This window comes from Molothrus aeneus, chromosome 3, assembly GCF_037042795.1.
Source record: "Molothrus aeneus isolate 106 chromosome 3, BPBGC_Maene_1.0, whole genome shotgun sequence".
Classification (NCBI taxonomy): Eukaryota; Metazoa; Chordata; class Aves; order Passeriformes; family Icteridae; genus Molothrus; species Molothrus aeneus.
Window position 1 is genome coordinate 108243136 of NC_089648.1, and position 66648 is coordinate 108309783.

The window sequence follows — 66648 nt, forward strand, 5'->3', positions numbered from 1 at the left end:
ACAGCTTTCCTACTGCAGTTCTGCTGGAGACAGATCACTCCTCGCTTGACACATGGAGTTGTACGAAGGCTCATTACAGAAAATGTTTTATGCTGTCGATCTTCCAAAGCGTCGTCGCTGCCAGCAGGGCACTGGCTTCAAAATGGGTGGATTGTGCTTCCAAAAGCTAATTAAAATCATTAGTGGCTCCCTCAGATCAGTTGCCAGAAGCTATCCTTCATGACAGCAACCTCACATTCCCCTTGTCTGCTTGGGTACATTTAAGAGTTATTCTGAAGTTTATTATCTACCTTTTTAAAAATAATTCATGGTTATTTTATGGTGAGGGGAGACATCTTAAAATGATTATGTATACCCAGATAAGCAATAAAAATCACAGAGGTCAAGAAAGAGAGGGCCTGTTTTGAATGTTACAAGTGTTCTGTATCTGCTGCTGGGTTCAAGGCCAGAACCTTTGCCAAATCCCCTGAAGTCAGATATTTTTCCACGCTCTGCCTGTTACAAATGGAAGCTACAAAGCCGCTCAATGGGAAGGGGATGGAAAGATGAAAGGGGAATTCTCAACCAGAAAATAGTCACGAGACAGTATCACCATTTAGGATTTCTTTTTCTTTCCCCTGAATGTCTATTTCCCTCACCCTCCACCATTCCCAGGTTTGTATCCTTTGGAAATTGATAGAAACAGGAGTTTCATGCAAGCAGGTCTGTAACATGGATAGAAACTTTGACCAGGATTTATACTGCTTACCTGCATACCAAAGAGCAGAGCTGCATTAAGTGCCTGGACTGAGAAGGGTGGTTCAGTTCACTGAATACAGGCTGTGACCCTCAATAAATCAAAGTAATACTGCTCTCCTCTGAACACTTTCTTGTCCTGTCTGTTTCAAGTATATTTTATTTTCCTTCCCCCGTTGGTACAGTGGATTCTCCAGGTGCTGACACAAGGCATTTCAAGATTTGTAAGCCATGTTACACCTGCAAAGTGCCTGGTGACAGCTGTGAGTGGTGCATTTGTTCCAGCTCTGCTCAGAGCTGCTGGCTACAGCCATTTGTATGGAATACCTTTGAGCTGTAGTTATGTAGATTTAGACATTAGGAAGAAATTCTTTACTGTGAGGTTGGCAAGGCCCTGGCACAGGTTGTCCAAAGAAGCTGTAGCTGCACCTGGATCCCTGGAACTGTCCAAGACCAGGTTGGATGAGGCTTTAAGTAACCTGATCTAGTGAAAGGTGTTCCTGCCCAGGGCAGGGGATTGGAAATGGGCGATCTTTAAAGTCCCTTCCAACCCAAATCATTCTATGATTTTGGCTGGGAAATTGGGTGTCTAAAACAAAGGATTTGATGCTACTGGGAGCAGTTCTTTGTGTGGCGGATTGCTTTCATGGACATGGAAACTCATGCTGGAAACATGGTTTTAATAATTAAATTCATTTGGATATTTTATGTAGAGTGTCACTTTAGCTTTGTAATAATAAATTCCAGTTCTTCTTCTGTTTGCAGCAATTTAACTCTTACTGGAAGAATCATTTCTGTTCTACTTCTGCTTCCCACTCACTGATTAGCTCTAGTGCCAGAGATTTATCCCCCTACATAGTTTTTAAAAAGCACAGGATCACCAGTAAGATGGGGCTGCCCATTGCATCTCTGCTCAGGGCTGCCAGTGATTCCAGCACAGTTAAGAGCAGCTCTGAGTGGTTTTGTCCAAAAAAAGAAGATGGAAAGAATGTTTTTTGTGCTTGCCTCCTACGGTGAGCATCTTCCATGGTGATGAAAGCTCCTGGTCCACTTCCTGCCTTTCCCACCTGGAATGGCTACGTAACAAGAATAATATTCCCTGGCTTTAGCTGTGTTGCTGCTCAGGAAGGATTTGCTAAAATTCACTGAAATAGCCATTGAAACCCAAATATGAGCAGAAGTTTCTGCAAGTCTGATTTTTGCCATGCAGAGAGGCTGTACCTGTGGCAGCTGAGGCACCCTGCCCAGTGACAGCCACCTTTGCAGCCACCCTGCAGGGAAGCAGCAATCCAGCCACATTCATCAGTTCATAGTGAATGACCACAGTTGCTCTGTGCATCCCTCACCTAATGACAGGCTGCCTTCAAAAGTTTTACAGCTTTTTTTGCCTTTATTTTCCTTTTTTTTTTTTTGGTAGTAGGAAGCATCCTTCCAGTGAAAATAAGACCATTTGATGTTACAATAAACCATTCTGCTGGCTCAAATCAAAGATGAGGCACCGAGGTGTTGTAAAAATCTTTGAGTCAACGAAAGACAGCTGGTTGAATCATTTCCCAGATTTTCATATGACTCATAAATTTGTTACATAGTGAGGAAATTCCGTGAAAGCTTCTTGGCAGGCACCACCAGTCTGACCAGTAGCTAAGAAACACATAACCTTCCAGTTATAGGGAGGGAGCAGTGTATGGAGGAAACAAAGAACACTCTGCCTTCAGGTTTGAGCCTGGGGTCACTTGGAAATGCATTTCTGCCACCAAAGCCACAATCCTTCTGCACAAGGGAACAGGACATTGAAGTGACAGCTCTGGGTTGTTATGACAATGTCCAGAAGAGTCTTGTCTCTTCCTCTCTCTCATTCCACCCCACTGCACTCGAGCACAGACACACACATGTCCAGACTCCACAGTGGTGACTTGGTGGTGCAGATACCTGAATCAGCCAAATACATAAAATTATACCTTATCCATGTTAACCAAGAGGCATAAACTCATAAATGTTTTGGGTTGGAAGGGACTCGAAATATCAACTCATTCCAATCCTCTTCCATGGGTAGAGACCCCTTCCAATATCCCAGGTTGCTCCAAGCCCCATCCAACCCAGTCTTGAACATTTCCAGGGATGTGGAAGCCACAGCTTCTCTGAGCAACCTGTGCCAGGGCCCCACCATCCTCTGAGGGCTAGTGAAACACTGGAGTAAGACAGGTAGCCCAAATCCTGTCTTATTTAGGCATCTAACTAATGACAAAATTTGAGATGCTTCTGCTACCATGATCCACATTTATTTGGGTAATAAATGGGGAGCACCTTAGAGAGCCTCTAAAGGGAAAATCCTGGCTACTGTGAGCAGGTAGGCTGGGTACTTGTGTTCCCTAAAAAATCTTCAAAGCTTTGTTTGGCTTTTTCACTCTCACCAGTTATTGTGTGTGGACAGAAAGGTCTTGCTTCAAGGGAACCAATTAATTAGACACCTATAACCTTGGCACAGATTGGGCCACAGTGATGTGGACCCCAAATTAAGCTGTATGAACAAATACCAGTGACCATCTTGTGCTTGTGTTGACACAAGCATTGGGCCAAGGACACAACTGGTGCCTTAGAGATCATTTGAGCCTTTAGTTGTCTCCATTACCCCAGCAAAATGGAATTTATTCACAAAACTCCTCCAACTTCGGAGGTTGCTGGTGCAGACAACTGCACCGGAATTTCTCAGTGATCCCTTCTCTGTGTCCAGAGGACAGGAAGAACAGGTTTCTCTCATCCCAAGCTATTGAAGCTCCATGTGACCTCAGGCATCATGCAGATAATCTCACAATAATTTTCATTCATGTCCCTGTGATATATAGACAAACCCAGGACACACTCTTGAAAGTTGGGGTGTAGAATCATTGGCAGCTCTACAGTAAAACTCAACAATGCAGCATTTGGTTGTTCTGTTGGGTCTCTAAGTTCTTCACCTTGTTATCTTTTGAGGAACCCCCAAGGCATCTGCAGGGGCTCTGCACGTCTCAGGTTGTAGCACAGAATCTGAGGTGCTCTGGGGTGTTGGCAGACAGGTCAGCTCAGGGTTTTTCCCAGTCACTGGGACCAAAGCCACAAAGCCACAAAGCCACAAAGCCACAAACCACAAGGAGTAATTGACTCCAGCGTGTTGGGTTGGGTGATGGAAGTGAGACTGTCCAGGTTAGAGAGTGTGAAGGTGATGGGGACCACCTTGCAGAGACTTGGGGACCACCAGAGAGGCATGGGCTCCTGTTTGGGGCCCACCAGTGCCAATATTTTAACCAGTGCTTAAGCAGAAGATGTGTGACCTGGCAATTTGCCCCACAGAGTTTTCACACATTTAATTATTCATCAGGTAATTCAAGAGCCCTGGATGATCCCAGATAGAAGTCCCACTGAAATCCTAGTGCATAGTGAGCACACACAGGCCCAAGCACACCTAATGGAATGTGGCTCCCAGCTCCCCAAACCCTGCCCTGCTTAAAATGGCCAAAGGAAACACAAATGACATTTTGTTTCTTCCCTGTGAAAAAACACTTGCAAAACCCCGACCGGCAAGAATGGATTGCATTTCAGGGACTTGTTTATTCATCCAAAGCTCAAAAGATTTAAGAGTTTAAATAAAACATCAGAATGAGGCTCTGAGTATGTGAGGCTCTGAAATGCTCTTTTTAAGAGACAGACGCCTGACGCCTTGGAGGAGCTCCTCGGTGGCAGAGAGGGGTTTAGCGGCTTCAGTTGGCTGCAATTAAAGCTGATCAGGGCTTCGAGCTGGTTGACAACACAGAAAATCATGTCCAGTTCAGCCCTCCAAAATGCCACCCCGTGTCACATACTTGTCACAGCTTTAGCTTCAAACTGCAGCATGAAATACACAGCCCATCGCCAGGTTAGGGGTAAAAATGTTCCTAGGAATTCAGAAACTTTACCAAACCGTTATTCTGACTGCTTTCCAGATTAAGCCTCTTTTTTTTTTTTTCCTCTCTCCTTCTTTTGGTTGCTTTAATTTACTAGAGGAAGCAAAGGCAAATAGTTTAATCATAACCATCCCTAGGGGCAATTTAGAATCATTTTCTCATTAGTGCCTATAATATGCAGTATAAGTAATGTTCAATCAGATCGTGGCTACAAAGGCCTGTGCAGACAGTGAAATGAAATGCACTCCAAAGCCAGGAATAGATGAATGAGAATAATCTTGTCTTTTTGTATCTTGCCCCTTTGCTGGTGGATGAACAGGATTCCCCCCCCCCCCCCGCCTTTATTCTCTTTCTGGTTTGGGGAGGATGAATCAAACTTTCTCCTAAATAGTAAAATCAAGTTATAGAAGTGGAGAGATTCCAAGACTGTTAAGGCTCCAGGGAATTCAGTCACAGACAGCCAAAGGCAGGAAGTATTTGAAGGGGGAGAAGAAAATAAAAACATGAGGGAGCAGGAAATACGTGCTCCATAAAGATGACTTAAGTGGGAGACATGTCACACATCCATAAGGAGGATCCAATAGGAGTACCTGAGGATATTTTGGGAGAGACAGTAGCTTCAAAGGCTTCTTCTTCCCCAAAAGATTCTCAGCCTGAGATGCAATTACTCCCATCCCCAGTTTCATCATACCACCTCGTGTGGGTCAGGATTGAAGTCAGATCATGGAAATGACTCCCATTAAAAAACAAGCTATGATGATTCAAAATGGTGGGGACAGGAAGTTCTTGCACCATCTCTCCTGCCAAAGCTGGCACACATGGGATTAATCCCCTGAGTGTAGCTGGGTAGATAAGCAGAAGTAAAATTGTCAGTATTGGATGGCCACCAGCTCAGTGGTTGCCCTTTTGCTCCTGTTGCGTGGGATGTGCTGCTCAGTGACAACTACACCACTGAAATGGGATCTCATGGATCATCCTGGCCATGATGGGGAGCCCAAAGAGCACTGCCTGTGATTCCAGCACAGGCTGGAGCTGAGAAAGGTAAATTCTTTCCTCTTTCCAGGGAAAAATCAGTAAGAGTCTTAGCTGTGTTCCTCTCTGTATTTTTTGGGAGGCTCAGGGAGATACCTACTGGCTTTGATGGACCTTGTCTGGGAGAAGGGCAAATTCTGGGATTTCCTGCTTTCCAGCTGGCCCAGGGTGATGACTGAGATTGGATATTATCTCTTGAACAGCTCTACATTAAAACAAATGTAGTGGCTTCACTTGCCTGTCTTTTATAGGTTGGAAGAGACACTGGTGCTGCTCCCACAGCATCCACAGAGATCAAAGGTATGAAATTGGACTCCATAGCAAGGGGTTTTGCAGATCGTTTTTCAGGATCATTCAATGAGGGTTTGAACCTCCCAAGTTTCACTTAATTCTTCATAACTGAATAAAACCAAAAATTCAAAGTGAAACTCAACCCAGAAATCCACATTCAGCTTGGATTTGGATGGAAACCAAAGGAAATCATTTAATCCCAACATGGTTTCTACCAGAAGCTCTGCTTTGGTCTGGGTTTGGTGGAAGCTCAGCTTTTGCTTCCCTTTGCTGAATAGTTCATGTAAACTATGGGATAAGAAGAAACAAATTCAGGAAATACTTGTGTATTTTCCTTTAACGGTTCAAAAATATCCCCTGAATTCTATCAAACACATCAGTTCCATGAAACTCTAGAAAATACATCAGTCCAAACTCTCTGCAAATTACAAAGAAGAGGAATTTGTCACTTTATCTTCAACACAAATACAGGTACTCCAGCCCTGGAAGAACCTGGATATGTAGCCTGCATTTTTTTCCTATAGGTGGGGAAAAAAGACAACTTTAGAAAAGATTATTTGATTTGATGAACAAAAATGAAAGGCTTAATTAATGCCATAAACAAGCTTTCCTCTCACTTTTACAAAGTCTGAAGAAAGCAAAAGCAGCAGATTTGCTGCTACAAGAGACTTGGAGGATGTTTTCCCCAAGATCACAAAAATGATGGTAATAATACAAATATCCTGTTGGGCAACAGGCTTCAAGTGATTATGGACAAGCCTGATTATTGTCTTATTGAATGGATCATGGCAATGAAAAATCTATTAAATAGAAGGATGGCAGGACTCTTCAGATAGTGAATAATGGGTATGGAAAATGGATATTTCTTATTTTAGCATGTGTTTGTGTAAGTCTGTGTAAGGCTTGTCTGGTTCATATCCTCTTGACCATGAGAACGTGGAGCTTCATAGGAAGGGACAAGAAACCATAATTTATGTTTATGGCATGAGCAGTTTTTTAGTTCAGCCAACAATTAGGGGCAGCCTGAACTCAGAAGATGAAGTTCTTACTCTTTTGGGCTCACAGATGAATTGGGGTCTGTAGATCTGGATTATTCAAGGGCAGGTTGGACAAGGCTTGGAGCAACTTGGGATAGAGGAAGGTGTCCCTGCCCATGGCAGGGGTTGGAATAAGATATCTCAAAGGCCCCTTCCAGCTGAAACCATTCTGTGATTCTATGATCCTACTGTGGACTGGTATTCCCCCTTAGGCATTCTGGGTGGTAAAAATACTTGTTTACAGAGTTTGGGGTATGATTGTTACTCCACAGGGAGCGCTGGGTATCTGCAAACTGTGCTTGGCAAACTCACACCCTGGAGATATTTCGTGGAAATTCCACTCACTGGTTTTTTGGTTGTTTCTCCACAAATTCCTCGTTAATACATTCTCCACTAATAAATCTTTTCATTGCTCAACCAGCTCTGCAGAAAACAAAAGTACTGTTGGGAGAACGTTTGATTGCAACATTTCTTTCTACAGAAATAATTATCATCCAATAAAGTTGGAAGGAGCTTGGCAAAGTAAAATCCTCCACTGGGATTGGATCCCCTTGAAAAGACTCAAATTAATTTTGCTGTTGCCATGATTTGATTAGACCTTGTTTCACATGTGGTTGAGCTTCAAAACAGAGATTTATATCTGTGCAGCTAACCTGTGCAACAGCACTTGTTGCTCCTTTTAACTTTATTTAATACATTGAATGCAGTACATAAGCATATTTTAAAGCATATAAAAAAGCAAACCTAAGGAAAATATTTAAAATACTGACTCACACACATGATGTTTTGTGCTTCTCTTCTTACACTGTCTGCAAAAACATCATGTGTTTTGGCCAGGCCATTGTCAGAACAGAGATTAATTACTGCAGCCATTTGTTCTGTTACAGAAAAGATAAAAATAACTCATGAGTCATGACAACAGTGAACAATGTGGAGCCAAATCCTGCATCTTATTTGCCATTTTCTAGCCTCAGTGTAGAAGAAGAGATATGATTTTGAAAAATGACCTGATGGTATCTTCAATCCCTCTGTGGTATTTGCACAGCCAGGGAAGCCAGTGCCTGGCACTGCCTTTAGGGACAGATAGATGTGGCTCAGGGGAGGCTGTCCTGCTGTGGGCTGTGGACTGAGCCCACACCTCAAATCCTGGGTCTAGTTTTGGGCCCTTCATGACAAGACAGACATTGAGGGGCTGGAGCATATCCAGGGAAGGGAATGGAGCTGGGGAAGGCTCTGGAGCACAGGTCTGAGGAGGAGCAGCTGAGGGAGCTGGGAAAGGGGCTCAGCCTGGAGAAAAGGAGGCTCGGGGGGACCTTCTGATTCTCCATAACTCCCTGACAGGAGGGTGCAGCCAGATGGGGGTCAGACTCTGCTCACAGAGAACAAGGGACAAGACAAGAGGAAATGGTCCCAAGTTGCACCTCAGGAGGTTTAGACTAGACCTTTGGAAAAATTTCTTCATAGAAGGGGTGGTCAGACACTGGAACAGGTTGCCCAGGGCAGTGGTGTAGCCACCATCCCTGGAAGTGTTCAGAAATTGTGTGGAAGTGGCACTGTGGGACACGGTTTTGTGGTGAACATGATTGTGGTGCTGGGTTGATGGTTGGACTTGATGATCTTAGAGGTCTTTTCCAACCTTCATGATTCTGTGATTCTATAAAAATCCACAGGATGTGCTATAATAAGCATGAAATACATAAACATGACACACATGTGTCACCGGTGTGCTGAACCCAGGGTCTCTGTTGTGTGCTCCCTTTGCAGCATGGATTCCTAGGCTTTCCTCAGATGTTAGCAGAGGCCAGGGCAAATTTCTGACATAGCTATCATCCTGGGAGAACCAATTTAATAAGGTCATGGGCATAATCCATGCAAGAGACAGGGATAGGTGTGGCTTAGTTTCTTGGCACAGATCATAGAATCGTTGAATCATAAAATTACAGAATTATAGAACATTCTGAGTTCAAAGGGGCCCACCAGGATTGTTGAGTCCAGCTTTTGTCCCTGCACAGGACAAACCCAGCAATCCCATCCTTTGCCTGACAGCATTCTCCAAATGCTCCTTGAGCTCTCTCAGGTTTGGTGCTGTGACCACTCCCTGGGGAGCCTGTTCAGTGCCCAGCCACCCCTGGCTGAAGAACTTTGTCCTAATGTCCAACCTAAACCTCCCCTAATCCGGCTTTAGGCCATTCCCTCAGGTCCTGTCAATGATCACCACAGAGAAAAGATCAGTGCCTGCCCCTCCTCTTCCCCTCATGAGGAAGGTGTAACTGCAATGAGGTCTCCCCTCAGTCTCCTCTTCCCAGAGCTGAACAGACCAAGTGACCTCAGCAGCTCCAGACATGGCCATGTCCTGCACACAGCTCCCTGTGACCTCAGAGGGACAGCCAGCAAGCAGAGAGCAGCTCTGGACTCCACACCCAGGCCTGAGGACTGCTCAGATATTTTTCATTTAACAGTGACTGGATCTAATAAACAAAGACAAATCTGACTGAAGTCTCCCAACCTCTTCCTTGATGTGTTCTTGCCTGCCTGGCTTGGGAAGAGGTGAAGAGAAGTTGAGTGCCTTGTTGCTACAGTGCAAAATTGGGCAGCTCCTGGTCCAGGCACTGCTCAGCAGCAGAGAGTTATGATGATGATGATGATGATGATGATTCTCTTCCAGCTGTGCTTGTCCCTTCCCTTGTTATTTACTGGGCCAAGTTCTCTGTTGAGGAGCTTGAGCCAGAGATGGCCAAAGACCAAATACGTCACCTGAGTCCCATCATCCCTGGGAGTGTGGTGATGCCAGACAGAAGGCATCTGAGGTCAGCCCTGCACGTGTTACATGACCAGAGAAGTATCAGGACTCACTTTTTATTATTTTTTTTAAATTTTGCTGGCACACATCTTGTGTGTCAGGTCGTTCCTTCACACATGCACATGTGTGCACTTCATTACAGCTTCTTGTCTCCCTCCCTTCCTCCGCCTTGCCCCGCTTCCCTGCAGTATCCTCCTTCCACCCTGGGGCTTGGAAGCTGTGCTCAGCCTCTGCTGAGCAGGAAAACTGCTTCCAGCTGTGTGCTGTGACATGCTCCCAGCCGCTGTGCAGCTGTTCCCGGGCTCCTGCTCCCCAAACCAAGGGGATGGGTGGGGAAAGGCTGATCCGTGCTGCTGCCTGCCTTCTGAAGCCTGACTCTGGGTTTGGAGTCCACTCGGTGCCTGAGAGCACTGTCCAAATGTTCCTTGAGTTCTGTCAGGTTTGGGGCTGTGACCATTTCCCTGGGGATCATGTTCAGTGCCCAGCCACCCTCTGAGTGAGGAACCTTCTCCTAATATCCAACCTAAACCTCCCCAGACACAACGTCAGGCCATTCCCTCGGGTCCTGTCACTGGTCACCAGTGAAGAGATCAGTGCCTGCCCCTCCTCTTCCTCTCCTGAAGAAGATGTAAACCACTGTCCTCGTGGGTAGGAAGGTGCCTCCCACCCAGCTGACGTCCCTCAACCTCTCCTGGCCATGCCACTATTTGTGGTCACTTTTTGCTTGGTGCTTCCAAGGCCATGTGTCTGCCTGGCCCAAGCTCCTCTGTGAACCCTTGTCCTTCTGGCTGATTCAGCAGTTTTTTTCAATTACAGTCACAGCCACATGGGCTTGGCTGTGCTCCTGCCATGCCTCAGTCCTGCTGGAAGAAGGGGAGGCAGGCAGACGTTTGTGCATTCTCTGGTGATGCACAATCCCCATCCTGTGGTCACCGGGTAGCTGTAAAATTAAATCAGATCCTTGCTGTTAACCAAAAGGCATCTGCAATGAAAGGAAGTTAAATGCAGAGCTGGAGGGGTTGTTCTGCTGCTAACAACACATTACAGGACCTGCTAGGAAATAAATTCACTGTTCTATCCTCACCCACATGATTAAGTTCACTCCCAGCTTAATGTGATTTAGGATTAGGTGGGATATTTTATATTGATTGTAGGTTCAAGGACCCTTTTTTTTCCCCCTGGACTTTGGTAACATTGCCATTATTAATGGCATATAAAATGGCCACAAGTTGCACCACAGGGGAGGTTTAGAGTAGACATTTGGAAAAATTTCTTCATAGCAAAGGTGGTCAGACACTGCAACAGCCTGCTCAGGGCAGTGGAGGAGTCACAATCCCTGGAAGTGTTCAGAAATTGTGTGGGTGTAGCACTGTAGGACATGGTTTAGTGGTGAACATGACTGTGGTGCAGGTTGGACTTGATGATCTTAGAGGTTTTTTCCAACCTTAATGATTCTATGACTCTATAAAATCCACAGGATGTGCTATAGCAAATATTAAATACATAAAATAGTTTTTTCCCTGCTGTATAATCCTTCCATGAGGTAGAAAGTGGCCAGATACTCCCATCTTCCTCTCTAGAGACCATGCAGGAAACCAGAGACAAAAAATTCTGCCTTCACCAGAATTTGGGTGTTTTCCAGGCAACACAGTGATGCTGGGGGAGGGCTGATCTCAGGGACTGGCAAAAGTGGGACCAAAGGTCCAGACCTTCCAATCCATGACAGGCTGAAAGTTTGGCATCTCTCCCAGAAAGGGCGGGATGCACTTTGTCATAGTAAAATGACACAGTTTTGTGACTTAAATCTGCGGCAACAGGGACAGAAACTGCTCAGGGCCCTCTAAAGAAATGCCCAACCATTTATTATGTGGGGTGAAAGCACCTCATGGGTGTTCCCACCAAACTGCTCTTCCTGGTTTTGTCTTGTTTTCCTCTAAACTTGAAGCAAGATGATCAGCACTGTCTCTTTGCCACTAAAGCACCAGGAAAATGGGGAACAAAAACCCTGGAGGTCACTGTTGGAGCCAGGATGAGCTAAGGATGTAGAAGCAGCAGTCTGAAGGGAGAATATCTTTGAATAAACCAGCTGGAACAGGGAGGTGACTTTCAGAGTTCAGGGTCTTATAAATATCTGGGTTCTCCACCTTTCTTATGAAAGACCCTACCTCTTCCCAGACCCTTGGAAGCACTTGGCATGAGCATAGATCAAGGAGGGAGAAGCCTGTTCTGTGCTAGAGATTCATTTGGTTGAGTCAGAATTAAGAAAAAAAGCGGGGGAACACAATCTAAGGAACAATTTAACTTTTATTTATAGTTATTTTATGGTCTGCCATGGAGCCTAATTAATGTGGTCAGTAAACTCACTCTTTTTTTAAGACCCAGCTACAGAGATGGCCCTGCCCAAGCCCTAAGATAATTCCTGAATAATTATAGATAAGAGAGAGACAGCTTTGAAATCAATGTTTTACACAAGAGCCAGATATTACAAAGATCAATGCAATAATTAGGTTTTTTTAAAAATAAATATATCATACAGTTGAATTACTCCAGGGGTGCCTTTGTGTCTGAGGTTCAACCAGTGGATTCTTTTAATCAGAATTAGTTCTGGAATAGATTTTGCTGGCTATGGAGCTAAAAATGTAATCCTGGCTGGCTCATTCAGCTTTATTAAGCATTCATGACTATTTTTCAAAAGAGGATCTCTTTCTTCTCCTCACAGAAAGGCTCATCAGAGGAGAGGAGAGGAGAGGAGAGGAGAGGAGAGGAGAGGAGAGGAGAGGAGAGGAGAGGAGAGGAGAGGAGAGGAGAGGAGAGGAGAGGAGAGGAGAGGAGAGGAGAGGAGAGGAGAGGAGAGGAGAGGAGAGGAGAGGAGAGGAGAGGAGAGGAGAGGAGAGGAGAGGAGAGGAGAGAGGAGAGGAGAGGAGAGGAGAGGAGAGGAGAGATCTCAGCTCTATTGAAGCTGAAGCCAAATCTCCCATTGAATTCACTGGGGCCACAGTCTCACCTAAGCTGCATAACACACTTAAAATTGCTACTGGCCTGATAATTATACAAAATAGACCCCACATTTCTGTCCTGGGAGGGGAGAGGGAGAAGGTGGAAGAGGGGAACCTAACACACATCTGTCTGATCCTGTGAGGCATTTACCAGTAGCATGTACTTGGCAAAAGATGTGATGTATGAAGTGAATAAATAACAAAACAGTCTGTGTTTCCTTGTGTTGCAATTCCTAAATGCTTCCAATGCACATAAATGATCCTAAAAGATGAACTTGCACTTCCTTTGAGGAATCCTTGAGGAATCCAAACACATCAGCACCAGGGCTGTGACTTGGAAACCTGAAAGTCATTGAATGAGGCAGACCCTGTCTAATCTGATCTGTGAAAAACTTTTGACTTGAAAGCAAGACTTTTCTAACCCTGACACTAAGGCTTCTCGCAATGAATCACAGTAAACCCAGACAACACCCCCCAACAACTGGCAAACAATCAGACCCACTATGAGTAATCACACCAGCAGCAATGATGCTGTAAAACTCTGCCATACCCACTTCTTTACCTTTTCACCTACTGTGTGCATCACAGTCATCCCTGAGGCAGCAGGAATTGGTTAAAGCCACCTCATTTAAATACATAAAAAGCTAATGAGGCTTGCTGAAGGGGAGATGACTCACCTAAAGTCATACAACCAAAGTTGCATGTAACCAAAAAAGTTAAGCTCCTCTTTTTTTTTATCCACAGCTACTCCCCTTTGCTTCAACATTATTAAAGTCTCAAAAGTGCTTACTGTGGAACTTTCAGAGGGTGAGACAATTGCATGTGTTTAGGGGAGATACAGGGCTGCATTGGCTTAGATATGTGTCGAATGTGTCTTTTGAAGTCTTTTTCAGGGTCTGATCTCACTCCTAATGTCAGTGCAAGTCTTCAAGAACAGCAGAACCAGGTATTTTTTGTTGGTAAGGAAAGGTAGAAACTGGAGCCCTGGAAAGGCAGAGCACACAGGTCTGGAATCAGTTACAAGGACACTCTGCCTTGAGATGAGTATCTGGCTATTTTTCAATGTGCTTTTCACTCAGCTAGGAAAATGGGGGAAATGCTATTTGATACTCCTCTTTTAAATCCTGCTTGGGAGACAGGTGTTGCTTTGAACCCACATTATGGAAGATAACTGCAAGCTGGATTCCAGAGATGAATGTGAGGCAGATTAAGTCCAGACCACAATAATCTCTCTTCTCCAGCAACATCACTGACCGAGGATACTGAAGGCAAGCCAAAGTTCACACACTGGTTTATGATACTGTTAGCAAGTCTGCAGCCAAAACGAAAGTTCAAACATGGGTTTTTGTGCATTTTATTTAGAAATCTATGCTCCGGCCATGATGACAAAAAACAATGAATTTCCAGAGTTTTCATCAGGGGCACAGATCCAGCTGAGTCTGTCAGGGACTTAATTGTGGGTAGTTACCTCATGTCAGCTACTGGCCCTGGAGCACCCAGCCCATGTTTCACACTCACTTTAGGCAGACAATGAAGTGGGACATCCTCTGACAGAAGCAATCACAGAATCATTAAGGTCGGAAAAGACCTCTAAGATCATCAAGTACAAACATTAACCCAGCATTGCCAAGCCCAAAGCTAAACCAGGTCTCTAAGCACCACATCTACATATTTTTTGAACACTTCCAGGGGTGGTCACTGCTCTGCTTCCCTGTGCAGCCCATTTCAATGCCTGATCACCCTTTCAATGAAGAAATATTTTCCAATATCCAAGTTAGCCCTTCTTGGTGTAATTTGAGGCTATTTCTTCTTGCCCTATCACTGGTTACCAGGGAGAAGAGCCTGACCACCACCTGGCTGCCTCCTCCTGCCAGGGAGTTGTGAAGAGCCAGAAAGTCCTCCCTGAGCCTCCTTTTCTCCAGGCTGAGACCCCCACAGCTCCCTCAGCTGCTCCCTTGTGCTCCAGAGCCTTCCCCAGCTCCACTGCCCCTCTTTGGACCCTATTCTGCCCCACTTCCACCATCACTTGCACTTCCTGCCTGGAAATGTGGCCCAACTCACGTCTGGACAGGGGATTGGACAATCGAGCTGGATGAACATATTTTAACCCAAATGTGCTGCCCCAATGCTTGTCTCAGCAAACAAGGGTGCAAAAGGCAAACAAGCAGCAACAGGCAAAGACAAGATGCTCCTGTTGGCACTGGAAGTGTCTTTTTAAGGCAGCCAGAGAGCTATGGTGTGTCTTGGCCACCGCTGGCTGCTGTGACTAATTACAGTGTTACACAGTGCTTTTTTCTCTGGAGATTTGCCAGGTTTGGAAGAGCTGGCTTCAGCTCTGTTGGATTTCTCACAGGGAAGCTCCTTTGCCTCTGAGGAGTCTCCCCCTTACCCTGAGCTCAGGATCTCTGTTATCTGCTGGGTATGGATGAGACACCCAGCTGTTATAATTTAGTCCCCTTGGCTTTCCCAGGTACTGGAATCCAAGTCAATTGAAGTAAATGACAGCCTTATCAATTCCACAGACTTTGAAGCAGGCTCCAGCTATGGGATTGATCCAATACATAAATGCCAAGTTTGATTCCAGGAAGGGAGGAAAATCAGCAGCTGAAATTATTTAAAGGCTTGCAGATATATTTTGGCATGCTCAATGGAAATGGAGGAATTTCTCGGGGAGAATGTTAAATAATTCTCAAAATAATTGTTAACACACACAGCACAGCCCCCATCCCACCTCTGTCACACAGGTTAGAGCTTCCCCACTGTAGTGAAAAGTTCACAAATTTGCATTGTTTATGGTTATACTTATTATTGTTCCTGGAAAGAAAGATCAAATCAGTGGCCGGCTTCAGAATTTTAAAATAAAAATTTGTTGCAAAGGTGTGCTGGTCACTCTTGTGTCCAACAAACATCTGCATTTAGCTACAGAGCCATTTAGACAGAGATTCAGGGAGTGCTGTTCAGGACACAAATTGGGCCTAAGCCCAAGAAATAGATCTGGCAAGCCCCAGCTCCATCATCACCTGCAGCTGGAAGCACTGGCATCTACCAGCATCCAAATTTGCTTGGACAGATTTCCTGAGCACTCCAGTTTAAGATCCCACACCTGAATGATCTCAGGATGTTTTATCCAGGCTCTGCTGCTCCATTCACACCATTCTGGAACCAACAAATGCACAGAGCACCCTGTGTGAAGTTTTTGGGGCAATTTCAGCAGATCTGTCACTGGCTGCCCTAGAGCAGGCAGCTGAGGGCAGGTAAAAAGCAAAAGCAGGGCACAGCCAAGCTCTAACTAAGGAAAGAGACTTTATTAGTTTTCTTTCATTACTGAGATAGAAACTGCAGGACAAAAACTCTGGTTAAAGACAGGGAAAACTGTGAACTTGCTTAAGTGTTGTGTGAACAAACTGTACTACAGAAACACTGAGCAAACCACCTGCAGATACTTCTCAAATAGAACCACCTCATGCCTGCTGCAATTAATGACTGGTTAATTGCATACATTTCAAGAAAGAAAAGTCTTTTGTGACTGATCAGTCCTTCTGAATTTTTCATTTAAACAATTTAAGGCAGAGTTTGAATACCTGTCTAGCTCCAAAGCTGTCAAAAATACAGGGCACATCAAAGAGGCTCTGCTGCAGCCCTAAAAAGAAAAGAAACAATTGTAGTTGTGGTATTGGTAAACCTACAAGGGTTTCTCTGTTAATATCTCCAGCTACCACACAACCACAAGAACTGACATGATTTTTCCTTTTGGGTATAACCATCCGAACTAAAATACCCCATATGCTGCAAGATTGATGCTTAATACTTCATTCCAGATGTGTTCTGGCTTAGTTAAATATTTAACACATTTTTAGAAGAATGTAGTCTATAATTGCATTAATACTTCAGAAGAATGATGTCCTGGTGAGTAAAGGGAAAGCTATTCCAAGGCTGGCTGTGTCCCTACTCCTGTCAGTGACAGCAGGACTCACCCAGGTTACATTTTAAAAAATCTGATAATCATTAACCTCTATGGATGGCATTGACAGAGCTACACAGGCACAGCCCTGACAGTGTTCCCCAGTAACATTTCCAAAGCCAAAGCAAAATGACACTGCAATCTGGTAAAATTCCAGACAGCAAAATCCCCATCTAAATTTCAAATCTATCCAAGCAAAATTGCACGATGCATGTTACTGGATGTATTTAATTGCTGAATTTTATGCTGTTAACAACAGTTTTGCCTTTTTCCCTGTGCCTTTCCACAAACTATAGCTCAAAAAACCCAAAGTGTAGGCACATTCCCACCTTTCCATAATTCTATCCTTACCCTTCAAGACAAAGCAATGAGACACTTAAATCCTGTTGGGATGTGGTGAAAGGAGGAGAAAACACAGACCTTCTTTCCTACCCCACACCATGGGACACAAAGTAGTAGATGATTTATAAAAATTAATACTTAGAAAATTTAACAGTACATTTTCTACTGAAATCTATGGTTCCATTAGGTATTAGGCCATGCTGGGTGTCTTTATAAAATTTATCCCTGCATGGGTCCAGGATGGGGAGATTATGCCAGTATGACCATTAGAGCACCTAGATAAAGCTGGGAGTGTTTATTCACAGGCACAGAGAAGAGTTGGGAACATGGTATTTATTATCTGGACATCAACTATCCTGAACAGGTAATTCCTATTACAAATCATTCATGGAAAATAAAGGCAGCAGCAGGGGGAAGGGAAGACCAGAAAAACAAAGGAGGGCAGGGGTAGGTGAAGATTCAATTTTAGTCAAAAGACAGACATTATTACTTCATTGTTTTTTAACATTCCAGATTTATTCAAAAGACATTATTCTGCATGTATCTTACAGGTCTTAAGACTGGTAAAACACTAGGAATAATGTGATAACCCTAGCAAATGAAGACATGGCTAAAATCATACCAGAGTGATTTTTCTTTTCTTTCAATAAAATTTTGGACATTTCAATCCCATTTTTAACACTGGCCAGAGCTATTCATACCTAGAGCATTTGAAATAGTCCATTGAAGGAACAAAACTTGACAAGATGGATGGAAACAGCAGACTACACTTGATTTCTGCAACTGCTGGCAAAAGCTGCTGGAGAAGTATCTGCACACTTTAGAAATGTTGCATCAGTGACAGATGGAATTTTGCGCTTTAATACTTTGCTTGAAAAGTCTCTTTATCCAACATGAAGTCAGCAAATCGCTGCTGGAGTTCCTTTTCTCTCTCCTGCTGTCGCTGCACATCTTCCTTCAGACACTGTAAGGAAAACATCATCAAACAACCAGTCAGTCAGTCAGTTTTCCACCAGTCACACCCATGAAGATCATCACCAAAGGCTGTATTTTAGTTCCTCCAGAGGAAGAGCTCAGAATTAAGACACAACATTGCTGAAATTACTTACTTTAAATAAAAATGTAAAACAGAGCAGTGGATGTAAAGTATCAAGAATCACAGTTATCTTATTTCAAATGTCAGGTAGCTCACCCTGTTTTTGACAGCAGTTAAGATCAAATGCTTCAAAAGGAGCGACTTCAAATTGGAACCTTGCCATTTACTAAAAACAGGTGCTATTAGCAGCTATCAAGTGATTTAGTATGTTTTAACTGTTATCTTTCAGTAAATCAATTAATCACTTCTGAGTCTGTAGACACATCTATCAGCATTATCTAAATCATATTCACAAAATCAGTTTTAAGAACTGATGCATTTTATCTTTTTTTAGCAAGTAGTTGAGAATATCTAAGCCTCAATGGAAGCCTCTGTTCTGGAGGAAAACCACATTACAATAAAAATTGTGCTCAGGTGAACACTTATTCCTTGGAAAGAAAGGCTGGTGCTGGTTCAAACCTAGGACTGAGTTTTGATTAAAGGTTGTCTCATTAGCTGAATAAAAGGAGAATATCCTGGAGATCCTTAAACTAAGAAAAGTGGCTCCAAGGTAGTGATTTCAGGTATATACCAGCATTTAGTCTGCTGGCTTTTAAGGAAGAAGGAGATTCTAGATAAGTTTTACATTTACCTAAAGCTCTAAGAGTAATTAAAACTGAAACAAACCAAATCAAGAGAGAGATGAAACTTGTGCTGATACGCATTGCAGAAGACTTATAAAATAAACCACACAAGGAAATAAAAAAACCCTAAAGTTAAAGAACACACTGCCAGATTAGTCCCAGCCTCTAATGTGTGTATCACAGAATCTTTGATACTGAAGTAAAAGACAGAGGAATCTGGTAACAGCCAAAAGTATGATTTTAAGAGAGCATTAAAAACTTGATATCAACTCATGCTGTTAAGGTCAGTGTTGGGGAAGATGAAACAGGAAAGCCTTATAAATATGATTGCCTGGCAAAAGATTTTGAGAATATGGAAACTATAAGCAAGATTGAAATGAAAGCAAGCTTTGAGATACCTTAGTTACTGAACAACTGGAAAACAATGGTGTGGCTGGCTGAAGGTAATCCCCTTTTGATGAAACAACACCCTCTGCTTGCAGACAGGTCCAAAAGTCAGAGCAGACCCTACTAGCTTGGCAGAAGGGGTCCAAAGAGGAGTTTTTAGGATTTAAAATGTAACACAGTATGGTAATGTAATGATTCTTATAGGCTGTATGTAAATGCTATAGGATTTGTATCTTGTACTAGATTGCTTAGTGAGAATTAGAATGTTCAACACAGAAGAAGACTTATTGTATTGTAATGGGAACCTCACTCTCTTATCCTCTCATCCTCTCTCTCTCTCTCATCCTCTTTACCACTATCTTTACTTCTCTCAGGCCTGCTCTGAGCTGTGGCTGGCAGCTCCAAGCAGGGCCCTGCACCCACGCCCTCTGCAATAAACCCCAAGTTCCACCACGTGGCTTCAGGGATCTCTCGTCTCCGTCCGTCCCGACTGTCCTACCCCCCGACGCTCCTACAGGTCAGAGCTCGTGCCTTGTAAAAACATCTTTACCACAAGGTGCCTGTGGTGTGACCTCAGGTACTGGATTTTAGAATCTCACCTCCAGTCTCCGAGGGATGGCAGCATCCTCGTGTTTCTTCAGCTCCTCAAAGGTGCGCAGCTCCAGGTGGGCCTGCTCGATCTGGTCCCACAGATCATTCAGCTGCTTGATGAGCCCCATTGCTCGAGACTGGTAACCACCAAGAAGGATCTTCAGCTTCTTCTCCATCTTGGCAGCCCTCTTGGCTTCAGTGGTCATGTGGCCTCTGTTGATCTGCCAGAAGGAACCCAAGAGTTGCTTTAGTTACCCAGAATTCAGAAGTCCAGAGGGGAAAAAATAAGTAAAAATGTATCTGTGGAATGGTGTTGAGTTGATAAAGTTCTTTGATTTCTATTAAAATAATCATATTGCACATTTTACAACTATCTAGACTTCTGGATTAAAATCTTTGTAATAGACATAATCTTGTAATAATAGACATAAAACTGTAATCCAGACAAAATCCATAAATAGACAAGTGGCACAAATTACAAAATTCTGTCACCTGGGACACAACACCAATAACTGAACAGCTCTGTGTTAATATGTTATAAATGTTGTATAAAACATTTATAAATACCAAAGGTAACAGAAGTCTTTGTGTATTTTCCCACCTGGGGTAAAATTATATGGGCACTAAAAGAATGAAATAGCTATCAGAATTTTTAAAGGCATCAAAGAAATCTTTAACACTGAATCCCAATCACAAATGGCCTAAAAATGAAGATTAAATTATATTAAATATTTGGAAGAAATTGTTGCCTGTGAGGGTGGGGAGGCTCTGGCACAGGTTGCCCAGAGAAGCTGTGGCTGCCCCATCCCTGAAAGTGTTCAAGTTTATGGTGGACAGGGCTTGGAGCAACCTGGGATATGGAAGGTGTCCCTGCCATGGCAGGCACTGGAATGAGATGATCTTCACAGTGTCTTCCAGCCCAGGCCATTTTGTGATCCTCTGAAACCAAGAAAGAACAAAGGCCTCCACCACTGAGCACAACTGTGGAGAGGTGTGACAGCTCACATCTCTCAAAAGGGACATAAAGTTCCTTGTTGAGGCTTTTTTAATGATACCTCCTTAAAAAAAATAACCCAACAAAACAAAAATTTTTTTTAGAAAGGACTGTGTGAAGAATGCCAAGCTCAAGAAAAAACTGAACTTCTCATATTTTGATTTTTGCCACACTTAATGATATATTAGTGCACAACATGAAATATGATATGAAAGTTTCTCAAGTATTAAAATATAAAGGCTAATTCAGAACCACAGTGTCTGAGTCACCAATCCTTGCCTCATTTCTTTAAAAATCAAAGCTTTGCTGGTGAATGTTCTCATATACAAAGAAATTACCAATCATCAACCAAAATGCAGCACCTTTTCACTGCTACAATTACTCAATATCTCATTTATTACCAATGAAACAGAACTCCTTTGGGGAGGAGCTAGTGAAGAGGGATCTGCCCTTCACAGTGATAACTACAGTCAGCCATCACAGTCTCACACACCAAGCTACTGCAAAGTGCATTTCATCAGCCCTCCAACTGCACTGAAGTACCCTCTGTTACACAGCTGCAGGTTTCTGTAACGTGCCCTCCTACTCCTTAACAATTTATTCACTCATTTAGAACAGTTTTAGCTGGTGGTGCAGAGATAAACAAAGTGAATGGTCAAGGGAGCAAACTGTTAATGGGTGAGTGAAAGTGAAATTTGACTTTCTGAGCTGTCTAGTTTGCTCCTGGGGAGAGCCATGCAGACTGCTACGCTTTTCAAACTCTGCTGGCAATGTAGACTTAAGCTATGCCCAAGGTGCTTTAAGCATACAGAAAGGCGCCTCTTTTTCAATATTTATATAAATCTAGAGAAAATTAAATAAATAGATTAGGGATTTGTGAGGATACTCTCTGATGGAAAAGTATGAAAGCTTTAAATGTCTTCATTGGTAAATAATATGCTATTACTGCAACAACAAATACAGCTGTGCGGTCAATGAACTATTTTCCAATTACTGTTTCTTGGATGAAAAATGTGTGCTGAGCACCACTGACATTTAGAGATCATGGAATAGATGGATGCACAGGCAAACAGAATTTTGTAACAGAGGCCTAATGTAAGAAAGATCAACTGTCCATGTTGCTCCCAGCATTACAGACAATGTAGAGTATGGCTGGTATGAAATGAAACTCCCATTGCAATGTCGCTCTTCAGAGAAGACTAAAAAAGACCATTTAGAGAAGTTCCACCCTTCTGTCATCCTGAGTGAAGATCTCATTCTCTACTGTGAGGGTGGCGAGGCCCTGGCACAGGTTGCCCAGAGGTGTGTCTGTCCCATCCCTGAAGGCCAGGCTGGATGGAGCTCTGGGCAACCTGGGCTGGTGGAAGGTGTCCCTGCCCATGGCAGGGGGTTGGAAGGAGCTGAGCTTGAAGATCCCTTCAAGCCAAACTATTCTGTGATACCTTGATCTCTCAACAATCTGATTTTCTAACAAAATTTTAAACACTGAGTACCTGAGGGCATAAATAAGAGTTATCAGCACTATCCCCACCATACAGAAAAGAGACTGGATCAGGGCACTGTGGTCACAAGCCCTGAAGTATCCCCATGCTCCAAGTACCACCAGCAGTGGCAGTACTGGCCTGGTCTCACAATTTTACACTCTTCAGGTGGGATTCACTTTGCTTGGCTTTAGACATGAACATCTGGGTTTGTCACAGGAGATCTTTCTGTCATCAGGAGAGAAACTGGCAACTCCAGAGCATGGCTCATCTGATCCAGGGCCTTGGGACAAGATTAAACAGCTCAGTGAAGGACTCTTCACTGATGGTGATGGGAGTACAAACTGTCTGTTCAGACCCTGTTATCCAAGACCAGGTAGATCAACCCCACCCCAAGTGTGTACTATCTGAAAGTGTTAGATATAATAAAGCATTTTAAAATTTAAAGCTTCTAACAAAGCCAGTTCAAGTCTAATACTTATTAGAGTATCAGACCCCAATTATTTAGGCACTCTTGAAATTTTCAGAGAATTTGACTTAATATTTCTGAGTTGGTCTGGATATTGGACTCTTAACTACTAGAGCTCCTTAGGTTATATGTTCCTATATTGCTTTCCTACTCAGTTCTTTGTCCCATCTTGGATTATCATAGGCCCCACTGCTGTGAAAAGACAAGAAAAAGAAAAGAAAAAAGCCTCCCAGGTTTCTAAAACCAGAAATAACAGCCCTTTCTTCCTTCTCTGCTTAGGGAGAAATGTGAACACTCACCACCTTTTCCCCTCCCTCCCAACTACAAAATTTTAGGACCTACTATGAGAAGGTCAAAAGGAGGTCTCAGCTTTTGTAACAAATACTATTTATTAAAAATTGCTGACTGCTGCATTAGTGCCAACAACTGCATATAATTTGAGTTCAAGCTTCATAAAATTTTAAGGCTCAGATACCAAGCTAAAAATTCCAAGCAGTTATGAAGAGGTGTGTTTAAACAGTAGTCTACATTATTTGCTTAAAGCAAAGAAATAGATTTGAGTAAAATCTGACAACCATTTCCCCCTGAACCTAACAGAAAGAGTAAAGATATTTGAAAGATTTCTCCACTTATTTATTTTGTACTGTTCCTTGGCTAGCTTTGGTTCTGCTGACTTTTATACCAGCAACAGCAAAATGAGAACAGCATGTACAGACACGGGGTAAGATGATATATGGTGTTAAGGCAAGTGTGAGAGCCTCATCCCATCCCAAATCTCCAATGTAAAAGCTTCCCTCATGACTTGTAAAGTGGTGTTCAGTTTTCAGTACCGCACTAGAGAACCAAGGAAGAGAAACCAAAACAAGCAGCAGACAAAAGAGCCAAAAGAGCAACAGACATAACCAGAGGTTTATAAAACATGATCTAGAAAAGGGAGACTGACTGGAAAACCAGGGTTTGTTTGATTTGTTTTTCCTCTGCTGAACAAAAAAAGAGAAAAAGAAGACACAACACCCTGCTTTAAATATCCCAAAGTTAATTGTGAAAAATTCATCTGTTCTTACTGCTACTGAGAAAGGAAGAGGGACTTAAATTTGGGAAGGGAATTTTAGATGTTAGTTGTAAGGTTTAACTAAGGACAAGAAAGGACAGAGAAGGACTCCTTATGAGAACAAACATCCACTGGGAAAGATTTAAGAAAAACTGACCCTGAGGAAGGAAGAGCTCAATTGCTTTAAAAACTTCATTTTCAGAATTCTCATCTCACCAGGTCTACTGAGGACACCCCTCCTCAGTTCCAAGGGTTTTTTGCTGTACTGACTGGTTTGTTTTCCTTCCCTTTAATGTGGAGCTTCTGGTAATCCCTGAACAGCATTAAGCTCTCTTGTCTTTTAATTGATCTTCCTAATCACGCTGGATGGATTAAACAAACATGGAAGAAAAACTGCTACATGTTCAGAGCAGAGGCACAGTCAAAGTAAACCAACCTGTTCCGTGACCTTGGAGAATCAACATCATCACAAAGCTGCCTCGCTTGTGCACAGAAATCCTCTGCCAGCTTCAGCCACGCCGGCTGAGCAGAGCACTCCTGGAACATACATAGGACTACTCTAAATGTTACTGCAACTTCCTTCCTCACCTCAGACCCACACATGGCCCTCCCAAATTCAGTTCTGCTGGCAGGAGATGGAGTGACTTAATTGGAATGGCAGGTTTGTGAGCTTGGCTCATGCTGGCTCAGCTGCAGTGTCTGCAGTGAGAGCGCTCAGCTCGACAGCAGCTTGTGCTCCAGGCCAGGCATTTCCAACCACTTCAGGGACAAGAACCCCACACTACAGAATCCTCTGGCCATGCTGGGGTCATCTGCCTTTACAAACTTATGCTGCACCCAACAATAGTATACTTTAAAAGTAAGTCATTAATTTCTCTACTTCAAAATGCTTTTTCAGTTCCAAGCTCTTGGACAAAATTCTCCATTTTTGGCTTGAAACACTGGTTTATCTGTCTAGAGTTTGACCAGGCAAAACTCTCTGTAGAGCCCTGCCTGAGTTACCCCCAAGTTAGTAAAATATAAGTCAACTCTTGGAAACTGAGGCTTGGAGTTAGTATTAAACCAAAATTGCACGTCCAGTGTAGAACAATAAGGCCTCAATTTATTAACCATTAGCTAAGCTCATTGACCAAAACCACTTCACGGGCTTGACACAATTTCACATTTCTGCTGTGGCACTAAAGATCACAGAATCAGAGAATGGGTTGGGTTGGAAGGGACCTGAAAGATCAAATCATTCCAACCCTCCAGCCATGGGCAGGAACACCTTCCACTAGACCAGGCTGCTCCAAGCCCAAATCCAAGCCCAAGCTGGCCTTGAACACCTCACCTCCAGTAAGATGCTCTACTTAATGTACGAGGGAGAATGAGGATCATGAAGTAAAGGTGCTGATCAGGGTCAGAGCAGTCAAAGAGGGACTGAGCTTGTAGCTGGTAAGACATGAAAAAAAAGAAATTCATTCTAATTGACTGGGATCACAGTAAATTTTTTATGGATTCACTTAAAAAAAATCTTCAATTTAAGGCACTGCTGGTAAGCGACTACAACTTCCCAACTGAAACTAGACCAGATGTTCAAAGCTTGCATAGCAATATAAAGCTGCCTTTTCCCAGTTTACTAGGGGAGCCCCAGATAAACTCCTATATTGTACTTTGTCACGTAGATCATGTACCATTATGACTTAGTGATATCTGCAGAACACTGTTCTCTCTACTCACAGCCAAATTTAATGACCCAAGAGCATGCTCCCCCTGAAGTATTGTTCCAGAAATTATAATGACTTGTCTTCAAACACCATGAGTCAGTGTGACTGTTGAGTAAAAACAATACAGGGTATATGAAAAGCAAGTGTTCCTACAGGGGCTCACAGCATCCAGCTAGAACTAGAATAATCTAGGAAAGTTACTGTGTAAGTCAGTAGTCTTTGCTGGTCTACAGCCATGACATTAAAGTTCACTTTGAAGATTTTTATTTGAAAACTGCTTGTAAGACCAGCAGTTTTATGAGTGATACCCATGTATGCTCCCTACAAAGAAAGGAGGTTGTACTGAGGTGGGTGTCAGTCTCTTCTCCCAGGTGACAAATGACAGGATGAGAGGAAATAGCTTCAAATTGCATCAGGGGTGGTTTACACTGGATATTGGGAAAAAATTTTATTATGGAAAGGGTTGCCAAGCATTGGAACAGGCTGAACAGGGGAGAGGTGAAGTCACCATCCCTGTAACTGCTCAAAAAATGTGTGGATATGGCACTTGAGGACATGCTTTAGAGGTGAACAAGATGGTGGTATAAGGTTGATGACTGGACTTGGTGATCTTAGAGGTCTTCCAAATTTAATGATTCAAGGATCCTATCTCAATCACAGCAGAAGCATGTCTAGAAGAGCATAGTTTAGGATGAAAAATTAATTAATTTATTTTTACTAAACTTTTTTGGAAACTCTCTACCACTCATTGGAAAGAAAAGCCTTGCATTAAGATCACAGACAGCAACACCCACCAGAGGCCAAGAGCTTTGATTAAACACAAGCAAACATGGGTCATTGCAGTGTCTGGTGAGGTCAGAGGGCAGCCAGCACAGTGTAATTACCTTCAAACACCACTCCTGCACAATCAGAGTGCCTGCAGTGGCCTCTTCTAGGGGCTGACAAGGTTGTGGAAGCTCAGGCAATAGAGGAGCTGCCAAAGAGCCTGGCTCCCTCTCAGTACAGCAGAAGCTCCATGGTGATCCTGGCAGCACTCAGCTCTGGACAGTGAGGGTGTGCAAAGGCCTTTGCAATGAGAGCTTTGTCAATGCTGACCTTTATTCCTAAGCACACTAAGTTTGCAGATTCTGAACAATCTGACAGTGAAGACCCCTGATGCCTCTCTGCTGTCATCCTCTGGTGCCAACTACATTCCCAACAGACCTTATTAAAAGAAGTGTATTCCACAAATGCAAGACATTAGCACAAAATAAAACATGTGACCATAAAAGCAATGCTACTCAGAATTTTCACCATATTTTAGTTTTGTGAGTAATTTCTCTGTTCCTAGTCCTATAAAATCTCTTATTTTCTATGAGTGCTTTTTGAGTACCAGCACACCTGAAAATGCAAAAGAAACTGCAAAGTTTAGCACATAAACTAGAGAGAAATTAAAATACAAACTCCAATAAACTGAAGTGATACACCCTGCAGCAGAGTGTACCATGCATCCTATAAAACTCCACCTAAGCAAGTTGTTTTTAATCTGAATTAATTCAGGGGACTTGGGCTGCAATTAAAAGCAAACATCAGCACTTTGATAAATGATCACCTTGATGTATCTTGGATACTGCAAAGAATAGTTAATTTACTAGATTTTGCATATACAGTGTATCTTGAACTTTTCCCCTGTAGGCTTTCAATAGCATTTATAATTTAGTAATCAACTGAAATGATAATGATAACTACAACAATTTTAATTAAAGTATTTGTATTCTGCAAGCCAACTTCATTAACTGTCTTCAAAGGAAAAGTAAAGATGGCAGGAGGTTTCTATGTTGTGAACTACAAAGGGAAGCGACTAGCTTGTTAAATAGATGCCTTTACTATCTCATTTTATCTTATAATGTTCCCAGTTTAACATATGTTAGTAGGAACGCTTTTCTTTATAAATGTATTGTTTGGAAGAGGAGGGAGCAAAAGGTATTGCAGAAAACTGAAGCCATTACTCAACACAACTGCAAGCATCAGAAAACTTCAATTTCTGAAATCACTTGCTCTGCAGTGTAGCCTAACCTTGGAAAAATGCTCTGGATTTCTAAAGCTACTGGAAAGATCAGAAAATTCCACAAATCTAAGGTGTACCAGAGCCACAAACACTGAGGTCACAGAGATTCACCTGCACAGACCTGAAACTCCCCATCTGTAATGCAAGGAAGTTCACATACTAATCTTCTAACACTCTTAACCTACATTAAGTAACACATTCAAGGAGTCCAAAACCCTCAAAACAGAGCAATGAAAAGTATTACTAATATACAGCAGTACACTCCAACATCAGAACTACTGATGAGCTGTGCATTACTGATGATGCTTGGACAGGATACCCAGCCAAACAGAAGCTCTCCACAACGGCTCCACTTTGCTTCCTCAAGTCCATCAATAAGAGCACAAATCTGTTTGTGATATCAGCATCCATTTGAGAAAGATAAATGTCATGTCAACATAGAATGCCACGACTAAACCACTCAGGCAGTGAGAACAGGACAATTAGAGGAAGATGAGTGTGTGTCCACACCATCAATCCAGCCAGGAATCTCTGAGTGACGAAGACAGACCCAGAAACAGCTTGGTTTTTCTGCACAGGATCTGCAGGGTGTCAGCAGCCCCATATGGAAGTATTAGACAGTGACTTCCCCATGTGCAGCTGTGCCAAATATCACTACACTCTCATGGTTTTTTCCCTCTAAAAATCTTAGTGCACTAGAAATGGGAAGAAGCAGCCCCCAAAACTGACCAACATCAGTTGCTGCTGCTGGTGTATTCTGTTTCACAATTTCTACTCTTCTCACAAAGACAGCTAAGAGTATGAGCAAGTGTCTTGGGGTACCGAAAGCTGATCTAATATCCCTGTGTTTCATTAAGCTTGCCTGATACTTCCCATTAAAATATCTATTTCAACTGATACTGCTTTCAGACAATTTTAATTGGAAAAACATTAAAATGAAGGTGGGTTTTGTCATTGCTGAGAATGGGGTAGGAAAAAAAAATCTGTGCTTTTTTATTGCATATTCATTTGTTCATTAAACTGCTACGCTTTTTATTTATTGTTTAAGAAATGATTCAGCAGGTGAGCTATGCTTAAAAAACCTTCCTTTTAGGAAGGGCCTTTTAGGGTCAAGTCACAGAGCTGCACTAAACTGCATTTTGCACACACTTGGGAGAGATTTTCAGGTCAAATTTAACTTTGCAGAGTCCACCTGCACTCAACAACAGTGAGTTGTGAGAGGCAGCACAGTGCTCACTACACCTGCAGGCATGGGGCTCTGCCAGCCCCACTGGGGTGGAATTTTGCAACACAGGAAAATGGGAGAGCAGGATTGTGTGTGGAATTGCACTATGAGTCTCATCCAGCAGCACTCTGAGCTCCCAGGGGATGTAGCTACATTAGCCAGAGTCTCATGACTGCAGTGACTGATAACAGACACAGGATGGGTCAGGTTGGAAGGGACCACAGTGGCTCATCTGGTCCAACCTCCCTGCTCAAGCAGGGTCATCCCAGAGCACAGGGCACAGGATTGTGTCCAGACAGTTCTGGAATATCTCCAGTGAGGGAGACTCCACATCCTCTCTGGTCTCTGTTCAACGCTTGGTCACTGCACAGGAAAGAAGTTCTGCCTCCTGTCCAGGTGGAACTTGCTGGGATCAGTCCCTGCCCGTTCCTCTGGTGCCATTGCTGGGCCCTGGAGCAGAGCCTGGGCCCTGCTCTGACCCTCCCTGCACACAGGGACACCCAGGGCTGAGGGCCCCTCTCAGCTGTGCCTCCTCTCCAGGCTGAACAGCCCCAGCTCCCTCAGCCTTTCCTCATCAGGGAGATGCTCCAGTCCCTCCATCATCTTTGCCACCCAGCACTGGAGCCACTCCAGGAGCTCCATGTCTCTCTTGTCCTGAGGAGCCCAGAACTGGACACAGCACCCCAGATGTGCCTCAGCAGGCAGGGCAGAGAGGCAGGATCACTTTTCTAAGCTTGATGGGACACAGCTAACAGAATTTTGTTAAGTGTCTTTCACAGAGTCCCATGCAATGTTGGCAGAAAATAAAACCTTTCTTTTTTTTTTTTTTTTTTGGCAAGACCTCAGATTTGTATTTTGCTTCCTGGGTGACTGTCTTATGACTGCAGAGCAAAGACCATTTAGAACAAACATACATGAGCTTGATAAATGATAAACTTGACCTTACTTTGCTTCAGTATCCTTAATATGCATCCCATCACCAACTACTCATTCAAATATTGGGAAGAGAAGGACAGAAATCAACAGCCCAAGAAAGCCCACACAGAAGTAACCAATTTAGACTGCAGAAACAGTGCACAGGATAAAGGCACAGGGCCACACACCAAACAATTAAGAGAAAACAAAATATTCAAGAGCTACTCATTAAGCAAGTACCATCCACCCTGTGCAGTAAATGAGTCTGTGGAAAAACTAGGCTGCAATCATGAAATTAAAGACTGTCTCAAAAAGCATATGCACAGGCAAATTAAGGCTGTTCGTGCATTCCCTAACTTGGACTGTTTGACTTTGCAACTTTAATAATGCCCTTCTAACGTCGTTTTGGACCTAAGATATTTAAATTTCAAAAGGATTTGTACACAAATTAGGTGCAGCCCTCTGACTTCTGGCACGCTGCCTGCCAGGCCAGGCTGCTGCTGCTGAGCTCCCTCACGGGTTTGGGAAAGCAGAGCAAGTGAGAGTCTGGCAGGCAGCGCTGGGCAGGGCAATGGTGCTCTCTGCTGGGTGAGCAGCAGCACGACAGGGGCTCTGGAGCTCATACTAAAGCCCTACTACCGGGATACACGCAGGTGAGCTGCTCCTGGCCCGGAGCTGGGCTAACAACTGTGGGAGCTGCACCTGGACAACGCCCTTGACTGACAGACTTCACAAAACACACAGTCACGTTGTATTTCATGTGTATGAATCAAGTGAAAATTCAGCTTTTCTGGACTCTAGTTATTTCTGGGGTAGCAGCTGTTTGGGGAGGTTTACTTCTAGCAACAGTAGCTATGTTGATGTTAAATACAGAAAAATTTTGAAAAGTTTCCTTTCACCATGGGGAAAAAATAATATGATTCCTGCATAATTTAGAGAAACTTTTAGGCTAAAGCAGTATTTTAGAAAACATTTATGACTTACTGCAAGTCAGAACAAACATGTTCTGTGGGAAGAAACTGTTTCAGACCAGCTTACTTGTTATTATGAACATTGTCTATTTTTGGTTTTTTGTATGGAGCGTTTGGGTGAAAATCTAGAGAGAGGAATGGGCAAAGGAAATCAGTGTCAAAGGCTCTGACAAAGAAAGTCAAATGGGATCACAAACATCCATTGTTCCCTTTTTTGGAAGGAATCTCTGGAACTGGAAAAAGATGCCAGCCTGGAAAGAATTCAAGACTATCTAACCTTCATGTATGTAATAGTCAGTCAGAAACCAAAATTAAGTTGGAAAGAGAACTTGAGAGGAACTTTGGCACAGAGATATTTTTTTTAAGCATCATTCTCTGAGGTTTCTCCTCATCCTGGCCACAATCAAGTGCAAACTGAGAAAGATCTGATCCACTCACAGCAGAGATTAAGAAAACATCAAAAAATCCACATGTAATTAACAGACAGCAGAACCTCCTGACCTTCTCTCCAGTAGAGAATGGAGTAGATGAGCTGTGCTACAGCCAACAATGCAGAGAGAAACTTTGTGTGGGAATACTCTGTGTGGGGATATTGTAAGGAGGAAGATGAGAGAAGGCGATTTAAGCACCTCAAGAACATCTAAAAACTCCCTAGGAAAACTCCTCAACAACCAACCTTCTCAAATGAATCCTTTCAAAAGACCTGACTGAACTCCTACAAAGGAAAAAAGAACAAAAAAACCACAAGGAAACTCAAAAAAAGGAGGTGCAAAAGGCAGAAAGAAGTGACACTGACCTCGAGTCTCTTTTCAAGTGACTCTATCCTGTCCTTTTTGCTGGCCAAGTTAGCCCTTGTGTAGCGGCTCTGTCCAGGCAGGTACAGCACTTGGCTGTAACATTCTTCCCACACCTGGTTATAAGCTTCACTTGACAGCTCTCCATGCCCCATTCCTTGCTTTACCACCTCCATCTCTTGTGCCAGTAGATCCTGTGCCTGTTGGAAAGGATGAGAGAAGTTGCAGTTACAATACACAGGATACAAGGAAATTTCTCTTCTTTTCAAACCTTCAGTGTGCAATTCATGGGGGCAGCTTTTCTTTTCATACTCAAAGCTCACCATCAGGTTAAGCTAACTATGAAATCGAACACAGATGCTGTGGATTACAAATGAAACCCAGGCTAGAAGGCTCCTCACAGCACAACTATCCCTCACTTCATATAATTTGGCCAAACCTGACATCACTCTGGCGTGGCTAATGAAAGCTGTGGCACAGTGACATACTTCATCTTGCTGCACAAGAACAGAGATAAAAGCAGGGACCTTGAGGGGAGGGAGAACTGTACAGACAGAAGCAGCTGTCCTATGAAACAAAAATCACTTTTCATTTCCTTTTTCTTGCCCTTCTCCACACAACCTGGAAAGTCAAGTCTCAACATTCCCAGGGTGAGCTGTGTAAGTTCTGCTGCAGGAAACACAGCTCTGACTGCAACTAACACTGTTCTGTGGCTGAAGAACTGGTGATATATGAGTACTCTGTTGCTTACAGTTTAGTTTTCAAAGTTTACAATGAACTGAAAAGATTCTTGTTGGTCTCACAACTCTTAATATTTCTGACAAAGAGCCTGGCCCGCAAAACGAAACAGGCACACAAGTCCTTCTGATTTTATTAATAACTAAAAAATTAAAGCATCTTTGCCAGTCTAGACTTCATTGTTTATAAGAACATGTCCATCTCCTCTCTTTCAACAGCATTTACAGGTGCAGCACAAATTTCCCTATCAGCAGTAGCTATCTTACTGCAAGCAGATGTTATGTTTTGTAACTGCACACTGACCAGGTAGAAATTCAGGTATCACCAGATTAGATGATTCCACAGATACTGGGGAAGAGAAAATTAATTATTTGTTCTTGATGGTCAAGACAGATAAAATAGGAGTAACACAACCACACCTGACAAAGCTCAATGTTATAGATTTCAATTAGCCAAGATTAGTACACTGTGAGGAACTACTTAAGGGTATTTACTTGTGACACCAGAAGTGTTTCCCAGCTCCAAGAGCTCAGCACACCCTACCCAGCACCACTGTTAATCCTTGCTAATCCTTCCCAGAAGAGAACTGCACATCAGGAAAAGAAAGGAGTATTTTATGAAAGGGTTTTAGGATGAAGATGTTCTAAAAACAAATGAAGTAAAGCAAAATAAACAAGCCTCAGATGAGATCACAGAGATAGGAAAATTTTCTGGTTTGAACTGGATTTTAGACAAGAGGGAATATTGTGCTGAATGTTAGAGAGCAAGCAGGAGCAGGGATGCAAAAAAACTTCTGCCCATCAGTTAGGAGACAGAACTTCCAGGGACTTTGAAGAAAAGTTTCCAGACAAAAACTACTGGAGCGTGTAATAGTCTCTAAGGGAAGTGATAGCAAACCTGATTCTTGCTGCACTTCAAAACAACCAGAGAAAGCACTCAGAGAACATTCCTAAGGGAACAATCTGACACTGGCAGGGCAGTGAAATTCATGATCTAACTGTATTTTCCATCTTTAACGTCTCCTGGTAAGAGATTTTGAAGTATAATTTTTCATTTCACAGCAAATTGGAAGTACATACTGTTCAGTGTTTCTCCTTTCAGGCTCTACATTCATTGGTCAGATATGGTCAAGGACATGGATTTAAAATCTGCTTGTGTATCTTTAGAGTCATCTTAAAGGTATAAAGGGATTTAGGTGCAGAGATACAACAGGTATTGTCAGAGGACAAGTCTAAAGAGACAGACAACTTGGTGGCACGTGATTTTGCTCTTTTCATTCATTTTTATTCTTTTAGGCATTTGGTCAAAGGTTATTGGCACAGCTTCACAGGTGAAGCTCTTTGAAAGAGCTAAACCACAGAATTGCCTATCTGTCACTTGGCAGCAAAAAGCAACATCTGTAGCTGCTTAAATAAATGAACACCCTGAACTGGAACCCTGGTCCAGAGCAGCTGTTTAACTTGGGATTACAATGCAAAACAGGACACAGTGCCCAGGCTGCCCACTCACTGCAGCCAGCCAGGGCCCAATCTGCCTGCTCAGCACTTCTGGACCAGGTATGGCTGCAAGATCAGCTGCCACAGCCCAGCAGGCTCTGCACCAGCACAGCTTGCCTGGATTGAGCTATTGAGCTTGACAAGCATAATTAAGCAACTTGATTTGCTGCTCCAAGGTACAAGTTGAATACCATTGTCCTATTCAGTCTGCGCTGTTTTGAAGAAAATGCTTTGTGATTCTGGATTAATAAAATTCAGAGGCAGCAGAAGATGGGTATTACACCTGGTTAATGCCTCAATGATTTAACAGCAATTTACAGAGATGGCAAAGTAGAATATGGTACCTGTTGGGGTATTATTCCCCTTACCCTTATTTAAAATGATAAGCAACCACAACACATTCAAATTTGTATCTCATTGACAATGTCTATGGGCAAATACAGCATCCTCATCATTCTGCTGAAAGCCCAGATTAACATCAGCTCACAGAAAGCAGAATGTGCACTTAAATCATCCCTACTTATTAACTTATCCTTACTTAATGCTTGGTAGTGCTGGGTTAATGATCAAATCTGATTATCTGAGAGGTCTTTCCAACCCCAACAACTCCATGACTACAGCCCTTCATACAACCCTCTGGAGACCTCCCAACTCAATTCTGTGTAGGCTTTTTCCTCCAATATTACAGAACTATGCCCTAAGGAGACTTTAGGTCTCCTCAGGCCACACAATTCTCACCTTCTTGAGATCCTCTTTGGAGAACTTCTCATAAGGATTTTGTTCCAAGTAAGCCATGTGCTCAGCATTGTTGCTTCCAAATCCTGGGCCTTTGCCTTTCTTACCAGTAAACTGTTCTCCAAATGGATGATGTAAAAGATCAAAATGAAGCATGGTAATCATCTCTTTCTTTATGAGTTCTTCACTTTTCTGCAAGTCTGTTAGGGGTGGTTCCACATTTAAGGGTCTCAGTATTGTTTCGTTGACCTGTCCAGGAATAAAAAAAGTTTGTAAATATAATATACACCAAAGATAATATTAAATTCATGTATCTCCACTCAAGTATAAATTTTATGTATCAGCTAAACCCCACAGCAGAGGTGCCAGAACCCTTGTGACACATGCAGCAATCTCAACATCTGTGCAGATGAAATACCACATAGCAACTCTGTGGGGGAAGCTTCATGAAAATCAGCATAGTCAAAGATTTCACTCTCTCATGATTTCCTTTGACTGTATTCCTCCTATAATGGTTAAAGCCTTTATTTTTAATTTTTGTCCCTTAACAGTGAATTTTGTTTCCACTTACTTCTGAGGGCCGTGGTAGATTCTTCTGCACAGCTTTGTGCATTCTCTTCAGCTCCTTGGCACGCTCTGCTTCTCGGAGAGCCTAAACAAACAAGCCAAGTGTTACTGCAGCCACTGTAGCTCAGATGCTGCCTAGGAATGTATGTGATATAAAAACTAATTGATTATTGAAGCAAAGATTCCTTCCAGTATATAGACTTCATGTTAGTAAGCCAGAGCTAAATAATGTGATGACAACGTAATTCACTGCCTCTAAAGTGAATGGGAAGAGCACAGCAGATTAACTCTTAACAGAAAAAAGATCTTCCGAAGTCATTTCCAGGCATCAAATTCTCCTTCAATCTCAACTGCAGCAAGATTTTGTTCTTTACACATTTCTCTATGTGTGACAGCTGCTCTAATTCTTCAGACATTAAATCCACCAGGAAAAGAAAGACTCTTAAATTAGCAGCCATGACTCTGTTTCTCATCTTCAATGACTTAAAGTACATATTTCACTAAAGCAATACTTGTTAAAGTGGAAAAACATGAGATTTCTCTTTACAATACACTTTCAAGCAATAAATAACATGAAAAGCCAGTGTTGTCAGGAACTTCAGGAACAACGACCAACATCCTCCATGTTCCAATCCCAGCATGCAACATCACATCTTCTCTTGAAGGCAGGATGCTCTTCTCTTGTATGATGGTACAACTCAAGATTCTTTCCTCTATTCTACACACATACACTACTTGTATTTATTCAGACTTTTTATTAGGGTATGTGTGCACAAGACATACAAATACATGTATAAAACATGTTCCTCCCCAAATAGGACACATGAGGAATCAAATTCTGGGAAATGCTTATCCCAGTTAAAGATCAAAGCATAGGATTTTTTAAAATATTTTGTTCACTTGTCAAGGCACAGCCATTTTCAAAAAGTTCTCTGGACTCAAAAATCTCATTTATTTTTATGAAAAATGTATATTTATATAAGGTATATAATAGAAAGAGATTTGCAAAACAAAATTTAGGCTTAGCAATAAATAGAAAAGGAACTGTTTTTAGAAAGATTTAAAGTATCTCTGGTTACTAGCCAGTACAGCCAATTAACTGGTAGACTTTAGGCTTGTACTTTGTCCAGTCTTCCTTGATTCTAAACCAAAACACAACAAAGACCCATTCACGAATTGGCTGTCTGGGTAATCCTCTGCTAGTGGCCAAGGGTGCCAATTCCCTGCATGGCAGATTTTTATCTGTGTGCTACCAGCCTGCCTGAGTTTGTATACACCTGTCTAATCTTTCACAAACAGCAACTTTTAACCTTGAGAGAATAACCTGAAACTGAAAAAAAAGCACAGTTCTTATGTGCTTAAAATCAATCAAGTGCTATTGTAGAAAAAAGCTTTTAAGGAAATATTTGTCTTCTGGGGGACAAACACAGCAGGCAGGACACAGGCACTCTGAAGGACTCCGTGGTAGAAAACAATGTGATACATAACATTAAGAAATTAAGAAAATTATTTAGAGAGAAAATTGATTTGGCCTCTGAGTGTGTATACTCTGATAGCAGCAGAGAAAACAGGTAAATTTTACTTTGCTATCCTGTAGAAGAAGCTGTACCTCTCCATTGAACAGGTGTGAAATTATAGGAACCATACTAGGAACACATTTTATTTTACACAAAAAGCAGCATCCACATCTCACACACTGACCTGCTTGCGGGCTTCTATATCAGCAGCATCTTCTACAAAGGTTTCATCTACTTCATGTTCTTCAAGTTCCTTTTCTGCATTTTCAGGCAGAACAATCTCAAAGTCGTTCTTTGGAGCAGGGAGGGCCATGAGCCCCAGGCGCAGGTGCTCCCGAGACTCCCTCTCCTGTGGGAAGAGCAGGGAGATGTGATGTGATGCTTCTGCATTTATACCCTGAGTGCAGTGCAATTCCCTGTGTACAGCACAATCAGACTCCACTCATCTGCATTAACAGACAGGAACAACACACTAATTATTCCATGGCCACCTTAGTCTGCTGCAAAGCCAGAAAGCACCAGATCTGGAAAACAGGGCAATCCACCAGGGATTTGAAGCCTCAGTTTCCCTTCTAGCAGTAAAAAGTCCTTTTACTATAAAAAGGCTAAGAGAGAACCAAAGTATAACTACATTAAATAAACCTTCTCCTTCAAGTTAAGAGGAATTCTGGAATTTTGAAGTTGAAGAGTTATTTTTGTGAGAACATGGCAAACACTTAGAGTGGATATCTTAGCTAGCCAAAAAGAAAACTGCCAATAGCTCAGGTGGGAGATATCCAAAGCTACAGTCGAGGCTGCAGAATCAGCCACATAAAAGGAGTTCTCAAGGTGCTACCTATTAGGTATATGCCCTTTTATACCATGTCTGATTGGCAGGGCCCATCTGGCTGAATCTCCAAGAATGGAAACATCTGTTGCCAAAGGTAATGAAAGAGTCTGGATGGGACTCAGATTTCTGAACATCTCAAACCCCAGTGCTCCTAACAGCAAAAATTAAACTCCTTTAGCTCAGTGTTGTCAACACAGCAGACTGATGAAAAGGTCCTGTAGGTAAATCAGGAAGTCAAGATGATAGGAATTTGAGGATTGTGTAGGATTGCAAGAAAAACGAATCTTTGCTAAAGATGCATTTCCTGCTCAGCTTCAAAGATAGAAATAGGATGGAAACTTAACTATGTCTTCTCCAAAAAACAGTTTTAGTGTGTTTACTGAGCACATTGAAAGCCATTCTAAGTGGCAAGACTTCTGTTCTTTTAAAGAAAGACTGTATTTTATTATGTGATAAGGACAGACCCCTAGACAGGTGGAAGCAATAACATTTTATTATAAAATAAAATTATTTTCAGCAGATGAGAACTAAAACCCTGAAAATTGATAGAGCACAGATTTCCATTTCTTAAGTACTACTCACCATTTGTTTTGCATAGGATGGGTCACTGTAATCTGCCATTCCCTCTTCTGGGTTGATGTTCAGTTTATCCCGCAGGGGAGTTCTCCCAGGAGTTGTGCCAAGGGCAGGTTTGGGAGTCAGTCCTCCTCGAGGAGTTAAGCCCTCTGACCCCTGAGAGGGTGTTCTAGTGAAGTGCAATTAGTCATTAGTTTTTTACTAAAGACCTCTACTTACAAAAGCCTGAATGTTGGAAAAAGTTACATAAACAGAGTCTATACATTCAATTTAGAGTTTTTTCTTGGGAGGCAGTGAAACTGTAAAGTGTAATTACAAGAATACTAAGAATAAATTGTTTAAGCCTGTCAAGGTGCAACCAAGGTCCTATCAAGCTGAAATCTAGGCACATCATCATTTCAAGAGAAGCTTCAGGAACTCCACCAACACAAAGTCCCACTGCTGCTTTTGAGAGAGGAGCTTGTCCAGTCACCAGGCATAAGTCTGGGATGCAGTAACCAGGGTTGAATTGCAAGCTCTAATTTCCTCACCACCTGGGCAAGTCATTTGCTCTGAAATCATCTGGCCCAACAGCTGTCCCATGCTGCAGTTGAATGGATCATCCGAAAATACCTCTTTGCTTTCACTGACTATTGAAGAAGTAATTACATTATAATAATTACTTCTAAGCATCCTTAGACAACATGGATTAAGTCTTAGATTTTGTTGGCCCCGGTTGCTTCTCCTCTAGACTAGGAAGGAATATTGTTCTCTATCCCAATGACCTACTACATGAATGAGGGGCTACCTCATGGATCGATTAATTTTTCCCTCTGCTGAAGGATTGGATTTTCCCACTGACAGAGCATTTCTGCAAGCAAGCCAAGTTGACCCACAGGTAACATATTTACATGTGCAAATCTGAACTTCAGAAATTAAAAAAACACCACAAAAAAAAACCCCATACAACAAAATTAGAGCATCTCTACTTTTTAAAATATAAAATAACACAAATCAACAGGCAGATCACTCCAGGTCAAATTCTACGTTCATTTTGCATCACACTGACACCAACAGATCTTCAAAAAAAGCACTCACTGCTGGAACTGCTCTTTTTAATTAAAAGATCGGGGCTTTTGCACACAGCTTCTGAACAAAATAAAGCTGCTTTGGAAAAGCAGCTATAAAGGTCCTTTTTATTTCATTCTCCACTTTTCCTACTAACATGATACAAGTAAAATTAGAACCTAAGTGGAAAAATCTGACACACAAAATGTACCAGTTGTAACATGTTTTAGCTGTATGTTATTTGACATTTGTGGGAAATATATTTGTTCACTGTAAGAGTTAAACCAGCAATTCTGTACTATTTAGATTGGCAATATAAGAAATATTTTATTTTGGATATATATGGCTTGTAAAATATTTACTCCAGCTTTTCAAAAATTCAGTGTGGGTTTGGCTGAGGGACCTCCCACATCTTTGATTCCAAGGTAATACTTTGGAAAGGCCAGGATCCACATACAGAATTGACACTCCAGCTTACTATTTATACTCTGCATTAGCCCAGAATAATTTATACTGCTCCAGACCACAGAAGGCCACATTTTGGATCAAAACTCCAGTGAGCTGTATGAACACAGATGAAGAGGACATGGCTGAGTTTTCTAAAGACACAGAGAAGAAGCAACTTGTACAACAAGGGCTTGAAAGGAAAGTGAGTTTCTTTTGAAAGTCTAATCATGATAGTATTTTACACATCAAAATCTGCTCTGTTCACCCATCTCCAAACAGACACATGCCCACCCAGGCACCCATCACAAAAGGAGTCTGTTTACCTGAAAGGTGTGGAAAGCACAGTATTTGGAGTCTGAACAACCTGTTTCTGTGGTGTTACCCCTGAAAAGTCACTTTCATGCAAGGGAGTATTAAGACCTCCTTTCAGGGGAGTATCCACATTTGTGAGAGCCATCAGATTCTGGGCCTCCTGTGTAACAGACAACACAAGCAGTGCTTCACCAAGACATTGACAGTAACATTTGACAGATTCAATTGCAGAACAGCTACTGCAGCAGAACAGCAGAAGAGTTATTTGAATATCAGTTTGTGGAAAATGTTTAAAATTTCTTAGCTTTAACACCCATACACTGGTATTTATACACCCTACTGTTCCACTGAGAGGCACTTAAACATCATTTCCAGTAAAATATGTTATAAACTGGAGTTGCAAAACTGAGTGTGTTACTTATTGTTTCAGCTTCCTTCAGTTTGCCAGACTCCATAAATCTCCAAGATCTGTTAGTGACTGAACACTCAAGTAATCCTAAGAATCCTGATTTTAAAATAGAAGAGCACTCTTGAACTCTGAAACCTGAATTCAATCAACTTTATCCAAACTGCACTTCAAAGACAATGTTCCAGAAGAGATGGTCACTATTTAGATTGTTGGTCCATGACTCAGCTGAGGCTTTTATGAACAGCCCCCTTCTTTATTTCATTTTTCCTTATTACAGTGAAGAATTAAGTCTTCCTAAAAATGAGCTAATTATACTACTGCAAATAGCAAATATATTCCCAGAAGACCACTAATCCACCTATGCAAATGCATAATGCTGTGGCATTTATAATAAACTCCATTTGAAGGTGGGCCTGACCATTCCTGCAAACATTGCACAGACTTAGGTTATGATCTGCAGAGCCAGGAACTTTCTTTTTTGTCCTATCATGGAACTGCTGAAATACAACTCATTGTCAACTCAGAGGGTTTTTGCTTTGGAGTGGGATTTTTGGGGTCTTGTTTTGTACTACACACTAGCTGCACTGACTTAATGCATCCATTTCCACATACTCAACATAACCAGTTTTTTGAAAAATCCAGGCAGAGTTTGCAAAGGCAGGTTTTGGTTCACCTAAGTTTTAAGCCAATAAAGTGCTATGAAAACATTCTTGCATTGTTGCAGTTAATTACTACTTGCTATTTGAAATAGAAGTGGGACAACATAAAATACACTGTTTTAAGGAGATGAACTCATACATTTTCAGCACTGAGAGACACACAAGAAAGGGAAAATTATGCAAGACTCCAGGAGAATGGTTAAAAGCTTCACACAATATATGACTAAAAGAAAAAGAATCAGAATGTTTTGAAGCACAGTGACACTTGATTAAATAGAAGCAGGTCTGCTTTATGCTGTTTAGTGAGTCCTGAAGATTGGGACTGCTTCAAATCCCAACATTGCACATAATCTAAGGAGTGTTTCTCTGGCACTTACACCTTCTACTCAGTTGAGTCCTGCTCCAAAACTTAAAACCCATCCTTTACACTTATACTCTACCTGCAGGATCCTGTCCTGGGCTGCTGGAGTTTTGGGAGTCCTCAGAGCTATGCTGTTGTTGGTTACATTATACTCAGAGAGAAGAGTGCTGGAAGCTGAGTTTGTGATTCCAGATTCCTCAGCAGTCTGCCGTGCAATCTCACTTGCTTGGCCAACTTTTACAACTTCTTCAAGTTCTGTATCAGATATCTTTGAAGGAGAAAATCCCAAGGCACAGTTAAGATACAACGTAACTATGAGATCCATTCGACAAAACAAACAGCACTGTTTGGTATTGGCCTTATAAGTTGTTTATCATCAGTAAACACCTCACCTGAGGAGCTGGAAGCACCAGTTTACTCCTTTTCTTGGTGAATTCTGACACTCCACTGGTCTGCAGAATAGCTGAGGGCAAGTCTGACTCTTTTTTCCGTTTCATGTGCTGCTTGTCCTTTTTGCGCTCTCTTCCCTCCCTCTCACTGTTATTATGGAAAACAGGATCATTTCAGAACACACAGAGCAGCTACAGAGCAAAGCAAACAAGCCAAGAGCAAAAAGGCTGTACCCTTTTCAAACACTGGATATGCTGAAATAAAACACTGCAGAAAGAGTGGAACACCTTGTAGGTGATTGGATGTGATCTGCAGATCTTGAAGCAGAACATACTACAGGGCAGTGTAATGCTTTTAAATCATGGAATTAGCCAACAGATTTAGCTTTAGGCTGAAAAACTACAATAAACAGGGTCACTGGATCAATAAAAAATGTCAGGTCAAGAATTTAGATAGTAAAAATAAGAGCCTCTTTTTCTCCAGCAGCTGCTAAGGTAAGGTGAATATTTTCTTTTGTGGAAAGTGGGAACCAATTTCTCTTCAGTCTTTAATAAAAATGGCATTTCCTTCAAACAGCAATGGAGGCAGTCAGTGAAATCATTACCTTCAGTCTGAAGCTCCTGCCTGACCCTCTGAACAAAGAGCCATGAAGAAAAATCAGTTAGTAACACCACATGAGTTAATAAACCAAATTGTACTTGGCACTGAACTCAGTAAAATGCAGTTTTGGCAGTAATGGGAAATGCAACTGCACAATTAAGTATGTACCCAAGAGTGGCCTTTAACTTGTCAACTACACTTTTGGGGATTTTTGGGGGGGATGGGGAGAAATTAAGCATTTAAAGATACCAACTTAAGAACAACTCCATCAGAAGCAATACTACAAATCTACTCCTATAAGCAATCATTATAAAGTTATTATTTAAAGGACACTAAATACACAAACAAATAAACTGCTAAAAAATACAATCTCAAAAAATAACATTTCAACTTAAAGAGCAAGAATATGTGTGAGAAACATTATTCTGATAAAAGGTGAACTAGAGGAAAGAAAAGAGGTGATCACAGACAATAGGTGAACTAGACCTTCTGCAAAGACAAACCACAAAAAGCTGAAAAGGCAGAGGCCACCTGCACTTTTATCTGTCCCATGGAAAATACATTTCCCACCCACATTATGTTTCCAGGACTTAACACACAGACATATGGGTTGCTTTTTTTTTAAATATGCTGTTCCCTGCTGTTCACTTCTTATTCCAACACACACTTACGATCTTAATTCTCCATCCAGGTCTTGCTGACGCAGTCTCCTGAAATCTGCATCCAGGGACTGATAATTTTCTTCTGATGTATCATAAAAACCAGGGGCAGGCTTCTTTTCAAATGGAATTTCTGCATTGTAATCCACACCTCTCTTCTTTTTTCTTTTCTTCTGGATCTCAATTCCAGCAGCGCGAAGTTCTCGTCTTTTCTGGAGAGCAGCAAGACGTCTAAAGAAACAGTAACACCACATGATTTCAAGTGTAGAGTAAAGAAAAGAAGTCCCAGGATATGAAACCAAATGCAAGTTTACCGAGCTTCTTCCAGCTGCTTCTCCCTGGCTTTCCTCTTGGCCTTCTTTCCCTGTGTATTTGCCAGACGTGCTCGAGCCTCAGACAGCATTTCAAGCTCATCTACAATAGCACAAATAAATACAGCAGTGAATCTGCACTTAAAAGATGAGAGTCAGGAAAAAGGTGACATTAAAATCAGAAAACCGTCTTTAAAAGCTCAATCAATCAATCAATCAATCAATCAATCAATCAATCACAGGCATTCTGTGTCATTGCTAATCTCCAAGTTATTCCAATGTATTTACTGAATCACTGGCCAGGTGAAAAGAAGATTTTTAGAAAAAAAGCTTCATGTTGAAAATCGTTATCAATAAGTATCAACACCAAATCAAAATATTTACATAAAGAGGCCAACTGACCAAAGTAAAACTTCATTTACATCTTTATCTGAGAGTATTTTCTTGAGAACTTGTTAATTGCATTTACTTCCAGAGCCGAGAGTGCTGTTTTTGTGAACCTGTGACTGATCGAAAACACCAACAGTCCATTCATGGAATTTTAACAATGTGCACTTTTGAGTTTATAACATTGCTTTGTGCAAGGGAAAAAAAAGGAAGTCAGGCAGTCCTGTGCTTCAGCATGGGTTCATCTGAGAGGTGTGAGCTGATGGAAAATGATGAAGATACAGAATGCAAATGAGCAGAGCAGTTGTCAAAGTAAAGAACAGCCAGTCATGGTAACAGATAAGGAGGCAAAAAATGCATCAAGAAAAGAAAAACTGGAAAAGTATAACTGACTGGCCAGATACAGAAATAAGACAAAATTCACAAGTAAATTAATGACCGGGTGGTGGTGGAAAAAAAAGAAACCAAGGTACAATGGCTGTGTAAACAGAAAAATCAAACAGATCAGATTTCTGTCAAAAATGGAAAACACACTCCTAACTCACCTTCATCCATGTCAATGGGATCTGGCCTGGCAGGTTTGGTTTCTGGATTTGGATCGATTTCTCCAGGTTTCAGTTTCCGAGGATCATCAGCAGTTTCTTCCTCATTGTCTCTCTGAGCAGCTTTGTCCCTAAAAACACATTGTAGGTGTTTGTTTTCCAGCTCTTTGTTTTCCCCCAGACTCATAATAACCACCCCTTAAATGTCTCCAAAGACTGATGATAAAGCAGTACCCTTGTGCTCTGTACTATACAGTAAATCTGTCATACAATTCACAAATGTGGTACAGTTCCATAATCTTAAACAAGACAAGAGAAAGAAACCAACACAGTATTACATTACAACAATAACATATTATATAAAATACAACACTAATACAACTAGTGAAGAAATTGCCTCAGGTAATCTTTAATAATAAAAACAAGAATTCCAGCAGTGTGACAAAATTAAAAAATCAAGTTTTATATGATGTTTTTTCTACTCAACCAATTACACCAGAATTAAGAATGCTCACACGGGAAAACATCACATTCTTTCTCTTCTCGTGGCCAAAAGAAACCCCTTGTAGGAGAGATGGTATCTGCACATTCAGCCATTTCAACATGTTTTATCTCTCTTCACTTTCTCACATACCCACTCCTGCTGATCAGCCAGTCAAAAAATGCCCAAACAGCCAAATAAAAGCATAAATCTAGGCAATCCCTTAGCCAGAATGACCAGGAACAAGAAGAGATACACCTATCTCTATCCAAGCTGCTCTCCAGGTTCCAGGAGCTTCTTTCAAGCTAGACACAAGTGACTGAAAACAATCTTTAAAGATTTGCTTACAAAAGGACTCAGTCAACTTGAAACCACCCTAATTTACCAAAAGAGAAAGGAATGACACACTGCTACAACTCCACAGATTTTTTGGGTATTCTTGGCTAGACTTTCCTCTAGGCAAGCAGAAACTCACAGCAGAAATTCATAGTGTTCCAAGCACTGTGCAGCAGTTCTCCCAATGATGGGGGCAATGGTTCTCCACTGGGTTGGCATCAGTTTGGCCAGGTGCAACAGCTTCTCCTCCTCCTCCCGAGACCACTCTGTCTTTTTGATGCTCGGGTCCAGCCATTCGTACCTGTAGTAAGGGAAAAAATTAAGGATGACAGATCCAAGTTATTCCTTGATTTGTCTTCAAGAGGGTTTTCATGACATATGTATTTGAGCTTCAAAATGTATTATTTATCCAGTACTTTTCATACAGATATTGCCTCTTCTTCCTTTTCCCATCTCTATTCTGGCAAAGTAAAGAGTCACAGAATTAATCCTGAAAATAAAAGTTGCAACTATCAAAGATAGAGAAATGGCAGAATTGTTTGGTCTGGAGCCTTCAACAATTATCTTACTAATCCCCAACTGTGCCAGTATTGTTATCTCTACGATAAGTATTCTATTAAATATGTGTAGTTCAGTACTTGAAAAAAGCAAGTCTGATTCTCAAATACATTTATGCTGCATCAGTATTTGCATCAGTATAAAGCTCCTATTTTTCAAAAAATACTAAATTTCACAGTGCAATTTCTTAATGTTTACTCTCAAGCCAAACTCCCATTACATGAAATTAGAAAATTATATATAAGAGAGATTAGTATCTTACAATTTTACTTCCTTGGCAATATCCACTGATTAAAATGTGTTTAAATAAAGGGAAAAACTAATGTTCATAATTTAAACTGATCCTGCATTTGCTAACACTGCAGTCACTGGCAAACAGAAAATCTGGCTATTTTTTTTTTCAACTACTTTCAAGCAACAAGAATTTGAAGTTTCCATGATAAAATCAAACAGTGTTAAAACTGTTGTTGGTCTGTGGGCATAAGTTAGTCTGTGGTAACATTTTTTCCTACATTTCCACTAATTATGAAGGTCATATTCCCAGGCACCTCTCACTCACCATCTGGCTTTGCACTGCTTTGCTGATTTCCTGTGCAATAATGAGGCAATTCGAGACCACTGGTTCTTGCCATATTTCATAACAGCTGCTTTCAGAATTTCATCCTTGAAAAAACCATAAATAAATACTCTTATGGACTGCAAAACAGAAAGTCTGAGCTCAAACAAAGGAGAACACGGTAAATTTCATGGGCTGTCCCAGAGGAAACAGCATAACACACCATAACACTGCTACTTCTGTTCCATTTTATTCTCAAGAAAAATGAGGATTTGTATTTCAAAGGTCAATGAAATCCATAAAGATTAAATGAAATAGACACATGATTATTGTTCCAAACTTCATACAGACAACAGAATTTCCCATATGATTATTTTCAATGCTCTCTAATGCATTAGTGTTTAAAGGCTCTGTACGTCTTCCCTCAAGGACAGCAACTGAGGTAAGGAAGTGTTTGTCTGGTAATGACATCACAACTGGAAAAAAGTAAAACTGGCAGATATTCCTGGCTCCTTGTTTTAAATAATACTATAAAATTATCTATTTTTCACATTTCAATACAACTGGAATAAAAATGTAATAGATTCAGCTTGGGAGGCAGGTTGTTCACCTACAATGAAGCGTGCACTGAGTTTGATCAAAAGCCAGAATTGCAATCAATTGTCTGTCAATCCATCCATCAATCCCTCCCTCCCTTTCTTGATAGATGGGTTCATTATTACTGGTTTATTCAGAAAAAGTGGTATTTTAAATGCATTAAAACTATTCTTACAGCCCTGCCAACCACAGATGTCCCTCTCCTGTACCCAGTGAGAGCTCAGTGAGTCTGACACTGTCTCCACTGACACTTCCCAGGGAACAATAGCTTTAACTGTGAGCTTATTGATCTGGCTTGAGCTGCTACAGGCAACAATTCATGTGATTACTGTTCTGAAATAAACAATAAATCCTCCCCTGTGTGTTTTTTTTTAACTTACTTGGTGCTCTATGGCACACAGGAGCTGTACCAGTGACATGAACAGGTTTTTTTGCCTGTAATGGGTCATTTTATGAATGACCTGGTATCACCTGATTCTTTCTGTCTTTAATGCTGTATGTGTAATCAAAATGTTAAAAACAAAAAGAAAATCCAACATCTCTTTTATCTCTGGTACACAAAGCCTGGTGAACTAGGGATCTACTTGCCCACTGGAACAGGCTCCTCAGGCCAGTGGCCACAGCCCTGAGCCTGCCAGAGTTCAAGCAGCATTTGGACAACGCTCTCAGGCACAGGTGGGGTTTTTGGGGTGTTCTGTGCAGGAGCTGGACTTGATGGACCTCGTGGGTCCCTTCCCACCCAGGATATTCTGTGATTCCATTTAATGCACTGCTCTTTCTCTTCAGCTGTCACCAAAATTTTTCAAGTATGGAAGATCCTAAGAATGGGGTGAAGACAATGTGAGTTTTCCTGTCCTCTGCTGACCCCAAATTTAGCTGCCTCCTGGCACACCACTGATACAGCACAAGTGCTTAAAAACACATACAGCACATTTTATCTTCTATTACTTTTTCCTCACTGTTTCCTGGAACCATGTACGTGCCTGGTGCTAACAGTATGCAGTGACAGAATTCTGTATTGCACAGTGCCAGGTACATCCTCTTGCTTTAAACATGCAGCTAATAAAACTGACATCCTTGATTTCTCATGTTATTTATTTCTTTTTCATGACCACCTGTGGTTCTAAAAGCTTGTGATAGAATTGGAGGGAGGTTATTCTTTTTTGGAACAGTAATTTCTGTGTACAGGATTCTTGAGGCTGCAGATGAAGAGGCCACACACATTGACAAGAAACACACTGAAGTTGCACCACGGGTTTAGATTAGTTATTAGGATTTTTTCTTTCCATGGAAAGGGTGCTAAAGCATTGGAACAGGCTGCTCAGGGTGGTACTGGAGTCACCATTCCTGGAAGTGATAAAAAACCAATGGATGTGGCACTTAAGGACAGGTTAAATGGTGAACATGGTGGTGCTGCTGGGTTGATGGCTGGACACTTGGTGATCCTTAGGTCTTTGCCAATCCTAAAAATTGTATGACTTTGCCTTTGTCATTTCCACATTTGGAAATATCTTTAAGGGCAAGAGATTCCTGCTGCCTCATTCCCCTAGGCATAAGAAACCTGCCTATGCAGTACAGGTCACACTCTAGCCTGTGAGAAGGACATCTCCAAGCACAGCACAGCCTATGCTTCCACTCCAGGGGCAGTGGGAACAATTCCTCTGGGGCAGAAGGACACAATACACACATGGCTGAGCTTCCCAACCTGCAGCCCAAGGGATAAAACACCAATGTGACCTTGTGACCTTTGCCTACTGGAAGGAGGAAGGTACAGGTTATTGGGGAATGCACCCAACACAGAGCCAAGGAATTAGAGAGTAATTTAGGTTGGAAAAGACCTCTCAGATCACTGAGTTTAATCTACATCTGATCACCACCATGTCAATGAGGCACTCAGTGCCACATCCAGGCTTTCCTTAAACACCTTCAGGGACAGCGACTCCATCACCTCCCTGGGCAGCCCATTCCAACACTTAATCATCCTTCCCTGCGAACAAATTCTTCCTAACGTCCGACCTAAACCTCTCCTGGTACATTCTGAGGCCATGTCCTCTTGTCCTGTCACTTGTTGCCTGGGTACAGAGCCCGACCCTCACCTGGCTCCACCCTCCTGTAAAGGAATTGTGGAGAGCCAGAGAATCCCCCCAGGCTGAGCCCCTCCATCTCCCTCAGCTGTTCCTCATCGGACCTGTGCTCCAGACCCTTCCCTGCCCTCGCTCCTGTAGTTCCCAACCCCTCCGATGTCCCGGCACAGCGGCTCCGGCAGCCCCGACCCTGCCCCGGGATACCCCAACCCCGGAGCCCCCGCGCAGGCGCACACGCCACCCGCCCCCTTCCCGCGCCTGCGCACCAGTGAGGGCTCCCCCACCCCCCCCACACCTGCCCGGCCCTGAGGGGGGACTAGGGCTCGAACCCCGCCGAGTCTTACCTCGGTGTTCCGCCATACGCCGCCTTTAATCATAATCCGCGGCATCTTGGCGGCGAAGGGAGGGGGGGACGAACCCCTGGAGCGAGAGAATGGAGAGGGGGCGGGAGCGCCACTGGTGTCAGCGGGGCCAGCCGAGACGGCGCACGGTCGCCCTCAGCTGCGGCGGATGCCGGGGACGAGGGAAGCGGGGCCGGCTGCTCTGCCAGAAAAGCGGGAAGCGGGTCCGGCGGCTTTTCCAAGGGAAGTGAGGCCGCTGCTCCTCCAGGGAAGCGGGTCCGGCCGCTTCGCGCATGCGCAGCCACCCCGCGTGTCCTGAGGCGGCGCTCCGCGCTAGCGCCCCCTGCCGGTCGGAGGAGCGCACGGCGGAGGGGCCCGGGCGGCGCCGAAAGGAGGAACTGTGGGCGTTCATTAAACTCTTCAAATTCCCCCAGGGGACGCAAAAGGGACGGCGGAAAGAAATCACATCTCCCCAGTGTTCCCAAGGTATTTTGTTAATTTCAGGAAAAAGCCCCATGCGTTTATGTGTGGAATAAATTCTTGGCTGTGAGGGTGGTGAGGCCCTGGCACAGGCTGCCCAGAGAAGCTGTGGCTGCCCCATCGCTGGTGGTGTCCAAGACCAGGCTGGATGGGGCTTGGAGCAGCCTGGGATGGTGGAAGGTGTCCCTGCCCATGGCACGGAGTGGAACGAGATAATCTTTAAGGTGCCAATGCAAAACTATTCTATGATTCTTCAAGAGAGCAACATTGATAGAGCATTTTCATATTAACACACACACACCAAAGGAGTGTATATAAGCTACATACTTGAATTTGGGAAATTTTCATAGGCAGGTACTCATGTCACTCTCAACAGGTGAAAGATTGAGTCTCAAGGAGTGGGGATCTCAGCTCAGGACGTCACTGTCCCTCAGCTGTGGTCCCCCAGGGATATCCAACCTGGGAGCTCTGTGGCTCAGAGGCTCCACTCAGAGGGAGGTGCTGGCCTCAGCTCGCTGCAGTCTGGAGAGCTCAGACGCAGGTCTAAAATACCCCTGCTTCGAGAGTCACAACAGACTTGGCTTTGCTCATAGCAATTTTCCACCGTGGCTGCAATTTAGGTTGATAAATTTCTCTGCAAGTTCAAAACCAAAAATGTTGTTCTTCCTGGGTGGTTATTTGGGTAAGAAAAATAAGTTCCCAAAGGCTCTTAAAACCCAGGGAGCTCCTTAGCCAGCCAAGTTCCTGGGAGCAGACAGTGTTTCAGATAAGCTCAACTTGTCAAGGCTAATGAGCATTTCTGAGACCACAGTGTGGCCCAAACAGGAGGATGCACCACCACACCATACAGGTCTCACTCACTACTGTTCATTTACAAGTCTAACTTGTATTCATTTAATTAGCAGATGCACAGCACGTGAAATGACAGCCTTTTGCTCAATTTGTCTTGTTACATTTCCTTGTTTTGTCCAAATTCAGGATATGTTCATGGAGAAAATTATGAAACCTTTTTGATTTAAATAGGACACTTCATAGCATGATTTAGGAAAGGCTTTGATTTTTGTTTAAACTGCAGGAATAAAAAAAAAATTACACTTCTAGCTACCAAAAAAAAAATTCCAACAGCAGCCCATGTCTTATTTGAAACTGAATATGCCTCAACCATTAAATTTCACTGACTTAGCAGACTGAGAATACCTTTGAAACCCCAAAAATCCAGTGCAGTGCATAAGGAACAGAAAGCAACATCAGGAGTCATTGAACTGCTTATTTTTATTAGAGGCAGTGGCTAGGAATAATTATTTTTATAAAATCAAGCTCTAACTGAAAGTACCTTCTTGTTCTTACTTAAAACTTGAAAAAACTCACATTTACAAACTCTTTCAGAAATTTACTGCAGTTAATTTATCCCCCTAAACCAGGCTGTTTTCATCATTGGTGTACACCATGCTTTTAAACAACAGTGCTCTATCAGATTTAGCCTTTCTAGTCTCACCTAATAGAGAGGTTTACAATTCCTTCAGTATTTTTGTTTTCTCTTTGTACCTGTTCTTTTCAAATCAATGATCAGAGTTGTAACATAACACAGGTAAAAACGTCTCCACGCTTAAGTAACCATTAATATTTCCCAGAAATGCTTTTCTTTCTTCATACAGGATAACATTCTTCTTTCTCACAACTGGATTAGGTGGCTCCAAGGTCTAAATCACCATGGTTCAGGCCTAGATATTGTCTGACTTTACTGAAGCTGCAAAGAACTGGATCACTTGAATGTCTTTGCTGATCTGGCCTTAAATACATTCATCTGTCCTTGAATTTCAACCCCATTATTGGAGAAGTGTCCTCCAAATCAAAGAATGGCTGCAGGGGTCTGGAAGACAAGCCCCTGCTCAGGAAGGGCCACCCAGAGCTGGTTTTCCAGGATTATATCCAGATGGCTTTTAAATATCTGAAAAGAGGGGAACTCCACTACCTCTCTGGGCAGCCCTTCCCAACCTGTCTCCTATGTTACTCTACAAGACATCCGTATTTCTACAGAAAGACACACATCCAGAAGCAGAAAAAAAAGCACTGAGTTCCACATTTACATTCTCTAAATTAAACCACAGGTTTGTTGTGCTGCTCCGTGGACTGAGCTGTAGCATTGGGACAGTTTGCACCAGGCCTTTGCTGTTGTCTTTCCTCACACAAGGGGATAACACACTGTTCTTAAAACCACTTACCACACTCAAAGAGTTCCTAGCACTGCATAACTCCAAAACAAACAAAGATTTGTCTAGATTTGAATATAAATTGGAAGCAGCATCCATCTGGGTTCACCATACCCTGCACCAACTGCTGCATAGTACAATGGTTCTTACACACGATATTTTAGACTAAGAGTAAAGTTCTTAAACTAATTTTAATTTCAGATACTGTGAAGGTCTTCAATGTAACTAAACAGCATTAACAATTATTAGCAACTGCTCATATTAACAGAAGTCATTTGAAAAGTGTTTCATCTATTTTAACAAACAACACAGTAACAACCAACCTGAGAAAAGGTAAGGCATTTTGTACTAGATTAACATTAGACATTCACATAAAATTGAAGATTTAAAGATTCCCAGTATCATAAAATAGATGTTTCTGGACATTACCATTTCTGTTGGACTACTCAAAAAAATATCAAAACTACAGACAAGGTAACAGCTTAATAAACATCTTATATATACAGACACATGTCAAACATTTCAGTATCACAATTACCCAGTGATGACATGCATATTTTGTTTCTGTAATTTGGTGAGATACTATTTTCTTCCCTCTTACAAGTATTGCAAAAGCACCTGGGAGTAAAGGAGGCAACTTTCAGCAGATGGGAGGTAGCATTTAGCCTCCTGATGCACTGATAATTTTATATGAAAAGTTATTACTAGAAAATATAACATGCCCTTCCTTCCCTCCTGTTTCACATTATTTCAGTTACAAAAGAGATTTTTTTTTTCTTACTAAATTTTTACAAGAAAGTAAGTGGTGCAGAATAACTGCTTAAACACAGATGAACACTGGCCAAAATAACTGACCTCTACTGAAGCAGTTACTCAGGGATGAAAAAGTGTCTCCAAGATCTTCAGCACAGCCTGTGCTAGAATTGATGTTCCCAGAAACACCTGCAGCAAACCAGTACCCCAAGTGTCACTCTCTTGACCAAAATGCTGCATGCATCCATTACCAACCATTGTTCTGGGCACAGCAAAGGAACATAAAGCCATGAAAAACTCAGGACATGCAAACCTGTCCAAAACCAAGCAGCAGCTTCCAATTCTCAACCTCACATTCCAACGTCGTGCCGCTGCTTATGCTTCTCCAGCAGTTTTTTGGTGGGCAGCACCACATTACACTTTGCACACCTGTACTTCTTTTTGTGTGTTTTAATGTGCTTTTGGAAAGCTTGTTTATCCACCGTGGAGTACCTGCACCTCCTGCAGTGCAGCTTGAGGTGAGTCAGCCAGTGGCGCTTGAGGTGGCTGGAGGTGCGGAAAGCCAGGGAGCACTGCCCGCACTGGAACGGCTTCTCCCCCGTGTGGATCCTCAGGTGCAGCTTCAGGTTCCCGTTGTGGGCTGTGCAATAGCCACATTCCTCACACCTGTATGTCTTGACAGGCAGCTCCTTGTGCTCGTAGAAGCAGCCAGGAGAGGAGGTTCCCTCCCCGGTGTGCGAAGCCAGGTGCTGCTTCAAGGACAGCCATTTGTTGGTCGAGTAGTCACAGCTCATGCACTTGAAATGCCCCACGTTCAAATGTGTGAGTCTGTGCCTCTTCAGGTGACTGGAAGTACGGAACTTCTTCTGACAAACGGGGCAGCTGTAGGGCTTCTCACCTGTGTGAGTTCTGATGTGCAGCTCCAGGTTGCTTAAAATGCCAGTAGCATAGCTGCACTCTGAACACTGATATAATAGTGGCTGACTTTGTGCTTGCACATCATTTGCTGTGCCCCTCTGAACACCTTGCTGAACTCCCCAAACTTCTGAAGCAAGCAAGGAGCTGTTTGAGCCTTTGCAGGAATCAAAATCCCTTTCTGGGTATGTGCCTCTCTGGACTTCATGATGCAATTCAAGTTTCTCTAAACACCTCTCTGCAAAGAGGCAACTTCCAAACTCCTCTCCATTTTTCACATGAAGAAGGCTGTGTTTCTGCAAATGGTTTGATGTTTTAAATGTCTCATTGCACTCTTTACACACGAATGGTCTTTCATCCGTATGTATCTTTAGGTGCAGCCTGAAGTTGTTAGGAACAGCAGTAGCATAACTGCAGTGCTGGCATCTGTATGTTTGGAATGTATTTAAATTAGAAGGATGTCTATCCTCCAAGTTTTCCACAAAGTTATGAAATGAAGCATTATCTTGCACTTGTGAATGAGAGGTCTCTGACTTGAAGAAAGGCTCCTCTTTGTAAGTGATGGTGTCCATTTGGTAAGAGGTCCGAGGAACTTCTGATCTGTTTCCAGCAACAGCCAAGCTGTTGCTTCCTTGGCTGTTTTCAAGGAATTTCTTTCCAGGGCATATTTTCTTATTGTCCCACACATCACCTTCTTGCTCAAACTCCACTTCTGAAGCCAGGATTCCCCTACCCAGACAATCATTTTCTCTACCAAAAAGAGAGCGAGAAACATGTCCCGGAGAATCACCATCAGCTTTGCCTTTTGTGCTTGCACTGTATTTATTGCTCTGACTCGTGTAACCATCAGCCTTTAACTGTTCATGAAATTTCTTGTGAAAGCCGAGATGTCCCTTGGTGTAGAACTCCAGATTACATTCATCACATGTGTAATTCTTTGGAGGATTTTCAGTTCTCTTTCTCCCACTCAGGCAGTTGGGTTGCTGTGCCTGGCATGTTTCTGTCTTTGCATGTGTCCTCCTGTGTCTCTCCAACCCTGAGGTGCTGGTGAATGCTACCTGGCAGAGCTCACAGCAATATGGCTTATCCCCTGTGTGGACGTGGCTGTGCCTCACCATGCTTGCAAAATACAATGAAAAAAAGGTGCAGAACCTGCACTGGTAGAGCTTATAGCCAGCATGCCAGTACATGTGATTTAACAGGTAGGACAAGCTGCTGCAGGAATAATCACACTGAGGGCACTGGTAAGGTGGTCTCTCCTTGTGTCCCTTCATGTGATGTATAAAACTCCTAGGACTGGATGAAACAAAGAAACAGATTCGGCAGGAAAAGCTAACTGGCACATCCAGAGGTGTAAAGTCCCTTTCAATCTTAATGAAAAATTTCTTATATTTACTTTCTTTTTTCTTGGTCTCAGATTTTCCTTCAGATCCTTTCTGCCTCCCTTTCCTCGCACTTATTCTTTTTTTTCTTGCCTTTTGCAATCTAGCAATCTTCTTATGAAATTTAAGGTGATTCTTAAGATTGAAAGAAAAGAAAAAAGTTTTTTTACAAAAGCAGCATTTATGTATTTTCTTATCTTTATGAGCTGAATAAATATGTTTCTTCAGGTGTGCACTGCATTTAAACACAGAACTACAAAACCTGCACTTGGAACTCGATCTTTCATTCTCCTTTGCAAAACAAGATGTTTTAGGAAGAGGTGTGATGGTCACACCATCATTCAGCCATGTTAAACCTTCTTGCTGGCTCTGGAACTCTTCTGGGCTTGCATGAGAAGAAACAACTTTTTGTTGCTGGTATCTTTTCTTAGGGAATGGTGTTAACATCTTGTAAATATGCTCTCCAGTAGTATTTGATTCAGCAGAAGTAGAAGCATTCATGTCAGGTTTCCCTACATCTTCTAGATGTTCCTTAAAAGTAGAACATTCATTAAGAAATGGATCAGGACAATTGTAGGTAAATTTCTGTTCTTCTTTCAAGCCATGTTCCAAAGGAGAACTCAGAGTTTCATCTTCAAATTTGCTTATTTCCCTGTAATCAATTTCATCATCTCCATTCTTTGAGGAATCAGAATCTACAAGGAGATATAAAAAGTTACATTTCATACAATCACAAATATTCATTATTAATTAATAGTAATAATTCCAAATTGCCTAATGATTTGCTTGCTCTTCATTACTTCGCTTCCTTAGTTCCTCTCTCCAATTTTTTCCCTAATGCCTCTCTTCAAGCTCCCCTCTGCCCCCAACATTGAAATGTTGCTCCTAGTTAGAAGCCACCTTCTCTCCTACTATTTTCACTCAAGACTCTGAATTTCACAAGACAACACCACATCCAGAACACCTTCATGGCAGAATTCCTATCCAAGTACTAACACCAAACTTTTCTAATGCTCCATTCTCACAAATACCAGGCTTTTTCTGCATTTTTATTTTGAGAACACTTCCCTGATGAAAGGACACCCTTGTTCTCATTGGAGAAGAATGACAAAATTTTGTAGTTTCACTGCCTTTCACAGGAGTCTGTGAATGAATTGAGCATACTCCAGGCAATATTCTCCTTCTGTTGCATTTATGAATCTAATTCAAAATACTTACTCTAAAAGAAATTGATTTCATAGCTTTTCTATACATTTATTTATTTCAAAAACTTGAGGTTTCCCGTATTTCTTAAACTCTTGCAATAATCTCATTAATATATTACCTTCCATTTTAACAATTATCTCAAATTCCTTGTGGAGTTCTGCTTGTGTCTGTGGACTGCCATCAAAAAGAACACTTGCAATACTGACAGGTTCTTCTTCATGTTTGAGTGCCACTTCCAATGTCTCCAAAGTGTCAGCTCTGTCACTGTCAGCAGAGGAGAGGAGAGGAGGAATCCCCCGAAAGCCATCATCAGCACAATCTTCTCCATCACTGCATTTCACTATCTCTGGAAGCTCTGTTTTACAAGATGATGTAGGTAACATGAAATTTGGACCATATCTATCCGTGTCTGCATCATGGACATCACTTAAAGATAATTTCGATGTGTTACACACACTGTCAGCAAGCCATTTCTCTTCGGAGTACTTAATACAATTTTCTTCATTTGAAACAGTCTTGTTTGCATCCCAATTGCCTACACTGCTGCTGTCATTTGAAGGCTCCACTTCATTTCTTAGGCAAATATTGTTTAATTTAAACTCCTGCTCCACTTCGGGAATGGACGTTTCCTGGTCACTATCATCATCCTGGAGAAAATCCTCATCGCTCAGCACCAAGACAGTGATTGGCAGCACAATCTCAAACACCTCGGGCTCTGCGAGGAGAAGCAGACACAAATATCGCAATTCCCCCCAAAAAAACACAAAACCCCCGAAACACCTGACGGCACCGCGTCCACCATCATCCCCACGCATGCCCAGTGCGCATGCGCACAGCCCGGCGGGCCCGCCAATTCCCCCCGCTCCCGCCGTCCCCACTGTCCGCGGTCCCTCGGGCACCGCCGCTCCCGCGGGAGCCGCGCTGGGTCCCTGCCCAGACCAGCAGCACCTACCGCTGTCGGCGGCCGGCGGCGGGATCCGCTCCGCGCCCGCCTGCGCCACTCCCAGCTCCGTCGGCATCTCCGGGCCGCTGCGCCGCGGGACTCGAACCAGCGGCCGGGCGCGCCTGCGCAGGGGGCGGGGGCGGCGCCGCCGGCGCCTCCCGGCTTTGGGGGAAGGAGGGGGCGCGGCCTCAGGAATGTGTGGGCTGGGACTCGAGACTTTGAAATACGCCTTAAAATTCAGTTTTCAACGTGCTCATAAGTGGTTTTAAAACTTCATTTAATCACCCACCTGGGCTAGGGAGCTCCCAGCCCTAGGCAGAATTATTCGAATGCTCTGCGAAACCTATTCCCGGTTTAAGCAATTTTGATCGGTTGTTACTTCTTTTCCTGTAAAATTAGATCTCAGCTAGTACCAATCATACTCTTAAGATCGGAATTGGAATTGTACCAACAATAAGGGACTCCCTTGCTGGGTACAGAAAGAATCACAAAATAATTGCAGGCAGGAGTCACAAAATTCATGCACATATAAAAGGGCACCTTTGGTTTCATCCTGTTCTCCTTGGCTGTTCGGGCTGAAAGTGGAAAATACGTGAACTTGTGTGCAGACATATTTACATTATAGAGATGTAGGTCTTTATATACATCTATAAATTTATATACATGCAGGGTGTCCCTGCCCATGACAGGGTGGTTGGAATGGTCTATGAGATCGTGTCCAACAAAAACCATTCTGTAATTTTGTGGCTTGGGGCTGGAAGGGAGATCTGGAGATCATCCAGTCCAAACCCCCTGGCAAGGCAGGGTCACCTGGAGCAGCTGACACAGGAATGTGTCCAGGTGGGTTTGGAATGTCTCCAGAGAAGGACAATGCACAAAATCCCTGGGCAGCCCTCTCCAGTGCTCTGTCACCCTCAACGTAAATAAGTTCTTCCTTGTGTCTAGGTGGAACTTGTGTTCAATTTTACAGCCACTTCTCCTTGTCCTATTGCTGGGCACCACTGTAAAGGGCCTGGCACTATCCTCCTGGCACCTGCTTTGGAGATACTTACACAAATTGTTGAGATCCCCTCTCAATCTTCTCTTCACCAGACTAACCAGGCCCAGTTCCTGCAGTCTCTCCTCATGAGAGATGCTCCAGAGGCTTCATCATCTCTGTGGCCTCTCCAGTAGTTCCTTGTCCTGCCATCCCAGGGATCCTCCCAGCACCCTGTTCCTGAGATTATTTTATCCCCACCCCCAGCTGTGATCCCACATTCTGCACTGCTAGAGGATTCCCAGTTTCCATTTTCCAGGCTCAGTACTCAGTAGTGGTGTCTCCAGACGAGGGTGGAATGTTTAGCCGCTCCCAAAGAGAGGAATTTTCCCTATTCCCTGTCTTCTTCCCCCAGTAAAAATCATGGAACCAATTATCTGCCTTAATTTCAGAGCCTTGCACTTCTTGTATACGGAGCTGCACCATTTGTAGGAACATTTGTTCAGTTTGTGAAATTTAGGTGGCATCTTTTTATTTTCAAGTAGAACTGATGAAGGCTCAAGGGAAGAGCATTTCCAAAATCCTCCTAACTGGGAGTATTGAATTAGGAACAGGTGAGAGGAATATTGGATTCTGTGTTTCAGCTCTGAGGGAGTTTGGGAATCTCTACAGAGTGAGAAGACTTGTTGGTGCTCCAAGGTGAGTGAAACAGATACTGGGGTGAGCAGCATGTCTTGTGTAGATTTTGCTGCCTGAACAAGCAACATGTAAAAAAACCAAAATAAAAAAGTCTCCTTCTGGCAGAACTTTCTGAGTCTCCCCCACAAGATGGCTCTGCAGCCACGGCTCTGCAAGGAAAGAACCTGGAAATACTGGCAATTTCTCTTTTTTTTCTCTCTCTAACATTAAAATAATCTCCTTTGAAAGATATCTGCCTCACTAGAAAACCTGCAAAATTCTGTGAAAACTTTACAAATATGTCAATCCAAGCCTTTTTCTTCAAAAGTGGCTCTTTCTACTCTTTTTCTTAAAGCAACAGACTATTTGTTTTGCAAATTCAGCTTGCAATGGAGTGATCTGAACCTACTGGCAACTGTGCTTATGCCCACATTCCTGCATGAAAAAAGTTGTGGAAAGTATCTTGTAAGGAATAGGAGGGGGGGGGGAAATGGCTTTAAGATGAAAGAGGGTGGATTTAGAATGGGTATTAGGAAAAAAACCCCTCTTCCCTCTAATGGTGGTGAGGCCCTGGCAGAGGTTTCCCAGAGAAGCTGTGGCTGCCCCATCCCTGGAAGTGTTTCAGACCAGGCTGGACGGGACTTGGAGCAACCTGGTCTAGTGGAAAGTGTCCCTGGCCATGGCAGGGGCTTGGAATGAGATGATACTTAAGGTTTCTTCCAACCCAAACCATTCTGTGATTATGTGGAATATTAGATACTATGAGAAATTGAAGGAATCCCAATAAATTGTGATTATTTGAAGTGTGGATTTTTGACATTTTAATGGCCAGAATGGAGGCACAGAGTTACCTCAACTAACATAAGATATTGACCTAAAAAGTGTAACTTGAGAGTGTAGTCACTGCAAGTGGGTTTTATCCTCTTGCATTTAATCCTGTAGGTTGGAAGGGCCTGTGCCAGTAATTTTGTAAGGTCTTACATCAGTGTCCTTCACTTTACAAGCCTGGGCACATAACAAAAAGTCAAGCTGGAAATATTGAACAAAAAGCCTGAAAGTTGAGGGATAAAAGATAATGTCACTTTTAGACCAGAGAGAGTCAGAGAATTGTTCCTGGGAAACTTAAGTTGTGTAGGTGCATAATGTAAGTGCATTTGGTCTGGCAATAAGAGAAGTGGTAGCTGAATACAAATCCAGCTGGAAAAGCATAGAAAAGGGTCTGGATATGTTGCAAATGAAGTTATTGATCAATGTCAGCTAATATAAAGAGGGAAATATCTCCAGAAGGATTGCTCAGCCCAGCTTCAGCTGGGAGCTTTTTAACAGCCCAGATGCTGCAGTAACAAATCAAGGCTTAGTAACTAAATGGATTCTTTTACTGTAAAACCTGCTGGTTTGTTTTTCTCTTTCTCACACTGCCATTGACTCTTTTTTTTCTTTTGTCCCTTTTTGAAAACAGCTCCACTGAAGTCTGCTCCAGAGGGAAGAGAAGAAAACACATCAGTGAGGACAAAGAGCTGAGCAGCACTTAGGCACAGAGCCTTCTCACACCAAATGCCCACAGAGAGAGGCAGCTGAGGATTGAGAGTCACACAAAATCCCAGCACGCTCTTCTTTCCAATTCCTTCTGCCCCAAGCAGATCTCCTTATCACTAAGTTTACCTTGAACTTGTGGAAACTGCAAGACTAGGAACAAAATTCAGTCTTATGGTTAGGGCACAGGAGCCAGGAAGTTTGATTTCCATTCCTGTTTTTTCTTCAGATTTGTGAAAATCCCTATTGTTTGCAGAGTGTTTCAAGCTCTTCACTTTGCTATAAGAGAACAGAGCAGAGCTCTTATATGTTTTCAGCTCTCAGTGTTGGAAGCAGGGTTTGGTTTATTGCCATACGCAGCATTTCCCTTAATCTGGAGACAAATATATCTAAGGTAAAACTCAGGAAAACCTGGGAATACAGAGCCTTTTCTCTGGCAAATTGAGCAGGGTCCATTCTACTGATTTTGCTCTTTTTCTCTTCATAGAATGGTGGAATTGTTTAAGATGGAAGCACCTTTTAAATGACTACAACTCCACTGCCATGGACAGGGACACTTTCCACTAGACCAGGTTCGAAGTCCCTTCCATCCTGACCTTGAACACTTCCAGGGATGGGGAAGTTCTCTTGTGCCTTTCTGATGTGAAAGACAGAGAACTTCTGAATCAAAAAGTACTGTTTTTTATGAGGCCACATTGGTCTAAACAAAGTTAGCCCAAAACTGAGTTATGGAGTTTGTTGCCATTTAAGAGAGAAACAAATGTGGCAAAGGAAATTTTGGCTTGAAAGTTCCAGCATAGCAAAATCTTAACAGAGGGTGTTAGTGCCTCTGCCTTCTATAAAAATTTGAAAACTGAACATTAAAATACTGACAGTAACAGAGAATAATGATCCATTGCTTGTCAAAAACAACATGTAGGAAAAGGTCAGCTCTTTGGGAAAGCAAGTGCCTCTGGATTGACAAGGTTAATCATAAAAATAAGTGTATTGCTGCCAAATTGCCAGTTGCTGGGTAACCCACAGGTGAAGGGAAGGGTGTTTGCTTAGTGGCAGGAATTTAATGATTCACCATCTGGGTGAAGTTTTCTTCAGTGGAGTGTGTAAGGTTTTTATTCAGACAATGCAGTTTCAGTTTGCCTGCTCCATTTGACTGTCTCTAGACTCCATTGATAATATTGGCTGCAAGTTTAATTCAGTTGTCTGAATGTGAATAACAATAAAAGGTCTCTTTTTGGTTTTTCTGTATCCGTAATGGACTTAAATTAACTTAAAATAACACATCCACACCAGGTAAGATAAAACAGCACCATTAGTTTGTGGAAAAGGTGCTTCCTAGGCACAAGGTTTAAGACCAACCTGAAAACATAATAATTTTTTTTAATTTTTTTTTTTTTTAGAGCAAGGCAAAGGTGCCTCAGTCAAAACAGAGAATTTTCTATTTACTTTTAACTGGATGTTAATTGATTGTTTAGATGTTTTTTCACATGGTTTTTGCATTAAATTCTTCCATCTGATGATGGTGAGGCCCTGGCACAGGTTGTCCAGAGAAGCTGTGGCTGCCCCATCCCTGGAAGTGTTCAAGGCCAGGTCGGACAGGGCTTGGAGCAACCTGGGATAGTGGAAGGTTTCCCTGTCCATGGCAGGGGCTGAAACAAGATGAGTTTTCAAGTCCCTTCAACCCAAACCATTTATGACTCTATGATTTTGTGTGGCTTTTCTGCAGGTTGGAGGCCTTTTGGTGTGATCTGGTCATGCCCTATTGTGAATTCTTTCTACCCTCCCAAACTGGGTGATTAGGGGCACCTTCCCCTAGCCAGGTGACTCTGACTTGGATCCAGGCAAACAAAATTTCCGGTACAGTTTAGGAGTTAGCATGGGCCAGGGCTAATTTCCCAGGACAGAAATAAACAGAAGGAATGAGCAGAGAAGATTAGTGCCTGTACAAAATCAGATGAGGAGCTCTGGCACTCATGATGCCATCTAAAAAGATGTTTGCTATAACATGCAAGTAACTTTTTGTGTGTTTCAAAAGATTTCTTAAAAAATCCCCCAAAACCTGAACTATATGGTGATCAGATGTAGTTTATGGAATTATAGTCAGTGTGGTTACTTGTCTGCAGCTGGGAGGAGTCTTTCAGCTAAAAGCAAAATAGATTAATGACCTTTCAACTGATTTTCAATTTTGTTTTGTATTCTGCAGCTGCTTCTAAATCCCAGCAAAAATCAACAATATTATTCATGCTGACAAGATTGAAAATAATGAAAAATTATGGAAAAGGAGAAGCCAAAGCTTTTTGTGTTTGCAACCTTTTCCTCAGTTAAACATGTCACGTCCCTCCTAGCTTATTTTTGTATTTTCCTTCCAGCTTAGATTATTCCATCCTAAAATATTTTAGGTACTTTTGCACTTTTAGCAAGAGCAAAACAATGTTTTTTGTCCCTGTAGTTTTGCCTTGCATAAGTGGCAGTTACACAGCACATTGGAAGTGATTGAGACATTCACCAAGTGGTATGGATTTCTCATTAAAGTAGGATCACTACCAGGGTGACTGAGCAGTCTAAAGGCATTATATTTATATTTTTCCTGGTGAGGGTGGTGAGGCCGTGGCACAGGTTGCCCAGAGAAGCTGTGTCTGCCCCATCCCTGGAAGTGTTCCAGGCCAGATTGGACAGTGCTTGGAACAGCCTGGGATAGTGGCAGGTGTTCCTACCTTCAGGAATCTCATTCCTTGTCTGAATTCATTCCTTATCTGTATTTCTTTATGGAATATTTAAAAAACAGAAATCCAGATCTTGCCCAAACAGGTCTGCATTCCCTGATAGATGCTATGAATCCATACATCTCATATATGTCTGTTAAGTTCACAAAGTGCTCTGAATATATTCAAAATACAGCTATTATGGAAATAACCATTGTTATTCTTGTTTTTAATAGCTGCTGACAGTCAGAAATATTTTGAGGTAAGTGCCAAGTTAGAAGCTGTGATTCTGAATAGAGTTTTTCAAATACTCAAGGGGTCTGTTATGTTTGAGGTAATTTGTCTGGACTGTCATCCCAGAAACATCTGGTGGAAGGGGATCAGACTGGCACAACAAAGACTGGCAGTGGTACTCACATGTCCTCTTGTGGAGCCACTTTATGGGTTTGGTTGTGCTAAAGATTTTGAACACTTTGCAGGGCATTACTGAATTTTCTTGTGCTGTCTGAAACTCAGCATTTCCATTTCATGGCAAATGTCAAAGTTTCAAAGTATGTTTTTATTCTCAGTGTGAACGAACGTACCCACAAGTATAAAACCTTTCCTGCCCATTTAGAAAAATGTTGTTTTAAATACTAAATATATAGAGAGAAACTTCACTTTAAAATTAAATTACTAGTTCAAAGCTTATTTTGTTTTGTTTCTAATCTTAGGATGAGGTGTTGGTGCATGTCTGAAGAAGAACAACAGAGCTGGGGCAGGGTCTGGAGCACAGGTCTGATGAGGAGCAGCTGAGGGAGCTGGGAAAGGAGCTCAGCCTGGAGAAAAGGAGGCTCTGGGGGGACTTTCCCACTTTCTCCAACTCCCTGACAGGAGCAGCCAGGTGGAAGTTGGGCTCTGCTCCCAAGGAACAAGTGATAGGATAAGAGGAAACAGCCTCAAGTTGCACTAGGGGAAGTTTAGATTGGATATTAGGAAAAAATCTTCATTAAATGAGTTATCAGTTATTGGAATGGACTGCCCAGGCCAGTGGTAGAGTCACCATCCCTGGAGGAATTTAAAAAACATGTAGCTGTGGCACATGGGGACATGGTTTAGTGACAGGCTGAGCAGTGCTGGGTTAATGATTGCATTCAATGATCTTAGAGGTTTTTTCTACCCTAAACAATTCTGTAATTCAATGATTCTCTCCTGACACAACAGTTCTAGAGGCTTAGGACATGGCCTAGCTCATCACACTGTATCCTGTCAGGATAAGAACCAGGTAAGGATGCTATTGCTGGGCAACCACGTGGGCAGTTTCTAGTAGATGAGAATCATCAGCAATTACCTTATTTTAGGTGGCTTTTCTTGTGTCGTGACTACATTGGAGCTTGAAGGCCAAATTCCTGATTTGGAGAGGATTTTCTACAGCCAAAAATGTGTTGTCCAAGTCAGTCTTAAATTAAATACCTCTACTTAGACAACTGATTTCTTGTCTCCATTGCCTATATTGAGTCATTCTCTACTAAGCATAATGGGAGTCTGGACTGTTGTAGCCATGTTCGTAGCCATGTCCATAACCATAGCCATAACCATTTAGGTTTGAAGTTGGTGCTGAATTTCGCCCTGTTCTGTTCACCAGTGGGATGAGAGCTTTCTGAGAACTCCTTAGTGGCAATAACTTGAAGCCTCTTGTCCATTTATTGTTATTATATTTATAATGTGCATAACACCATTTTGGGCCTCTGATCCAGAACATGTAACCAGAGCAGGGTACATCAAAGTCTGTCTTGTCACTGGAATATTTTGGTAGTTGGTAATATAAAATAGTTGGTAATATAAAATCCTATCGAGGCAAAGCTCTGTAGTTCATGAAAGGCAACTCAAAACCTACTGGGTTCATCTGAACCTGTCTCCATTAGGATCTTGTGTTGACTTTGCTGTTGGATTTAGCAATCAGCTATAAAAGACAACATTTTCAAAGCCAGTCTAATGAAGATACTTAGAGTGATATTCTTCCAACCACATGTTTGAATCTGAGAAAATTACTTCAGGCTTTATTCCCTTTATTGTTGATGGGAAGAAGCAGGAATTTAGATGTGAGTCATCTGACCTATTTTAGATGTCCATTTTGGAGTGATGAGTTGCAGATGAAATGCTGATTTCTCCTTATTGAGTACTAGAGGGCCAGAGGGGGATTAGCTGAGATGCAGGTGACTGATGGGATTGGAGAACTCATCCCCTCCTGACTTCAGGGTACAACATTTGGCCTTACCAGCAATGGCTTTATCACCCAGCAAAGGCCATGGCTGATATGGGATCTCTCCCAGGACAAGTCTGCGTGGAGATGAGACCAGCCACTGGAACTGGAGCTCCATTTCCACTTGAGAATGATTCACTGAGGTCAAAGGGAATCTTTCCACTGGCTTCAATGGGCTTTGAAACCCCAGAGTTTCAGCATACAATTATTTAGCAGCTGGGTGCCACAATTTAGGATAACATCATTCTCCTGGGTTTTATTGTCAATGTTTTGTCAAAGGTCAGCACTCACAGCAGAGCTGGCAGACCAAAGTTAGCCACAGACCAATACAGCAGTTCACCTGGTCATAAAAGCCGTGCATGAGCTACTCCTAACAGAATTTTCCTTCCCTTGGTACCTGAGTCTCCTCTGCTTTGGTTTATCTAGTCCATAGTCTTCATCATCATAGAAATCCGTACTTAATCCCTTTGTCCATCTCCTCCAAGGCTGCCAGTGGTCTGTGGTTTACAAAGGGGAGCCTCCCCATCCAATCCCCACTCCCTGACATGTAATCTCTGTCCTTTCAGCCTTTGACCACCTTGAGGCTGCATCTCAGTAGCAAGTCTGGTAGATTAAACAAATCATTTCTGATAAAGAGGGAGCTGAAAGTACCTGTGTAAGAATTAAAGATAGACAAAAAAAAAAAAATTGGGGTAAAAGCTGGATGTTCTTCCTTTCTGTCAGGCAGGCAGAGATGTTGCTTATTTGAAGGAAAACTATTAAGAGAAAATTCAGTATTGAGTTGTATAACTGAAGCTTGAAACTTCATTAATTAATAATTAAATAACTTGAAAAGCTATTATAGTTTTTAAACAGAAGAGTTTAAGTATTTGTCTTATTTTTGTGGCATTATGGGTGCTTTTGCAATACTTATACTTTTACTCACCCCACTGCCCCAACATCCTTTTCAGCATCTGGGAAAAATTATTCTTTTAGAGTCCACAGAGTGCTTCAGAGGACACATTATTGCCTTACCAGAAAAGCCTTACAGGTACCTACAATTTTCTGCACCAAATGAGGGGAAAACTCATGTTCACTGTGTTGGCCAGGTCAGTGTGATGTGACTTTCACAGTCAAACCCAGATCATCCAAATGCTAATAACATCATTGTCCTGGTTATGTTTCTACAGGAAGGAACTGGTAATTAAAAAACCTTTGGGAAAATAATATTAAAATTGGACAGCTAAAATACTTTGTTTTGTTTTAAATAGCAAGCAGGCTTTATGACCACTGCATGCTCTGAGGAATTTCAGTTTTGGCAGTTATGGGAACAAGGGGAATGTAACACAGTGGAAAGCCTTAACTCAAGATTTGAGACCATATGTTTCAGTTCATCCTTTGTTACAGGTTTCTTGTGTTTCTTAGAATGTCTGTCAGGGCAGGATTAAAATCAAGCAAATTTAGCCACCTCAAATTGGGTGCTTTATTTAAGACACCTCTCTTGGCTCTCTGTAATCCCAGAATGGTTTGGGTTGGATGGGACCATAAATATCATCTTGTGGCACCCCCTACCTTGGGCAGGGACACCCTCCAATATCCCAGACTGCTCCAACCTGGCCTTGGACACTTCCAGGGATCCAGGGGCAGCCACACCTT

The 66648-nt window shown here is 42.4% G+C and overlaps 2 protein-coding genes across 2 annotated transcripts; both read right to left on the reverse strand.

The window, feature by feature from the left end:
- Positions 1-17429: 17429 nt before the first annotated feature.
- Positions 17430-49267, reverse strand: CDC5L (cell division cycle 5 like). Its single transcript, XM_066547593.1, has 16 exons — positions 49000-49267; positions 45978-46081; positions 45000-45161; positions 44047-44174; positions 43118-43217; positions 42816-43034; positions 41547-41691; positions 41234-41422; positions 39737-39885; positions 37926-38088; positions 36699-36863; positions 35002-35082; positions 34434-34679; positions 31464-31661; positions 19817-20029; positions 17430-18075 (listed from the first exon to the last, which is right to left on the reverse strand). Exons 1-16 carry the CDS (start codon positions 49042-49044, stop codon positions 17971-17973), a joined length of 2412 nt encoding a protein of 803 aa, XP_066403690.1. The 5' UTR covers positions 49045-49267; the 3' UTR covers positions 17430-17970.
- A 1462-nt stretch (positions 49268-50729) lies between these two features.
- On the reverse strand, positions 50730-56975 carry LOC136555066 (zinc finger protein 607-like). Its single transcript, XM_066547594.1, has 3 exons — positions 56895-56975; positions 56061-56657; positions 50730-55431 (listed from the first exon to the last, which is right to left on the reverse strand). Exons 1-3 carry the CDS (start codon positions 56959-56961, stop codon positions 52790-52792), a joined length of 3306 nt encoding a protein of 1101 aa, XP_066403691.1. The 5' UTR covers positions 56962-56975; the 3' UTR covers positions 50730-52789.
- Positions 56976-66648: the final 9673 nt, after the last annotated feature.

Excerpts from the sequence above, each read along its gene's own strand:
- CDC5L (XM_066547593.1), bottom strand. The coding sequence starts at position 49,044 with ATGCCGCGGATTATGATTAAAGGCGGCGTATGGCGGAACACCGAG. Across the intron at positions 35,083-36,698 it reads ATATAGAAGCCCGCAAGCAG|GCTCTCCGAGAAGCAGAGCG; the intron begins GTCAGTGTGTGA and ends TTGTTTGTTTAG. Across the intron at positions 31,662-34,433 it reads CCAAAGAGGATCTCAAGAAG|GCACAGGATCTACTGGCACA; the intron begins GTGAGAATTGTG and ends CCTTTCCAACAG.
- LOC136555066 (XM_066547594.1), bottom strand. The coding sequence starts at position 56,961 with ATGCCGACGGAGCTGGGAGTGGCGCAGGCGGGCGCGGAGCGGATCCCG. Across the intron at positions 56,658-56,894 it reads GCCGCCGGCCGCCGACAGCG|AGCCCGAGGTGTTTGAGATT; the intron begins GTAGGTGCTGCT and ends TTCTCCTCGCAG. Across the intron at positions 55,432-56,060 it reads GATAATTGTTAAAATGGAAG|ATTCTGATTCCTCAAAGAAT; the intron begins GTAATATATTAA and ends ATCTCCTTGTAG.